The following is a 72,089-nucleotide window of genomic DNA, read 5'->3' as shown; positions in this document are numbered from 1 at the left end:
CACTAACATCATTGAAGATTTACAATAAAATTTATATATAACCTACCAATTACGAAATTTCAGACTAGTACTCAAGTCACAAGTCATTGTTGGAGTTAGTAGGATTGTCTAACAATTTGTGCCAACCACAATTGGAGAAAACTGATTTTTACAAATAAACTAATTGAAAATATTATTATTTTTGGATAGATAGACGAAAAGATAATAGTCATTGAAAATTCACACAAATAAGTAGACGAGCCGTGATTCGAATCTCGATCACGAAATTCGGCCTAGCAATTTTGACATTTTTATCATGTGGCGCTTCTACACATTATTTTTCTTTCTAATGACAATCAATGTTATATATTCCTTTTGTTACATAAAAAATCATGATTATATACAATAAACCTTGTTATAAAATTTTCCCAAAAATATTGTTATAAATTATAAATTAAAATTAACAAAATTTTAGTATAATAATCCAATTTGATTGATTGAAAGTATACACGGACATAAATTAACCAATTAAAACTATATGAACAAAGATCACACATTGGTAAAATTACGTGGACCAAAATTATGAAGTATATAAAATATTATCATGTTGGTGGATTAAGCTTAACAGGTTGCAGCTTATGGTCAGGAATGTCCTCAAGGTCGAGTTTATAATCCAAATGAACAACCATATCTCGTCTACATTATCAAGGAAAAAGAATAAAGTCTATAATGCAACGTTTGAAAAGGAGTGATCAGGGTATCCTCAGGATCACCGTCTGTGTTCCCTATTTCTAGGTTTGAGTGAGATTCATCAGGTATGTCACACTCCCTAAGATTCCTAAAAGCATTAAGGCTTTTGCATATAAAAATTAAATAAATCTCTTAAAATAACTGAAATAAAAACTTGCATTAAATTGATCTGACAAACAAATAGAGGTTCATCGTAGAATCCTACACAGTTAGAGTTTAGTTACTCATGGTAATTAATAACAAATTACAAAAAAAATAAAACATTCTCTATAGACAAAGCTTTAGGAGAAAATTCTCCCTTGATGCTCCTACCGTTTGCCTTCCCCTTTATGGAGTGAGCCAACGCTTCCAGGCCTATTTGCATAGACCCAATCCAAAACAACCAAAATCTAACATTTAGGTTATTTACTCGCAACACACCCCCTCCCTGCGGGGGGTGCTCGAAGCTAGACGGAGACCCGTTCAAACCTAAACGGTAACGTCTCCCCCACGCTCCCACTAATATCGCTCAACGGTTACAATTTCCATGAATCCTTAAACGTCGAACCCTTACATATGCCTTACAACTACACTTGCACCTCCACACTATATAAAGGGGACTCTTAGCAGTCCCCCAAGGTTAGATTCTCTCTAGTCTCATAATCCCTCTTTTATACTCAATACTGACTTGAGCGTCGGAGTGTCTGCAGCTGCAGGTACACACCACTCTGCCGTTCTAGTCCAGAGAACCACTCACAAGCACCGTCTAGCACTGCATCGGCAGTCATCTTCTGATCAAGTACGGTCACCTCTAAAATTTACTGTACAATTACTTGTAATAAATCAATGTTTACTCATTCAAAATTAATTTTCATCATCACATAGAGGGTAAAAAAAGTACATTTAAGTCATTATAAATTAAAGTAAGATACAAATGAAAGACTTTTTCCAATGAAAGAAAAAACATATTGTTTTCGTACGGGCCAAAACCCATTTTAAGTAGATCTCTGGCCCAAAAGCCTAAACACTAGCGTGATCCCGCAATGCATAAAAGGATAACCCCTGATCAAATCACCATCCTATAATAACTCTCAGACGATGATCCTTAAATTATGTCAAGATTCACAATTTACAACCGCCTTCAAGCGTCGTTCTCTTCACACCTCACCTGTAAAAGCTATCTAACTCAGATAAATGCAACATTCTCTAATTCTAGTTAAACTTTTGAATCTCCTAAATCGATCTCTTATTTAAACATTGAAGTCCTTGTAGATTTATCATCCCCATAAAATAGCAACGCGGTCCTCCACCGCAACAAATTAGCTTCGAACGTCGACATCCATCCGTCCCTATCACTATATTAATCTCTAATAATAACCCAATTATTATTTTAAGATAAAGAACTTCAACAGCAATCAATGAACTATTTTTATGAGTCCTAGCATAGCATGTTAAATGTTATCTAAATTCGTAAAAGTTATCATCATTCTTTAGAAAATTATGTGAGGAATCGCCACGTCTCTTAGTTTCTTAAACAAAACGACAACCATTGAGAGATAGTACCATTTGTGTTGCAAAAAAACACAAACGATGTTTCACTTTCTATAGCGACATATCTTGGTTTATTAAACCGCAAACACTGAAAATAATTGCAATCCATTAGATCTTTGCCACGCTACTAATACGGCACGTGAGGTACCTAATCCAACGGTGGAAAAGTGTTTTATTAAGCTATGGTTCTTTGATGTACCACGTGCATTCCATACATAAATTAGGGTTTGCCACGACCCGTGATATGTACGTTCACTTTGTTTTTTTTTTTTTTTTTTTAGGGTTTCATGTCGATTTCCAGAAGCCACATGGTGTTCTGGTCGTTTGTCATTTCAACTGTGGAGAGAGTGTGTCGTTTTCATTACTATGTTTTTTTAGAAACCGAAAGCATCTTTTTGCAACACGAAATGGATTTTGATTTGAGAATGTTACGTTTATGCTTTGGTGTGGTGTTTTGCATTATAAATTATATAGTATAATAACTTATAATTCCATCCCTGTAGAGAAGCATTTCACGACTCTTACAACAACCATTCCCCATAATAATAAGATAATAGTATGTTAGCAAAGATAAACTCTATTTATATAATTAATTATTAAATATGAAAATGAAAATCACAACTGTTTATTTTACAAGGAAATTAGTATTGTTTATATATATATATATATATATATATATATATATATATATATATATATATATATATATATATATGAGATCAGGTGAAAATAGTAGTTGAGTTGAGTTTAATAATTAATATGTAAATGGTCTTAAACTAAAAATTCGATTTCTTTTTTGGTTTAACTTCTGGTTCTCAGAAGAAAAAAAATTGATGATATGGAGTTCGATCGAGGTAACTAAAATTTGAACAATAATTGTTTCACTGAAATCATACTCATGTTCTCCTGAATAATTCATCATTAGTGGAGCTCACTGATCACTTAAACCTTATAATTAAAAATTCAATTTGAAGACTGACCAAAAAAAAAAAAATTCAATTTGAAGAAGACAAAAAAAAATCCACAAAGAAGAAAACAAATCTCTTTTGAAAGAAGAAAAAAAACAAATCTTAAAAAGCATAGGTGGAAACAAGTTATAGAAAAGGTAATCATATTTAAACACGATTTTCACATGATACCATGTTTTTTTTCTTTTTTTGAGTTATGAAGAAAAAGAAACGAGAAGGGTGACCATATTTTTCCAGTATATTACTTTACTATTTTTTATTAGAAAAACTAGATTATTTTCCTTACAAGATGGTGCCAAGTGTGTCAAATAAGGAGAAGTTTTCTTCCTACCAAATGACCTCTTGTGAAAGTGGCTTAGATTTATTTTCATTTATTCAAGCAAGTGTAAGACCACAAATAAAACAAATCATATAGTTGTCCGTAAGTTCAATTCTAAACAGATGTGGTGACAATTGATGTCGTGGGGTATCATTACAAACTTGCAATATTCCTCTTCTATGCACTTAGTATATATAAAAAGAATTGAAAAAATAAATATTGGTGACTATAAATAAACTTTGTTTTGCTCCTTAAAAAATGTTATTAATTTTTATTGAGGTTGTTAGTTTCTCTATTGAATGAAAGATGTTATTAATCTTTTTGTAAAAAAACTAATGTAAAAAAAAAATTCACAATCTAATAAAGGATATATAAAAATATATAACTATAATTTTGTTGCATTGTTAGTGTAAAATAATTTGCATTCTCAATTAAAAAAATCAAATCAATCATTTATATTTGTGATTTTAGAAATAACTATGATAGGAGTTAAGGGTCTTCTAATATGGACCAACCGGTAAAAATAGACCATGATATTTTCCATAAACATTAATAAAATATTACATTTTTTCCCTCTATTTTTTACTAAAATTGATGATGTTCCATCTTTGAACCATTTTGTAGGGTTCCGAAGTTAAACGCTTATATTAGATGGACCCTTAAAGTTAAACACATTTAAATATTTGTCAATTATATTGATTGACACTATAAGAAGTGTTTAAAATGATAGTGTATATGAAATAAAAACTAATATCATATGTCAATAATTCAATTGATTGATTGCTCAAAAAATAAAGTAATTCAATTGATTAAACTTAAAACTGAATCCTTCACGACTATCGTGGTCTAGTATGTTAAGCTGTTGTCATTACATTCCATTTTCTTTAGATAGATATAATAGAATGACAATAATAATTTGAATAAAAGATTTCAGGTTCAAACTCAGGTTACATTGTCCACCTTAACAACTTTGCCATGTCAATTGAGTTAGAATTTATAGACAATTATATTTTCTTTTCAATCAACTTAAGTATCTACAAGCAATTTTAGAGGCAATTGATTTGGAGAATGAATAATGTAGAATTCATTAACACATATTTTTAAACGCACTATTTTATTGGTTAAAATTTATATGGGTTTAGTTAAACTATGTTGATCCCATTTAAATTTTCATGCGCACTGGCTAAGAAAAGAATCAGGGTCCCCACAAGTGGACGTTGATATTGGTCTCCTCAGATTAATCGGTTTTTGTATTGGATACTGAGTTTTTTAAAAAAATGACAAATTGTCAACTAATTATGGTTAAGACACTTGTTAAGAGATACTCCCTCCGTCTCACAATAATTGTCTCTTTACCATTTTTTTTTTTCTCAAAATAATTGTCACTTTAGAATACTAATGCAGCATTTATTATTTTTTTCCATTATTATACCCTTATTTATTGAATTTCATCCAACTTAACTACTCCACTAACTACAATTAATAAGGGTGTTTTAGTAAATGATACTAATTTTACCATCAAAATCAACACAATTAATCATTTCCTTAATATCCGTCTATAAACCTTAAACGATTATTATTTAGAGACGGAGGGAGTATTTAAACTATCTAGCACCTATGCCAAATCATATCATATTAATTAAAATTCCATTTGGTGGTTACGGTCACGGTTTCTTTTCTGCCCAAATGCTTGGTACAAATGTGGAAAACAGATCAAGAACTGAATATGTGATTCTTTTCATCTTTTAATAAAAAAAAACCCTCTTCTTTTTGGCGTGACTTGATTGGTGGCGACCTCTATTATTGACTTGGGTTGATGGTGATAGAGTCAAGCTCATGTTATTGTTATTTTTCTAATGATAATCATTATGCTTTATGATTATTTTTTTTTGAAGAAATCAAAATGGAATATATTAACAGCGGCGGTGTAAGCTCCTAAGTACAAGGTGTACCAGAGAAAACACCCCGAAAAGCAAACAAACAGTCAGAGTTATTACATCAAAAGGTCAGTCAATACCCAGACAAAGTAAAGGGTTCGACCACCAACTATGAGTACCGTACACAAAAGTGGTATTCTTTGCTTTTAACCACCAAAGCGAATGAAATTTAACTTTTTCTAAAAGCTGTGTAATTGGTGCCTCAATATTATTAAACAATCTATTGTTGCGTTCATTCCAAACCAACCACACACAGAGGAGCCAAATTAGTTGAAGAAATGACCTGCGAGCTTTGGAATGACCTGTATAATGAATGAATTGATGCAAATGTTGTGTAATATTTTGAGGGTCTACACCATTTACACCAATCCAGGATCTGATATGCTGCCATAAAGAACCAAAAACCGGACAATGAAGAAACAAATGGGATGCCGACTCATCTGTACCACACCCCGAAACACACATAGTATCCGCAGCCTGTAGAATACCGCGCCTTTGAAGATTAAGTTTCGTAGGTAACCTGTCCTTCAGTAAACGCCATGCAACGATAGACACTTTCAGCGGGACCTGTTTATGCCAGACAAGGTCTACAGTTGTATCAACTTGAGAATGAACCAGAGATGTCAGAATCTGATAAGCACCTTTCACTGTAAAACCATCACTAGGATCTGGATCCCATTGCCACCTGTCAGAAATATTAGCCTGTACAACAACAGTGTCAAATAAATTCCTACACTCCTCTAACATCTCCTCCTCCCACGCCCACAAACGTCTCCTCCAACTCCAGGCCTCACCTCCCTGCTCCCACCCTAAAGCTAACATTTCTGCCACCGTGCTAAACTTATTTAATGCAAGATCATATAAGCGAGGAAACCTCCTGTAAAAAGCCACTTCTCCAACCCATCTATCTAACCAGAAAAAAGTACTCATACCATCTCCTACTACTCTCGAAACCCCCTTATCAAACCAGCCCCCCTCCTCCTCACCTACTCCATCCCTAATTTTCGCTATCTCCCTCCACCAAGATGAAACACTCCGGCCCCCAACCACCAACCTCCCTGCCTCCTCACCATATCTCGCCACCAAAACCCTATACCAAAATCCGTCTCTATCCACCAACAACCTCCAACACCATTTACCTAACAATGCTATGTTAAATTCCTTCAACTTCCTCACCCCCAACCCTCCATACTCCTTTTGCGAACAAATAGAACTCCAAGCGATCCAGGAAATTTTCCTATTATCCTCACTCCCTCCCCAAAAGAATTTTGTAAAAATAGATTCAATGAGAGAAATTATACCTGACGGAGCCTTAAAAAAGGAAAGAGCATAGACAGGAAGAGAGGTCAGGACTGATTTGAGAAGAACTAAACGGCCCCCGAATGATAAGAAGCGACTTTGCCACCCCGCTAATCTAGAATTAATGTTAGACACCACAGGTTCCCAAAACGACAACCTCCGGGGATCACCTCCAATCGACAAACCAAGATACAAGAACGGGATTTTGCCCACTTTACAATTTAACAAAGATGCTGCCTCGGTCAGCCAAGAGTCTCCAATATTAATGCCAACCAGTAAACTCTTGTGAAAATTCACTTTAAGGCCAGACATATCCGCAAACAAATTCAACACAGCCCTTAAAGAACGCACATTTGCCCAACTCTTTGTACCTAATAACAAAGTATCGTCCGCAAATTGAAGGTGGGACACCCTTACAGAATTCGCTGGACCAACCCCATAGGCCGTATACAAATTATTCTCAACCACTGAATTCATCATTACATTCAAACCCTCTGCTGCTAACAAGAAAAGGAATGGGGAAAGAGGATCCCCTTGACGCAGCCCCCTGTGTAACTGAAACTCGTCTGTCGGACTACCATTAACTAAAATTGAAGCTGTTGCTGTAGACACACACTCTTTGATCCACTTCCTCCATAAAACCGGAAATGCCATTTTCTCCATTACCGCATCCAGATATCCCCAGTCGACTGAATCGTATGCTTTTTCAAAATCAACTTTAAAAAGCATCAACTCCTTCTTAGATTTTTTGGCCTCATCAACCACCTCATTTGCAATTAGAATGCCATCTAATATCTGTCTATTTTTTACAAAAGCTGACTGTGTTTCAGATACAACCCGACCAATGATCAATCTCAACCTATTAGCAAGCACTTTTGACAAAATTTTATACAGACACCCAACTAAAGCAATAGGTCGGAAATCATTTAAACGTTGGGTACTGTCAATCTTAGGAATAAGAGCTATGAATGTCGAATTTATGCCTCGTGTCAATTTACCATTCCGGTGAAATTCTGACATAAAACGCATTACATCACCTTTTAAAACTTCCCAAAAATCCTTGATGAAGCCAAGATTCACACCATCCGGTCCCGGGCTTTTAAAGCTATCACAATCCCAAACTGCCACTTTTACCTCAGCTTCTGAAAATGGTTTTATAAGACCAGTACTGTCTGCGTATGATAAATTCTTAAACATCAAATTTTCCATCTCCGGTCTTACCACATTGGTAGCCGCAAAATGATTCTGGAAGTGAGAGTAAACCGCATTCCGAATTTGCTGAACGCCTTCCACCATATTACCATTTACCATCAACGAGACAATTGCATTACGACGTCGACGACTTGAAAGAATCGAGTGAAAATACTTTGAATTTGCATCTCCTTCCTTCAACCAACGGATCCGAGACTGTTGCCAACTGATGCTTGTGCTGATACGGGACAAGGAATGAATATTGTTAGTTATCCCCCGCATCTCCTCCAATTCTTCCATCGACAGCCCCCCTTCCTCCCCTTGATCATCTAGCTCAGACAACCGATTTTTTAAAACCTCAATTTTACCGGGCAGATTTGTAGCATGCAAAGAATGCCATTCCTTCAGAGCAACCTTGATTAGTTTCAATTTTTCACGGAGAACATAACCTCCCCATCCATCAACCTGAAAAGAATTCCACTTGTCTATCACAAACTGCTTGTAACCCGGCATATCTTGCCAACATTTCAACATTCTCAACGGGCGGGGGCCCCAATTTTCCTCATCCACTGATAACTGAAGAGGGCAGTGATCAGATAAACCCCGGAGAAGGGCTACCTGAAAACAATTAGGCCATTGAAGACCCCATTCCTCGGAAAGCAAAAAACGGTCTATCCTGCTCATACAAGTGCCATCCCCTTTGTACCACGTATACCGACGTCCACACAACGGCAAGTCTATCAATCCATTATTTTCAATAAATAAATTGAACAATTGAAAATCTTGATTTACATTGCTGACACTATTTGACTGACGTTCCTCCGCATAACGGACCGCATTAAAGTCCCCACAAACACAAACCTTCTCATCACCTAACACCTGTAGTCTAGCTGACAATGACTCCCAAAGATCCTGTTTTGCTCGATAATCACAAGGAGCATAGATATTGAGCAAATAAAACTCCATGTTGGTGCGAATAAATCTTCCATGAATTTGTAACATATGATTTTGGCTGACTGTTGACCAAACCTCCACTTCCTTAATATCCCACAAAGTTAATAACCCCCCGGAAGCTCCCACCGATGGCCGATAAGAAAAGGCATAATCTGGATCACCCCACATCGAGTTACACAAAGAAAAATCACACACCGCTAATTTTGTTTCTTGGAGGCATAAAATAAAAGGATTCTTTTCTCTCACCAAATTTCGAACTTCCTTCCTCTTCTCTAAACCTCCTAACCCACGCACATTCCATGAAACCAACTTCATAGCACACACCCACCACGCCTCCCCCACCAACGAACCAACCCTCCTATACTCCTCCTTCCTCCTCGGCTCCCCCAACCCCCACTGGAGACAAAACCAGCCCTAACTCAAGATTTTTAGAGCGAGATAACACACTAAACTTATTGTGACTGCTTCCTTGGAAAGATAGCCCTATAATATTACCAATGTCCTGCACATCCTTCTCTTTTTCTTTCTCACTACCATTTAACTTCACCCAATTCTTCCAGTCATTCGGCACCGAGTCATGAGATGATGATTCATTAACTGAGTGATGCTCGACCTCTTCTAAAGATCTTGTAATTTTCGCCCTTAGACGTCGTCTATTGCGGATTTTATGTTTCAAAGCTTTCATAATTTTGGATTTACGTAGCACCTTCATGACCTCTTCTCTATCCTTACTTGGCAATCTGGCTACCTTTTTCAAAGTGAGCACCGGGTGTCGGAGGACACCACCCGCCTTTTTTCTTTTAGCAACTTCATTCGCAAAACTCCCACCACCGCCACTAATGTCCTTCTCCAACTTCTTTAAACGCTTATTTTTAGAAGAAACGAGTCCCTTGACCTCTCTTTGATTGTTTTGAATCCAATCCACACTCCAAGGACCTGTACTAAACGACCTTGCCTCTTGATGAAGACAAGATGAAGGTTTACTTCTTCTTTTTCTTGACAGCCCTATCTTACCAGAATGATTAGTAAGCGCTGTCAATAATTCAGTTTCCTCAGCAGTCTGTTTATTGCCCTTCAAATCTATCACGGCTGATGCATCCTTACCTGCAACCGAATCAGAAAACTGCTGAACTGAAGTTGCTGGACACGAAACAGAACCTTCAATCTGCGGATTGTCACTCATGGTACTGTCCGAACGTCCAACAGAATGCGTAACATTATTCTGCACTTCTGTTGAGTCCGTAGTCACCATATTATGCTGAACAAAAATTGCTGGAATCGAAACAGAAGTGTCAACTTGCAGATTGTCACACACAGATCTGTTCGGACATTGAACCAAATGCATAACATCAACATGCTCTTCTGTTGCGTCCTTATTCACCAGATTATGCTGAACAGAGATTGCTGGAGTCGAAACAGAAGCTTCAGACTGCATATTGTCACACACGGGACTGTCCGGACGTCCAACAGAGTGCGTATCATGATCATGCTCTTCTGTTGAGTCCGTAGTCACCAGATTTCCTTTCCCATTACCGTCTGCATCATCGCTATCCATGTCATCTTCAGCCACCAAGTCTTGAATAATTCTCTCTGCCAGGGTCTCAACATTATTACCAAATCCAAGATCAGCATGTTTGTCTGTGTTATCTTGAGATTCACAATTAGACTTGTCATCTTCATCATACAAGCATGCATCGTCACCAAGATTAAAACCCCATTCTTCGATGATTTTTATGTCCACCCTCGTACCATCGACAAGAATCTGTTCGTAACTATTTACCACCTCCAAGGACGACGTTGATATCATCACTCTAGCATAGTCGAACCTTTCTCTGTTGACAGAACAATTATCTGCTCTTAAATATCTTCCACAATCAAGAACACATAATTTAAAGAAATTTTCATTCCAGGCATGTAATGGAATACCATACAAACGAATCCAAGCACCCCTCTGAAAAGGAAACACCTCTTGCTTCCAGCCAACCATATTTGAAAAAATTAAATCAAAGAATTGTTTTGCTTCTTTTACGATCTGAGAGACATCAGCACCAGACAACGAATGAATGAAGACCTTATCGGCCCCAAGAGGTATAATATCAATGTCCTTGAATCCAGCATCTTCCACCCTATTCTGAATAAGTGGTATTGACGCTCCGTCTATCACCGTCCCAACCAAACCTTGAGTGGCCCATTTCAAATCCTCCTCACAAGACGTATACTTCCTTACAAGCTTTGTTGACGTTGTCTGATTAACCGTACTTGCTTTCCTACCCGTCTTCCCCTCACCGTTCACCTTGTTTCCTCCATCACCCTCTCTACCTTTCTTCCCCGTTCCTCCCACCTTCACCAACACCGAACCTACCCTCACCCCTCCTTCCTCACCCTTCTTCATCCCTCCACCCTTCTTCAACAACTCCTCACAACTACCCTTCGACCCCAACTTACTTTTTTCTCCCTCAACCACCTTCTGCCTCACCTTCCCCTCACCACTTCCATCCTCCCCGACCACCACCAGCTTACCACCTACTCCCTCATCCTTCCTCACCACCCCCTTACCTCCTACACCCTCATCCTTCCTCCCCACATAGTCTCTCTTCCTATCAAACCTAGCAAGTACCGCACGAACGCAATATTGACCAAAGCATACATTATTCAAAGCTTTAAGCAATTTATCGACATCCCTAACCTTTGCGAAACGGACAAAACCATATACTTCCCCATACCTATTCCTATTGTTTGCAACAAAAACATCTTCTAGGATACCACAGACCTCAAAACCCTTTCGTAAGAAAAAATTCGATGCCTGTGGGGGAAAATGAGTGATATAAAAAGTTACGAACCGTTTAAGAGTGGAGTCCGATGTCTGTCTGTTACCTTCATGCTCAACGTCACGAGGTAAAATAGGTGCAGCTGCTACCCTCACGTTGTTACTTGGTGCTTTCCTTTCCTCCCGTCCCAATGGCATGCGTTTCACATCCTGCCACTGAAAACGATCATCCTTTTCATCCAAGAAGTCTTCTTCTAGATCGCAATCACCCCAAAACCTTGTCCTGTCATCAGTGTAAACCGAACTTGCATCATAATCCCCATAATAACTCACTTCCCGTGGTGTTAACCTAACCCTAGACTGTTGAAGCATGAAATCGTCCCTATCCCGAAGCCGTTCTTCTTCCTGAAACCTATCCTGACCATGAAAATCCTGTCGCCGCGCTTTCCTCCGTCTCGGTCTCACGTCGATCCAAAGTCCCTCATTCCCACCCCTTTGTGGCACCCCGCCAGGAACCCTATCCCCCCCATTGATCCTCGCTTCCGACGAAATATGCCGGCGTGGTGGTCCGTGGCGATGCCACTGACCAGCACGGTTCACTCTCTCTCCCCCGCTCCACATCGCTCTCAGATAAATTTATGCTTTATGATTATTATTAGGGTCATGTTAACCGGTGTCCCGGGGCACTGGTTAAGGAACATAAAAAAGAAAAAATTAAAATGAAGAATAACACTTTTTATGTTTTTGAAGAGTTGACAATACAAGTTTCAATGCAATACTTACTGCATTTGTTTTCTTAACCAGTGCCCCGGGGCACCGGTTAACATTACCCTTATTATTAATATATTTTACGGCTATGATCACTATTGGCACACTCAATCTTTTTATAAGTAATTCTCTCCTTTAAGACATATCAATCATTAATTACTTCTATTGCATGAACACTTCTTATTGAAAGTGTGTTTCGATATTCGACATGTGTTGTATCTAACATCAACAAGATTATAGGCACTTATGATTATATTAAATTATGTCAGGATTTCAAAATTTTATAAATATCGACGTGTCCGTGTCAATGTCGTGTTTCATGCATATGTCTATGATTCATAGTTAATTTTATCGATATCTAACGCATCCGTGTCAATTTCGTATTTGGTGTCTGTATTGATGATTCATTGTTAATTTAAATACATATAGACCTTTTTGATTAGATTCAAATTGTAAGATGCTACACCTTTTTGCTAGACATAACCTAATCGCCGCACTCAATGTTTAATTGTGGTTTTTAGGACGACTCATGGTTCATATATATTATATTTTAGTTGATGGAATTTTTCAAAGTGGGTGTATATACCTTGCATCTAGGGAGAAAACGATAACTTCTTAATCATTGTTAACTTGGAAGAATTTATTAATAGAATATTTTGTCATTATTGGTAAGTAATGTTTCTCTCAATATTCATAAGTCAAACAACCAATTGAAAACCATAATGAGAAGACAAAAACATAAAAGATATAAACCGTGTACTTAAACAGTTGAACTTATGTGGAGTAGAGAAGAAGAGAACTTTTAAAGAAGACATTCTAATGTACCTTTCAAAATACTACTCCATCGACACGTATGGAGATACAATTATTAGGGATAGATACTAGATATATATAGTTTGGATAAACAAAATATTACGACCAAGGAAATATAGAAAGATGAGGATAAAAGAGAAAAGGGATAGAATTTGTTTATATTTATCAAATAAAAGGTATTTTCTTTATGACAAAAAAAATATTTTTTATTAGTTTTTTTTTTGACACTTTCTCCTCCAATTATAACATGTACTTAATTGTAACCTTTTGTCAAAAAATACTTAATTGTAACCTATTATATTTATAATACTTTTCATTCTTTAATTAAAAAATTCAATCTAAAGAAAAAGTTAGAGTGAAAAATATTATATGATAAAACTACCATTTATCCCCTTAAAAAAATACCATTTATCATTTGCAGCAAATAATAATAATTCTAAGAAAATCTTAGGATTAATTGGGATACTATTTGTTTGGATAACGAGTTTGGAGGTTAGGATAATGAGGGGGTTTAATATTGCTATTTTAGAGAAATGGTGTTGGATGATGTTGGTGGATATTGGGGTGTGTGTGTGTGGGTGTGGGGGGGGGGGGGGGGGGGGGGGGGGGGGGGGGGGAGTAGAAATAGTTCTGTTTATTGGAAGGAGGTAATGTGGATCTGTAATGGTATTGGGTATGGGGAGGGAAGTTGGTTTGACGAGAATTTAAGGAGGATGATGGGTGATGGTGTTGATACTTGATTGATCCTTGGGTGGGGGGTATTCCTCTCAAGGAGCAGTTTGGGAGGTTGTTTTAGTTGTCTCTGAACCAGTGTCCGTCAATGACATATATGTTTTCTTTGGGGTGGGAAGAGGGAGGAAAGGATTGGAATTGGAGGTGTCGTTTGAATGTATATGTGTTTGCTTGGTGTTTTCTTAAAAACGGCGTGCTACAAAGGACAACTTATTTAAGTGAGACATCCTTAATCAAGACTTTCAACTTTGTGTGAGTGGGTGTAGTGCTACATAATCGGCTAATCACTTGTTTTTTTATTGTAATTTCTTTAGCAACATTTGGTAGCATGTTCGGTATTGGATTGGTTTCTCTTTGGTTGATCCTTCAAACCATTTTATATATGCAGTTTGGTCTTGTATCAGGCGGTTCAAAAGTTCGGCATTCTTTTATGTATTTTATTTGTCTTTCTTGTGTTTGAGTAATTTGGAAAGAGCATAATAATAGAATATTTAGTCAAAAAGAAGATTTGTTCATCATCTTTTGTATAAAGTCAAGTTATTATCTTATTGATGGTTGAATGCAAAATACGTTAATTTAGCTATCGGTTATCATGGTTGTTGGCTTAGCATTTTCTCTTGTTTGTACATCGGGTAACAACCCTCTTTCCTGGTTTAATCTTTTGGATCGATTTTGCTCCTTCTGTAATAGTTTGACATTTCTCTTTACTACATCTTATGCTATGAAAAACATTTGTTGTTAATATAATCCATTTTACTCCTTCCGGTCCTATTTATAAGAAAAAGTTGACTTTTTAGATTCATTGTGTAATTAATGTATCTTGTCTAGAATATAGATCAAATACATCATTATAAGAGTAGCTTGTTAAAAAAAAAAAACACACAAAATTAATGCAAGGAATATTCTCTAACCAAGGTCTAAAAACTGAAAAACATTTTTTGTTGTTAATAACTGATTTATGAACCATTTTAATGCGAGGAATATACTCTGACCAAGGTCTAAAAGTAGTGCTAGTTGAATGGGTAACGAGTTGGTTGTAGAGTGCAAGGAGTTGGAGCTACATACTTCACATGACATGCAGTTGCATGTAGCTTTTGTTTGTATTTGTTGATCGATTCTTTATAAGTGAGGAATATACTCTCGAACATAAAATATCCACTTTATATTACTAATAGTTTTTCTGAAGGATTATAAATATCCACTTTATATTACTAATAGTTTTTCTGAAGGATTATATTAGTAATAGTTAAAATTATGATAACATATATATACATATACAGAAAAGTTACTTACAAAAAAAAAATGTATACATCTTGTCAAATATAAATACATATAACTACCTTTCAAAAAAAAAAAATACAAATAACTAATTTTTCAATACAATCAACAATTCATCCCAAATACAAGTTCACATATTCAAGATTAGTTAGTTTGAATGATATTGTATTTAGTCTCTTTTAGTTTAATCAGAACTTCGTAGTCAAATCCAAGTTGAGAATACAAACAATGTTAAAACTCTTCGGGTGTTCCTGTTCCCCTACCGCTCATTCCCCATGAAAACTCTCGGATAAAATAAATTTTGAAATAATAAAGTGTGATTCAAATATTATCTAATAGCTTCTCAAGTTACTATGTCTATTTTTTAAAAAAGAAAAATATCAAATAAATACCAATATGTAAACTAAGTCATCCAAAACTCTCTTCAAAATATACCTTAGAAATTTATTCCAACTCGATTTGATCTAAATTACAATACTAACTCAATTATATAAAATTTAATAAGCATCATTTATACTAATTATACATTTTTAAAACAAAATAGTATCTTTATATGTACTATTATTTAAGTTAAAATGTTTTTTAGAATACATTTTATTCGAAGAAAAAAAATATGAATAGGGAAGAAGATATTTTCCAATTCTCCATGAAGCACAAGAGTAGTCATGAGATTTTATATATATATATATATATATATATATATATATATATATATATATATATATATATATATATATATATATATATATATATATATAGGGGTTTGCTAACTTACTCCCACCCAAAAACATGAAGGAGTAAGTTAGCAAACCTACTCCCACTTGCTTTTTACTAAAAACCCAATTATATCTATTGAAACTATGTTATTAATAAAGGATAAACTTGTAAATTGTATTTTATTTTACTTTTTTTTATCCAAAAACATGTTTCTCTAATATTTGTTGTGAATTAAATTACTCTATGTTTTGTCTCCCACGCCTAAAGTACTCTAATCTTTTTTTCTTTTACAAAAAAGCACTTGTTAACCTAATTAAATAAGTCGTCATCCCAAAAACCATATTACACACAAAGAAAAGGTATCAATGAAATACATAAGGTTGTCTTTAAATTGCATATGACATTGGTGTATATCTGTAGACTTGTTCAATTTAAGATACTTGATTATTTTTTATGAATTTATGTGATGCTATATACTCCCAAAACTTGATCGAAATAGCTGTATGTGAGATTAGTATGATTGCATCAGACAATAGAGTGAGAAAACGGTTATTCAAAGGTTTTGCGTTTTTGTTTCAATTAATTAAAAGAAAAATACAGAACTGCCCTTGAGTTTAAAACCAACTTGAACTTGTGGAATTGAGTTTTTAGTAATAAGCAAGTGGGAGTAGACTTGCTAACTTACTCTTTCATGTTTTTGGGTGGGAGTAAGTTAACAAACCCCATATATATATATATATATATATATATATATATATATATATATATATATATATATATATATATATTGTTGTTATATGTATAAAATTGTGGAGATTAATCTTTAACTTTTTTTTAAAAATGATCACTCAAACCTGATTGAACCACATAATGTTGTTGTTATATTTCTAGAACTAGATTTGATCTTTGGTGTCACTAAATAAGCTAAAAGAGACTCAAACTATGACTATCTCATCTAAACACTATTGAAGAGAGGAGACATGTTCATTTTTATTTTGAAGGTTAGTTCAGTTGTGGGAAAGAACATCCTCCTCTTCTCATTGCCATGTATATTGATGAATTTATGAAAGTCTTAAAAAGTTATAAATCATTAAGATTTTTTTTTTTTCACGGAGAAATCATTAAGATTATTGATTTCTGATTTCCAATTCATTAATAAAGATTTGATCATATAAGAGCACCAAGAGACAGAAACCAAAACATAATTCAAAATTGGAAGATTGAATTCTATCTAATTTTAGTGGCAAACAAGATCTAACACGGCATATCTAAATATAGTAACTATCACATGATTGATTAAAACATTGGTAAAAATGACTATGATAGCCGCCACTGGTCATCAAAATGGTGGTTGAATTTTGAGAAATGATATATTGACAACTTTTTGGTTGTCCAACATCGTATTTCTATATTGTATAGATACTATATCATTTTTTAATTAGTTGTCTCTCTCTTATAGTCACATCAATAGTTATAATTGATGTATTTTTATACTAGTTGTTCAAAAGTTGTTGATTTTTAGATGTTCATATAACATTGCTCTTGAATTTTTGGCGAAAAATGAACGATCGATAGTTGTTAGCATCAAAATAGGTACACCAAAATAAACATCTTCCATAGTTTTCTTCAAAACAAAAAAAGATTCATAAGTTAATTTCCGAAAGATAAGTGTTAAATAATATGTAACGGAAGAAGTACCAAAAAAAAAAAAAAAACTAGAATGTTGTGTTTTATTTCTTTCACATAGTACATTTATATGCCCAACCATGTATGGCTATAACTAAAAATAAAATAAAAAAAATCATGTATGTCTATAAAAGATGGACTGATTGATTACATTAACTTCTAATTTTTCTTGTCATATATTTGTTTGAAAATATTGCGGAAATGTTTTAAAATCGAATCAAATCATTATGTTTAACTGATTAAATCGGGAATAAGTCAAATCACTGATTGGTTCAATAACTTTTGAATCATAGTCTATTCAAACCCGGTTGAATCGGGGTTGGACCACAATTAGTTCCATTAGATTTTACTTATTCATTTATTTTAACTTTTCAATATTTATTTGTCATCATATTCAACCGTGGATTAACCAATTGAATCATGATCTCAAAGTCTTATTGGTTCGATCTCTAGTTCAATGAGAGAAAATTCATGTACATTTTCTTACGTGACTTTATGAATTGTTCTTCACTTAAAATACATTTTTGTTGGTTGTTACAAACTTTAAAAAAATTATAGATTTGAGAAAATCATAGATACTTATGAATATTTCAACCGAAAGAACAACACGAAAAGAAAAAAAATAGCTATGGAAATGTGTCCAAATTTTCTCATTTTAAAAACACTAGATAGAGTGTAATTTGTACAAAGGATAGTTTAAATGAAAACCACGTTGTTAATAGTTGGCTCATATCATATGTCAAGATGTATCATGAAATGTCCTTAGTTGAAGGCTCAATCTAGGGTGGGAGACCTTCCCACCATTGGCAAGTCAGAATTTTTTCTCCACCACAGTAGTGTAATTGAGAGGATATTGAAATTAAAAAGGTTTAGGCATGGTATTGATAATTGGATTGATGAATAACGGAGAAACAGAGAGTCACGTTTTCATATGATCCGTGGTGGTTAGGGTTGAATATGTGGAATAAGGTTTAGGGATAGTATTGATAATTAACATGAACATTTTCATGTTAATGAAAAAGAAATTGGTGTGTCAAATGTTAAATGAAAAAAATAAATAGGTGTGTCAAACTCAAATGTCGAGTTTGTTAACATAAATTTATGGGACACTGGTTGTAGTCCATCAGAGTTTTTAGCAGTGACTAACCTCTATTGAATAACCTGTGAGGCACATAAGGTAGGTTCTCTATTGAATCCAAATCCATTCTTGGTTATCCCTTTTAACTTTACTTTTTAAAGATCTTTTCAACTAAGGTGAAAATCACTTATGCAATTTTAAAAAATTAACCATTGAAGACTTTTGCGGTAGCTATTTTACAAGTCATCTGAACGAACATTTATAAAAGCTTACCCCTGAGCCAACACTATAGGCTGCGTTTGATTTGCTAAAAAATGAAGGACATGACAGAACAACTTCAGTTGTCCAATGTTTAATTTGTAAAACTGTTTCAGGTACAGGACAAACTGGATACAAGGGACAGGACAAAAACTCATATTTTTGTCCTTCAATAAACCACAGCACAACTTTTTGTCCCACGTACAAGTTGTCTAAAAATCCAAAATAGCATTTCGTCCCCCAAAAATCGTATAAAACAAAAAATTATTCAATACCATAAAAATGTGTCCTGTGCTGTTCTGTCTTGTGTTGTGCTGTTCTGTCTTGTACTGTTATGTCCAGTGATTACTGTTTTGCAAACCGAACACACCCAATATGAATTACATTCACAATTTCTAAAAATTCAATACCATAAATGACTAATACAGTACTACTATTTAAAAATTTGACAGCAATTATATGACTTTTCCTACCGCCAAAAGAAAAAGAAAAAAAAAAGACTTTTCAAGTATACAAATTTCATAAGTTACAGTATCCATTCTTTACGTACCTACCATATACTTGAAATTTACAATACATTATCTTTTAACAATTTCTTTCATGTAAGGGAAAAAAAAAACCAAGTGAAGGAATGTAGTTTAAAAAAAAATAGGGGTATTATTTTGTAATTTCATGTATAAATGCAGTGTACAATACCAAATGGGGTATGATTAACAATTTCAGACCATTATGAGTTTAACAATCCATATGGTTTGGGCTTATTATTCTTGCATATGGTTGGAATTCTGAAGATTGCTCAATGAGTCCCTAAAATTGCTCACAATTGCAGGAAAATATCTATGGGAGTTACGACCAATCGGATTTTACTCGCAAAGAATGTACATAGGGAGATACGACCAGTTGAGCAATTTGAGGGACTTATTGAGCAATCACCTTGAATTCTATGAATTTGGAACAGTAAAACATTTAGGGCCAAAATTTATGAGGATAACAATTCGTGGATTGAATTCGTTTCGGTTGAGTCTAGTCACTCGATTCAATAAAGAAACAACATTAGAAAACAATCAGAATATATTGTTCAGTTCATGTAACAATGTTTCCAAGGCACATGTACTGCAATAAAATCATAATTACATAAAAACAGAATTATTACTATCTGGTTATCTTGTAATGTATTCAAAATTTTATCTTGTTTCAATAGTAGACAGATACGTAACAATAATTAAAATTTCTCAAAGCATTTAGGCTAGTTTGTGTTCATTGAATTTCATTTTTTTCACATCCCAAACTAGGTGCCAAATTCGAACACATGCGATTTAAAAAAAATGCAAACCAAACCAAATTAATATCCAAACCAATCTGTTCTCTTCACAATGAACTAAGTTTCCGGTGGTCAGACTATCAAAATGATTTAGACCGGTGACTACTAAATCAAACTGACCGGAATATGGAAGAAAAAGAAAAGATTGAAAGACTTGTGTATTTCAAATTTTAACATTAACAATAACCAAAAACACTAAAGAGGCAACTACAGAGAACTAAGCCGATAAATAGTTTACAACTTTACTCAAAATTGATAAAGCGACCAACAATGAGCATTCATGTATTATGTACCATAGCTGCGATCGCCAGCATCTCCAAGGCCAGGAATTATAAACCTAGACAAAAGAAATAAAACACATTAACAATGTAACATTTCTATAAATTAGCTAGTTTAAGTTAAAATGTGAGGCACCAACCCTTGGTCATTAAGAACGGGATCAATTATTCCAGTATACACATGAAGCCTGCAAAATTTAATAATTAGAAAACTAAATGCTTGGAAGAAATTGAAAAAAAAATAATATTATGTGACTACCCTGGGAACTGCTCGCTTAGCTTTTCAAGAGCCGGAGGTGAAGAGCAAGCAGATATCTGCATTGATTGTCATTAGTCCATTAATTAGGTAATTGATCAAAGAACAATGGCTTAATTATATTGCATATGCATGCAATGCATGAGTAACACACATGTGATGGTGATGGATGCATCAACTACGAATTGTTTCAGCCACAAAATATTGGAAATTTAAGAAAACATCATACCATGCACGATGTGGATAGGGTAATGCATAACAAACTTGGCTTACATAGTCATTGCAAGACTTCGGATCTATTTTGATAAACTACTTAGTTAAACACTTATAGCATAAGCCTTTATCATATGAGTGTTTATATATTAGTTATTTCTATAACAAAAGATACAATAAAGTCAAACTGCTTTTATATAAGCTATATACTGGTTTTATAAGCATTTATCACGCAACTGTTTTTCTATAAGCTATACTGCCGAGCTTATGAAAATAAGCTAAAAACAACGTATGAACATGTTATAAGTAGTTTCAATAAGCTTTCCCAAACAGTACCACAAATGTTTATAACAGAAAATAAACTCAAATAAGGGCCCGCTTGGATTGGCTTATCTTAGAGCTTGTGCAAAACAGCTTATGTGAATAAATAAGCTTTCATGTATTATTTATAAGCTTGTTAAGATGGTTTATGAAAAAACAGTTTATGAAGATACAATTTTCGTTAGTGAGAACTTGTAAATTAACATAAAATCTTATTTGTTTGCATAAGCTAATTTTCATAAGCTCAACCCAAACGGGACCTAAGTTAATCTGCTTTCATAAGCTGTTATATAACTTATTCAACGTTTCACCTCATTCTTACTTCAATTATACAAACAACTTATGCAATAAGTATTTAACAATGTTGTTTCCTGATCACACCCAAAGTGCATGAAAAGAAATGATTTTTTTTTTTTGGTAGTGGCCGGGGTTTGAACCCCGGACCTTGCATATATTATGCATTGTCCAAACCAACTGAGCTAAGCTCACGAGGACAAAAAAGAAATATGTTTACCTTAACTTTAAAAGAATTCAGGTTATTAAAAGAAATATAGCTTCTTATTATACAGACTATTCCTTACCACTTTAATCTGCTTGTTACCAACTCCACGTTCTTTTAAGAGATTCAAGGCTGCCACTATAGTACCACCTGCAATTCATAAATAACATAAAACCATAGTACCACAAAATTGATGCATAGATATTGTAAATAACACTAGGGTGTCCAAAATTTGAACCAATCCACTAACCAACTTCCCAGCCATTATTAGTTTTGATTTGATTGATATTTTAAAGTAAATTTTTTTCCAGTCCAAGGTTGTAAAAATTATGAAATCAACAAAAAGTATACGGAAAAATTCAAGTCCCACATTGAACAGAGACCGTGTAAAAGAAATTATAAGGGTCACCCCTCATCTTGCAAGTTAGGTTTTAAGGATGATAAGTTAGGCCTAATTCAGAAACTGCAATCAGTGCCTATCTGTATTAGTTACACACCTAGCCTAATAGCGTTGAGCGTTACAAAGTGTATTGAGAAAAAACCAAGTTTCACATGCAAAAGAGTATGGGATGCCACAATCGAAAAAAATAGTTAATGGATTGGATCCACTACATTTGCTTATTTAGTGATCCATCCAAATTTTTATTTTTTATAAAATTAAAACCGTTGGATAAAAGTAATAAAAACTAAGTCTAGTCATATCAATCCATCTAGGAGTGGCAAAATGGATGGGATAAATTTTGGTTTGCATTATAATGGATAGATTAAAACAATCCATAATTCCATTAAAAAAATCTAATAACAACCATCCAATCCATTCGTTCAAATTTTTCTAAAGGATGGATATCCATTCCATCTGTTAGTTATGGCTCGCCGTGAGTTGGCCCACTCTCCCTCGATTTACCCCTAATTGACCTCAGGTCGGACCTTCTCTGTTCTCTCCCCAGCTTCTCAGTGGGCCTTGTTCCACCACACTCACTAGATTATTTGTAATGCATTCATGTATTATGATTTATCCAATTTGGCATTGTAATTCCCTTCATCTGATTTTACATCAACCAAATCGTTTTGCATAATAATATGAATAATTCACTTCTTCAAAACTTATATCTTGCTACATATTATCCTATGTCGATGTATTTTATTTTTTATTACTGAACACATGTATTAGTGCCTATTGATCCGTTTAGTGAAATTGCAATGCACGTCATTCATCCAAGACATAATGATGTTTAATATCATATTAAAAGCTACCAAACAACTAAACATTATTTGTTAGAATATTTACCAAACTTTGGAGAGAAAAAAAAAAACAAGCAGATTACTTTGAGATGAATTCACAATTTTATGCTATCACAACTTTTATGTTATCCAATTTCTAACCTTTATTGTCTCAGACAGTCGGCTACTTTTTCCAACTCAATCCACTCTTGTGATTAACAACTATCAAAGTTAGGATTAATATCTTTCAGGAGGGTAAAGACTTCCCATAAAATTGAGAGTTGCTCTAAATAAGATACAAACTTTAACTCAAGCGTAAGAAAACCCCTAGTATATTTCACACTCTCTTAAATCGTAACCATTGAATCATTTATCACCTTCAAACACGCGCGAACAATCAAATTAAAATCAGTCCCACATGCCGAACACGAAAATACACTCCATGTGTTATCGATCCTAATCTAAATCATGGGTGCTTCTTCAACATGTCTATCATGGTGTCATTTTAAGATGCATTATTGAAATATTATTTAGATAATGCATCTTATAATGACATTATGGCAAACATATTGAAGAAACATTCATCAACTAATCTGGAACTGATAGCTAGTGAATTGTTTTTCATATTAGTGTGGTTTATGTTTTAAATTTAATTTTTCATGAAAACTTAAAGATGATAGATTAGTTCTCTAGTTAAAATTTATGAGTGCATGAAATATATTAGAGACTCAAATACACTAAAATCAAATTAGGCATTTATTTAGAACAATTCTCAAATATGATTCTAAGCAAGATGTCACAATGTGCCCATAAGACGGAGTTCTACATTATAGTGCTTGAGAATGTTATAGTTTTACGAAAAACTTGTTACTTTCTTATACTTGTTTTACGAAAAACTTTATACTTTCTTAAAAGATAATAATCATTACTTTGATAGTTAACTAAGTAAATTAAGGTAGAAAAATAGTATGTTCTTTACACCATTTTATGATGTCACCACTTTTTACTCTAGCAACACATGTTACTTATTGAAAAATCATTTTATACTTTGCAAGCATTATGTCTTTGTTGAATGATGTGAACTGCAATTACACTAAATAGATCAATAATCTCTAGTTTATGTGTTGTTAGATTTTAAAAGTACTTCAATAGAGAATACTATATAGTCATATCTGGTCAAATGTAAGTTTAAAAGAAGTGGATTATTCATATTATCATTACATTGAATAAACTGGTAAATGTGAAATTTGATGAAGAAATTACCATACATAGATTCAAAAGCTTCAATGTCATTTGTTAATGTGAAATTGGATGAAGAAATTACTATACATAAATTCAAAAGCTTCAATGTCAAACTAGATAAACCATAAGACATGAATGCAAAACAGATAATCCAACATGTGGGGCATATTGGGGGCGAATCGAGATTGAGTGGGGGATGACCAGGTCGAGTGGAGCATGCTGGAGTGATCTAAAACTAACTGCATGTTTGGTATCATGATGCCTCACTATGACTCTGGCAAACCCAATACCAAAGATACACTAACAGATGAATTGGATATCCATTCGTTAAAAAAATGTTAATATGGAATCGATTTTATTTTATTTTTTATAAATTTATAATCGAGTATATTAATCTATCCATTATAATCCAAACCAAAATTCATTCAATCCACCATTTTTCCACCGCTACAAAAGAGTTAAGACATGAAAATAGTTTATAAAGAAAACCTCTCATCTTACAAGTTGATTTTGTAAGTATGAGTAAGGTTTAATATAAAACCAACTCAATCCAATCTGAATATTGTCCACACGTGTATGTTATTTAGTTATATTTGAAGAAAAAACTTCAAAGCCCAAGATATAGAAAGAAGCCTTATTCTATGAATACCAAAGAAATTCATATCAGATGAAGAAAGAATTAAAAGGCCTGACGTTAATGAATGTGCATGACAGAAAAATCTCAAACATGCGACTCTACATACCTGTTGCAAGCATAGGATCAACCACAAATACTTTAGACCCTTCTGCAAACTTGTCCGGTAACCTGAAAATCAATGGTGCACTTTACTCATTCACAACTTCGACAAGCCATACTAGAAGTGAAAGGAGAAAATGAAAAGTACATAAGAAAACACACATTTTATTTCAAGCATGAATAATATCTTACTTGTTCAAATATACAGTTGGCTGAAGAGTTTCTTCATTTCTGCTTATTCCTTTTCGAAAGGAACAAAAGAAAAAACAAAATTATTATTCAATCTAAGAAATAGACCGAAAGCGTACTCTACTTTCATATAGATGTGCATCCCTATTCCCTATATATTATGATGCCTAAAAAAAACATCATCTTATTATAAGTTTATAATGAACAATAAAACGATAAAAAACAGATCTCAAACAACACTTTTTCCTGATAAATCATGTTTGTTGGATGTACCTCAGAACAAGTACAATACATGCATCACTTTTTCCTGATAAATCATGTTTGTTGGATGTACCTCAGAACAAGTACAATACATGTATCATTACCTAGATGATATGTTTTTGTTGCAGGCAAGATTGACGATGCATGTTCAGCAAGAGCAAGACCAGCTCTCAAGATTGGAATTACCTGAAAAACTGATATAAGATTCAGGCAATAACTTACAAAAAGGAGCAATACAGCCGCACATCATTATGACAATCATGGAATATCAAACAACAATGACAAATATAATATGCATAGAAGAAATATAAAAATCTGAGCTTAGTTTTGGCTAAATATATTATAAATCTGAAAAGCTTCCGTATTTACTATTTAGTTAAAAAATCAATTATTAAATGTAGAACTGGAGTGTGTAATAGTAATGTTTAAGATATATCCTAAAAATATTAGTGTAAATAAACATATTGAAAGCAGTATGGTACTAACAGCCACAGGCTCCCTTGGATCAATGAACTCCACTGAGGCGACTCCCAGCGGTGATTGTATCTCTCCAGACACAGTTGGCTGAAAACAATGAAAGAAAAGCAGAAAAGAAAATAAATGTAAATCTGTTGGTATGGATGTACGATAGCAGAACAAAATAATCAGATGGAAATAAGCATCAAATCTTTCAAAAATTAACTTAATCCACTACCACAAGCAAGCTTAAAGCTTAAGAATCAAAACGCCTCGAGTTTTGGATCATTTATGATAAGAAGGCTGAATAAACTACATAGTTTATTTTCTCCTATTGAACTCTAGATTTTCAAAATAAAAAAAAAAAATATAAAATTAACAAGATAGGAATGTGTTTCCTTAAAATGATATATGAATATTCAAATTTTAAACTATAAGAAACAAACTATTTTAATGTCAAAAAAATTCCTGAACAGACTAGTGGTATCATAGACTCGAGTAAAATTAGGATCCCATTCCCAAACCTTGTAAAATTATATTGTATGATGTCTACATAACTTGAACCTGAATATTTAATCGATTAACCACAAGGGATTTACAAGATATGTACAATATTTATATTGAAGGAAAGCAACTATAAAAAATCCAAGTGAAAAATATGATAATTATAGCATAGCATGAAATAGGAACTAACCAACCAATCCCTTGAAGCTTCGTATATTAGCAGCCTTCCCAACTCAGCCATTGCATTTCCTACAAATATAAGAAACTTCAAAGTGTCAAATCACCTTCATATAATTCATCAAATAGTAATATCAAGCTATGTTTTACTAAACTTAAGTTAAATACTCCCTCCGGTCCTATTTACAAGAGACAATTTACTTTTTAGATACATTAAATAATTTATGTATTTGGTTTAGGTTCTTGACTAGATACATACATTATTCAATGTATCTAAAAAGTCAACTTTCTCTTGTAAATAGGACCGGAGGGAGTAATAAATAATGGGTTAACCAAAAAGAAAAGAAAGGCAGAATGAGTGCCATTGGTGAAACTACGAAGTTGAACTTTCCAATGAATGCAAAATTGATACCACATGAACACAAGACTATCCTGCTCATGAAAATTCATATCACTTTCATTACTCCTCAAAATTTGTTTGTCCATTTGGAATGTTGGAGTGGGGAGGTGAGGAACAAGAAACTCCATAAGCGATTTTGGTTAATTTGGCACACTTTGATTTGGGTGATTTGGAAAACAAGGAATGATAGGATCTTCAGTAATTGCATGAGAATGTAAAAGAAATTAAAGTGTTGTCTGGGCATTAGAGTTTAAGTAGATTGAAGATAACAGATAATAGTAGTTTGTTCAAGGACTAAAATGTGTGATTTTATTTTGCATGGACTAAAAACAAAATTTTGAATATTTAAAGGACTAAAAACATATTTAACCTTTTTTTATAAGCATGCATTCAAAAAGCATAATCTGTTGATAGTGATAAAACATGCAAAAATTCCGCACAAACGGTAACAATTGATGAAGTCAGTTGTTCCTACTGAATCAACAGCTCGCAACTCACCAAAAATCACAATGTTATCAAATTCAAATTCCTCTAAGCACTATAGCAGTACTATGCCCACTATTTGCCAACATTTTATACTAAATAGTGCATCACTGAACAATAGTGGTTTGTTCAAATTACGCTGTGCTATAACCGATATTTAACAACATTGGATGTTACTATTAGATTAACTTAAAATTTAATGATATGAAGTTTTTCCAATCCTGATTAAAGTGATCAAAAGCAGATGGATCAATGTTCATAATCTCAAACCAAAGTATTGTATAAAAGTCAAAATTTTGGCACTCACTGAAAATAGGACAGGGAGTTTGCTCATTCCTCAGTACAGAAACCCAGTGTTTGATCAAAGGATGGGCAGGCACATACACCTTCAAAAATCCAACAAACATTGTTATCAATCATATTACAAATTAATCATATTAAAATCCACCAAAACAACAAAAGGAATAAAAGAAAACCAAGCCATGACAGATAAATCATCAACAAAGCAACAAAAATAAAAAAAAATCCCTCCTTTCTCTCAATTTTTTCATCATAAACAAAACAAACCTGTATAATCCAAAAATCCAGAAGCCAAAATCATAAAACTTTTGCAAAATCACAGTAACTCACTGTGATTTCGACAAATCCACATTGATATCAAACATGCAACAACAAAAATAAAATCAATCATTTAAATCAACCAATTAATTAAGCTAGCATGCATTTCCACTGAAACAAAACTTTCAACTCAATTCCCCTCATTTTCTTTCCTCAGATACCAAACAAACAAAAACCTCATAAATTTGAAAAAACCAAAACAACCCATCATGCTTACATAGACATGCAACCAAAATAAACAAAGAAAATGCAATTTTTTTATTATTTTTCTTAGGAACCCAAAAAAAAAAAAAAACACAGAACAAAAACCCATGAACCAAGAAAAAGAGTGAAGAAAACTAACAAGCATTCTGTTGTTTTGAGAGAGAGGTTTGTCTTCCATTGTCATCTGAGACTTCACTGCTCCAAAGTTGCTGCTTCGGCGCTTAGCAATTGAAAAAGGGTTCTGAGTACAAAAAGACACAATAAATATAACTATATTAAATTTTCTTAAAAAAAAAAAATAACTATATTAAATTAATATTAATTTAGTAGTTTAATTTTAATTAATCAAACAAAAGAAAACTGACAAAAAAAGGGGAAAGAGAAAAAGATAATAATAAAAAGGGTAATTAAAAAATAATTAAAAAAAGAGAAATGTGTAATTTAATTGCCTTTGTTGTTGTGAAGAGAGTAGGAGAAGAAGTAGGAAGGGATGAGAACTGAATACGCGGCGCATCGGACGGGAAAGGGAGATTAAGATGGCAGTGAATGCGGGACAAAGCCATGAATGAAATGTTATGTTTTGTTATCCTAGGAACTAGGAGGTAAGAAGTTCAATGTTATGTCTGTGACTCTGTTCTGTTCTGTTTTTTTTGGTGAAGAACAAACACTATCTTATACTGGCATTGTATAAACAAGATTAAATGTTTGGTAATTTATTATTTCTTTTTTTACTATTATATGAAATGGGATGGTGTAATTAGTTTGTAGGTTGTCAAAAAAAGAAAACTAACGTATAAATATAAAAAAATATATATTTAACTAGTATTTAAATTTTTTCAATTGAGATAGAAAAATTATATGGCAGAGACTTTTAGCAATATCATTACTAAAAAAAAGTGTAAAATACAAATATTTCATCTGATAGATAGATCTGTGATGAAAGTTTATAAGAGGAAACATTTCTAACTTTATAATTTCTAACATTTATTAAAATACATTGAAAAGAAGACAACACATATTCAAGCATTGTGTTTTGTTAATAAAAATATATGTTTAAGAATGGTCGTGATTGAGGTAACATTGATAAATAAAAAGCATAATAACGGTGATCGTGTGTTGAAGAATTGAAAAGTGGACCAAAATTGTGTGATTTTAAAAATGGAGGGACTGATTTCATAAATGCGTGAAAATATCTCTCAAACATCTACTTTTTGCATTTTTTTTAAAGAAACTAAATCTACTTTCTGCAGTGAAATTGATTTTCTTCATGTTTTCAAAGATGGTGTGCATCGACGCCGTTAGTTTAGTTGAAATATATGAACTTTGAAGCAATCCTCATTCCATCCCTTTATTAGAGCTGTGCATGCTTTAGAGTTTAATTTGTTCAAGATCCCATATTAAAAATTATATTTGTTGATATTGTCGATAGATTCCCATTCCAATAATAAAAATCAAGACAACATGAGGAGAGCACCGGGAATCAATTATCGAACTTTGATTTTTGACATAAGTTATAGGTGAATTCTAGGGTGATGGTTCAATCAAGTTCCTTACCGATGCACCACTAAATTTGATCATTAGATTAAATAATCTCATTAGTCTCTACCACACTAAATCTAATCTCTCCTCTTTACATTCACTTTCTTTCTCTCCCCTCTCAACTTCTGCATTTACGTGAAACTCTCTCCATCCCCGTAACCTTTTTAAAATAAATTCTCATTCAATTTTTCTGTTTTTAATTGCCAATAAAAATTAAGAGATTAAAATTTGAATCTCTCGTGTGAAGTGATGTGAAAATTCTTTGAATTATTTTTTCAATTAACAATCTTAAACCAAAATGACATCAAACTTAAGTACACATGATCTCTGTAATCCTGTACAAGAATGAAACAATATACTACCAAGAAAAAAGATGAAGAAAGAAGCGGCTTTGAACAAAAAGGACCGTAATGAGTACAGAGGAAAACATTTTCATTCTCAAAACTTGTTTCATTCTTCCCAAAAGTTCTCAATATCTAAATTGTTTTTAATTTAGAATAAAAAATGGAGGTCATAGTATTAATTGGCTAAATTGGGATAAGATGACTACTTATAAGGATCAATGAGGTCTTAATTTTCGTGACCTTGAAGGGCTTAACCCTACCATGCTTGGTAAACATTGATGGAAGCTTCTCACAAACTCTTTCTCTCTTCTCACTAGTGTTCTCAAAAATAAATATTTCTCTCGAAGCGGATTTTTAGGCGCCAATATTGGTCATAGTCCAAGTTTCACATGAAGGAGTATCTGGAGCACTATTCCGATGTTATCTCTTGGTTATCGGTGGAAAATTGGTGATGGCAATAACATCAATGTCTAGAATGATCCATGGATTCACACTCGTCCAAATTTGCGGCCTGCCTCAATTCTGTCAAGCAATCTTCTCAACATGACAATCTTTCAGCTTTTTTCAATCCAAAAACCAAGACTTGGAGTCGATATTTCATTACTTCTATCATGAACATAGAAGATACATATGATATATGTAAGCTGCCTCTGCACTCTCGAACTAATTATGATACAATAATTTGGAATGCATCTCATAATAGCACACACACAGTCAAATCTGCCTACAAGACGTGCTTGAGCATTTCAGACCAAAGGATAAATTATCACGTCACTGGTGATTGAAAGTTGACATGGTCATTGCGTGTACCACCTAAAATGAAACAATTTTGTTGGAGGATTCTTCTCTGTTGCTTACCTACGAGGTTCAATTTGCAAAGCCGCAGAGTTCATTGCCAATCAGTTTGTGATATTTGCAATGATGATCTGGAAGATGAGATCCACATGTTTATGCACTACTATTTTGTTGCTGATTGTTGGAAAGAAGTATATCTTTGGGGAAAGATAGAGCCATACATGACATCAAGTGATAACTTTTCATCTATTATCTTTACCATTCTTGGAGCACTTGAAGTGGAAGATTGTACTAGATTTATAAGTGGTGCCACTGCCTCAATTATGATGTGCAGTCTGCTACCCCCAACATGGATTAAATGCAACGTTGAATGTTCTCTTTTTGAAGTCGTAGGTAAATCTGGTGTTGGTATATTCTTTTGAGACAACTTTGGACATCTTATCCAAACTCACATCTTTCCCTTTCTTGCAACCACAATTGAGTGTGAAGATACCGCTCTACAACAATCCCTCCAAATTGCTCTTGACCTTGGTCTCAACCAGGTGATTTTCGAAACTGATTATTATATAGTTGTGAATGCAGTCCTTAATATAAAGCTTACTTTCTAATCGTAGGACTTTGTTTTTATCTAATGCAAGTTATGCTCTAGTTTATATTAAAAGATAAACTAATAAAGTTGCTCATAACTTTGCTAGAGCATATATATTACACGCCCCAGTTCTTTCTATCATCCCTATATTGTATTCACTTTATTATTTTGGATGAAATGAAATGAAATATTATTCCCTTAAAAAGGAATGTCAAAGAGTGTTTCTAAGATGATTACTTTTGAGCAACCTCCAATTCATATTAGGTTGTAACTTTTCGCTGATTCTGTTGGATGTTACATTCGCGTAGTTGCGGAAAGAAATTTAAAATTTAAAATGATAAATATAAGTTTACCTAAAAACAGAAAAAACAAAAAAAAAAAAAAAAGGAAAAAATTGAATGGATTAAAACGAAATATTGGAATAAAAAACTCTGTTTGAGTGCAGTAGTTTTCACTCTTTGGAAGAAAGCAAAGCAAAGTGAAGTTGGAATGATGTATTGGCTCAAACGCACACTCTTCAAAAGTTCCAGAAATCCAAATACTCCAACACAATCCAATTCCACACAACAACATCAAGAACAAGAACATCATGGGATCACCGAGGAACTCATAAACCTCGTCAAATCCTTCACCATTGATACCTTCAAAAATTTCCCTCTCCAAGGTTGCTTTTCCCTTCATTCATTTTTGTTCTGCTCTTTTTCCCCCAAATTGAAGAAAATGTTGGGTTTAGGGTCCCATTTTAAATTCCCAATTTTCATAATTTATTTGATTTCTTTTAATTTTTTTGGTGTAGATGAAGATGAATCTACTTATAGTGAAGAAGTTGAATCTACTTCAACAAGAGTTAGAAAAGATCTTTCTCAATGGCAAGAGAGACATGCGGTTCTCATACTCTCTACAGTTAAGGTTTGATTTCAATTCTCCCTAATGATGCCAATGTTAGATTCTAGTTCATGATGTTTAACTCAACTATTAAATACTATAACTAGTTTAATCTATAAAAATAATACCTTTGCGGGGTTTTGACTAAGATCAACCGTAGTATATGTTCTTATCAGTTTAATAATCTGTGAAATCAAGTATGGTGTTGTTGTTTTCTTGCATTATTTTGGATTGTGCTCACCCTGTTGAACTAGCTAGCTGTAGTACCCTTGGTGCAAATGACTATGTACTTTTTAAGCCGGTCTTGTATATTGTCTCTGTTGGGTTTAAATCTATGGAGCTCGGATACCGACACGAACACCAAACACAACGGAGACACCGACACCGCTAATAATTTGAGAAAATCACATAATTCAGTGTATTTATATGTGTCGGTGTCGTATCAATCACGACGCGTGTCCGAAATCGGGACACGCCTAATTTGAGGAGTGTCTGTGCTTCATAGGTTTAAATGATTCTAGCTGACTTAGACTCTAATTGAGTATCTGTTATAGGCCTTTGTGCATGTCTCAAATCTAGACACCAAAGAGATCTTCTTGTGGCCTATAGTGAAATATTAAAAAAAGAGAAAACAACAGACTCATCTTTGACAGAGTCCCTCTTAGAGTAACCGAATTGGTAGAATAATTGATTTATTCACACCCTTTTGAAATTTGTTCCTAACTCAAGAATGAATCCGAGTTGATTGGATATAGGCTATTAATCAAGGTAACAGATCCCAAAATATAGGCAGGCAATTTGAAGTGCCTTTGCACAATATATGGCACACAAGGACAGCTTATGTAAACAAGTTGTGTTTAGGGTGAGAACTGGGAATACCTATTCACTAGCTTGTGTGGGGCAGTATCTGAAAATTTGTTGATTTTAGGAATGTATATATATTAGGGGTTGTAATAATGTTTACATTACCTTGTAATTAGTGTAAACTCCCAAAGTTAAGGGACTCGTCTGGATGCACTACTCATTCTTTGTGAATGGATCGACAAATTTTACTAAGAAATTTCCAAGACAGAACATAGTATCATACTTGGACCCCCATCGTTGTTCCTTTCAATTAGTTTGACAAAACCTTAATGTCTTAACACAAAAATCCTAGTGGTCATAGGAGTTTCATCGTCTAGACATCTTCTTGGATGGATCACTATCCCCGAAAACCTCCAATTGAACGTCGCATTGTTCACCTTTGAAGTCTCTCAGGCCTTACACATTTAACAAAGTGAATTGTGGCTAGTGTGTGTGGGCCACATGGATTCTCCTAACCTCCGGTTGACCTGATGCCAGTCCAAATATCTTCTTTGGTGTCTCCTCTGTCCATATTGAGAGGTCAATGATCCAATTAAACCATCTCTTTAGTCGCCTTCGTCTCACCTCTATTTTTGAAATAGTCTCCATATATAATTCATTTTATAATTCCTCGCTTACTGGAATGGAATGGGATACTTATCTAGTATCAGAGCCTCGTTAAGTGCTCAATAGTTCACACAATTGTGAGTTTGATACAGCAATGTCATACATACCGTTTAATGTGGCAAGAAATGATTAATTCAATGTTTGTGCAGTTTGTTGGACAATATGACATTGAATTTAAGTAACCACCTTACCTTGATATTAGAGTCAAATATTTGAAGCAAGAAATTAATCAATGATGCAGTGTTAAGTTTTGTTGTTAAGCATAGGAGACGATGTGAAGGAAAGAGAAAGGTAGTTTGAGAGAGATTCTAGAAAACTATCTCGGTATTCTGATTAACTAACTAGCCAATTGATGCATACAATTATTTATAGAGCATAACACAGTTGTTACTGCGATGCTCAAATACAACTGCCAGAAACTTAAAATAATTGCCAATTAGGTTCCAGAACCTTCTGAACTAATTTCAAAATCAGCTGTGATTGATATTGGCTTGTGTCCCAACAGAACTATACTTGATACTAAAATGCAACAATAATTACCAACAGCATTAGAATAGAAATCAGAGTGTATTTTTTACTGAAAGTAACTATACTTTTCTGGATTACTTTTTTAATGTAAACACTATCCGGCTAAAGTTGTTTCTTGATGAGTGGTGGGTTTGTGTGCATTGGCCGATATCAATATGCATGTTCGTTTAATTTTTTGTTATCTGTGTTTTGATTAACACTGTGATTTGACTTCATTCTGAACAGTATTGTTATAGTTAATAATGTTATAGTTTAATTAAAGCATCACAATTAGCACCACAAGTAATTACAGTTTAATTATATTACAGGAAATATCACAACTGAGATATGTACTGTGTCCTCGCCATTTGAAGGAAAACCAATTCTGGAAAATATACTTTACGCTTGCCAGGAGCCATCTTGCCCCGTAAGTTTTACACATTATTGCCAATTGTTGTATGATCACAAAATAGTTTTTTTTTAAACAAAAAAAAAAACTAATTTTGTTGATTTTTGGTAGACAGTAGCTGCTTCGAAAATATTTACTTTCCATTTTTTGTTTTTGTGCATGATCACATTGCTTACACTAACACATATATCAACGCCAAACCATAGAGTAGGGTAAAAATGTATTAGGATTTTAAGGACATGCTTTGATCACATTTGGTTCACCCTCATTGTTAATCAGATATGAGCTACGTGCCATACAACAGGAGAAACTAAAACAGATGGCAATGGAAGATGAGAAATCTTCAGTTAACCACCTGCATGAAATTGAAATGGCAGAAGCAAAGCCTGGGAACTTCACAGAGCCATTGCCACCCTCGGACTAGGAAAACACTCGCAATGATTGGTAGCTTGAATATAACAGGTATTAAACCATTACTACAAGGACTGTGTAACATTTGAAGTTTGACAATGCCTTCCTTTAGTTGATATTTTCATATTGTTTCTGAAGTTATTTGCTTCAATCTGCTCCTATGTACATTGTTCGATTCGTAATTATATAAATTCGCAGACATACATAGGGTGCTTGATCTTTTTATAGTCCTAAAGATGGTTCTTGGTTATATGATGGGATTGATATGAATTTTATGAGCAGATGCAATATTGAGAACTATATGAATTTTATTCATGAATTATATAAACTTTGATGGAAAATAAACAAGCTGCAGACAATTTGTTGAAGTAAAAACACAATCTATGTATTCCCTTCATTTCTGTCCAAGCAAAGTCATATTATGCATTTTATAAATAAGAAAACTTAAAAAACAGTAATATAACTACTTGTTGCTTAAATGAATTGTAATTGGTTGTCAGAGTAAAATAATTTTACACTCACGGTATACATCTCTTAATCTCTTATTCGATAATAAAGTGGTAGATATTAGAAATTGGATCATCCTGGATCTAAACTCATCTGTATCAAAGTATAGTCTTTCAACTCCAAACAAGATATGCAGTTAAAAGGAAACAAGGAAAAAGAGGCTGCACACATGTGAAATTTCAAGCCAGTCATTATCTTCTGTCTCATAACGAATTACAGAAAGCCAAAAAACAAAATGATCATTGACGAAATCGGATGCAAGGCCTAATAAAAAGCTACAAAAAAGAAACATCAAATAATACTTGAGATCATAACAGACAAAGAAAAATCTATACAGTTTTCAAATTTTTATGCTTTTTAGCTTCCATGTTTGTTCCATCTTTGAGAGTTTCTTGTGCATCATTTTCCATTCCAAGGCTGAAAAGACAAGTTGCTTGAAGATATAAAGCAGTAGGCCATTCTGGAGATACCACTTGAGCTTGCATGGCATCCCCTAGAGCTTCCTGTGCCATGTCATTCATCAAATAAGACAAGCAGCGCCTTGCATACACTGTAGGTGACACCATGGTCCCTCCATCTATGAACTGATGAAACAAAAACCAAAACACAATATTAAAAACTTACTCTGTTAGATCAATCTAACACATGAAAAATTAACACCCTTAGCCGTTGGATTAATTCAACAACTAAGATTTTGCTGTAGAGGGAGAGGGGCCGAAGAGGATCCAGGTCCACTGGGGATGTATACCGACATATTGAAATAAGGTAAATATTGTAGCACATCCTATGTGTGCAAAATATTTCATAAACACTTCTGAAATGACATCTAATCATATGTTATTATCTCATCACATCATATTTCGTCGTGTTTCTACAAGTGTGGTTGGATGACAAAATATAATTAGATTTCTGTGTAAACCATATTCTCATTGTATTTCCATAATTATTAAACTCTTATAACTTTACAATTAGATGCACATACATGATACACCAATGAATATGGCTGGAGGAGACTAACTCCATTTGAGATGTTTAGCTAGATAGTATGCAATATCATAGTCATTACAACATTAATGTTATTCATAGCATCAAATTCAAGCTATACAGAGGGTTTGTTCTAATTGACTTATTTGAGCTTATATATTGACATCAAAACAACTTATGACACATCCTTAAAATGACTTAAGCATGGTTCCATAAGCTCTTATCATAGCGTATATGAAAACAGTTTGACTCAATTTTATCTTCTGTTATAAAATAGTTTATACCTAAACAGTTGTATTTAAGCACTTAATTAAGTTGTTTATTCAAACAGGATCCTTAAAATCCTTACTTGTGTGTAGCAGTCAATGGCCGTGACAAAGTCCTTAGCTCGAAAAGCAGCATCTCCATGCTTCTTCAAATTCAAGGTCTCTTGCATTTGACTAGTCCACAATTGAAAGGAAAGCTGCAGTTTCAACATTAATCAAACATTGGAGTTAGTAACACAAAGTTAGAGGGAAAAGTGTGTAAAAACAAAGTTTATATTCCTCTCTTTCATATTGTGTTGTGTATTCAAGTGTGACAAAAACCTCATTGGCAATTCCTTCATCATCTTTGTAACCAGACTTCTCTAATATTGCATGTATGGCAGTAAGATCCAATCTCAAACATGATTCACCAAAAGATGTCAATGACAATGGCTTTGTTGATGATTCTGTTTCTTGCTTTAGACCCATCAGAACATGTGAGGGAACCTGCTCATATACTATCCAAATTAAATGAGAAATCATATTTGTTCTAAGATAGGCTAACAATTCTCACATTGCTTTACAACAAAGTACAATACTTTCTCACGTTGGACGTTGTAATATGTGGATTATATTGATTTCAATTTTTGGAGTAAAGACTAATTCCATCAGACATTAAAACTTAAATCCATTTTAGTGATAATAAGCTCTCTAAGGAACACAATCTGTCAGAACACAGAATATAACCATGTTAGGATAAATCCTTATCATCTAAGTATTTATATAAGTTTTATTTTTTTAATAAAAACTCGGTATCCGGCCTAAGAACCGACTAATCTGAGGGGTTTAATCCCACCGTCCACTTGCGGGGGCCCCATTTAATGCCAGAGCTCAATGAAGTTCTGTATGTTGGCTATGTATAAGTTATTTTTACAGCAAAAGATTAAATGAATTCGAAATGTTTTTGTATGCTATCCTAGATAGTTTATGGAAATTGTAACAAAAAAGAGTTTATGGAAATAAGTTGAAAACATCATATATACACATGTCCTAAGCTACTTTCATAAGCTTTTCGAAACAGTCTCATAAGTGTTCACGTCAATAGATAAGTTGAAATAAGTCAGAGACATGTAGCAATTAATGTAGAAAAATAGATCATTAGACCAAAACAAAACTATCATATAATATCTTCATGTAAGGTGTGTATCATACTGATGTACCTCTGTTTCTTTCTGAAGTGACATAAGAGTTTCAACAAGAGATTTTGCATTTGGTCTCTCACGAGCTTCATATTGTAAACAACGTGAAGCCAAACGAACTAACTCAGTTCCATCATCCTTTGAAAAGTGACCCTCTAATGCAGAATCCATCAACATCAAATAGTTTTTCCCACGTATCAGATCAAGTGCCTGCAAAGAAACAAACAAAAATTAATGCTGTGATTATCATATGTTTGTACTTCATTAGTTTGCTGTATTAGTCTATTACTTAGCTAATCAGTTTAGTTAGTTACTAACTTATTCAAATAATTGTATGTTCTACATTATGAATTTATCTTCTTAAGTATACTCTATATAACACCTACACTTCATATTAAAGGTTTTTTCGGTGTCCGAAACACTTCATTCTATCTTTCATTTTCTAAATTATAATAGATGTTTACGTGTCAGTGCTTCATAGAGTACATTAAGCAATACTCATTATCATGAGTTTTTGGAGTGAACAATGGGAAGAAAAACTTACATGGCTTGGTGGAATATGTTTACCACTCAAGAGATCAAGCAACAAAGTTCCAAAACTGTAAACCACACTCTCTGCTGTCACTCTACCTGCACATAAACCAATATGTACAAAAGAGCAATAGTTACATACAAATACATGTAGTCAGTCAATCAGAGCTATCGGATGAAAATCTTACGACTCACATACCAAGTTTGCTTTTCTTAAAATTTCATTTATCGAGCTTAAAATGTGAATCGTGTGATATTCATTCAATGGTTTTGACTTATTGAATACACTGAATGTGTAGTACGAAAAAATCCGGAGTCCACAAAAACTTGATAAAAACATTACCTGTCCTCAAGTACTCAGGAGGGGTGAAAGCCAGGTTTGTACTGTAACTCTTGCCATCTCTGCTGTTCTTCATCAGTCCAAAGCAAGATAACCTTGGATTACCGTCCTGTAGATGCCATTCCAAGTTACAAAAAGCAAGAAGAAAGGATTGATTAGAAAGGGAAATTGAAGCACATATTTCACAACTTAAACAAACTTGTTATACCCTGACACGGACACTCGACATGATACTGAAACATAGACACTGATAATAATTTAAGAAAACAGAAATGATTGAATTTGAACTAAATACACGTGTTAGTATCATGTACATATCAGACATTTATACGTGTCAGATATCATATATGTCTTCAATATGAAGTGTCGGTGTTACACAACTTATACCTGATCAAACAAGATCCTATAGGCATTGAGATCATGATACAACCCCCTTCCTTTACTTGTACAATATTCAAGAGCTTGAGCTAAATAGAAGGCCACTCTCAATCTCATTGCCCATTTCATGGGCTGTGACTCCCCTACATATACAAAGGTAACCATAGTTATTTTCATTTATTTCTATGTTCAAAATTCAAAGGTAAATACCAATATAATGAAACCTTAATTGTACTTTTAGTCCCTCTATTATAGTTATTCTGCAATTTCGATCCCCCTGGACTAAAATTTTGAAATTAGAAATAAGGTAACCGAAATTGCAGATTGGCCGTAGAAGAACCGAAAATGAAATTAAGTCTTCAATGAAAGATTTAAACTTAACCAAGACTAAGACAAATTTTATAGTAATAACTAAGAACCTACAATGAAAGAGATGCTTAGCCAGAGTTTCATGTGGCATAAACTCTGCCACTAGCAGCCTCTCATCCCCTTCATAGCAACAACCAATCAAATTCGCCAAACGATCGCTTCTAAGGTTCCCCACTTGTTTAGATTCTTCCTACAAAATCACAACACATTTTGTCATTCTTAGTACTAAAATTCAATTTTTTTAAACATAGTTTTAAATTACGATCTACAACTACAATTGCAGCTGCAGCATAAAGATTATGGAGGTTTCTGCAACTACATTTGCATGCTATTTTTCGCAATATCAAAGACTGCGACATAACTTTTTACTGCAATATTAGTTCTAAATTGCAGTTGCTGACGAAGTTTGACACTGCAGTAAATTGCAGACAAATGCAGTCGATGCAGCCACAATTGCAGTTGTGGTGCCATTTCGAAGACCTCTAAAACCTTTATATTAGGGCTACAATCTTAGTTTCATACTACAATTTAGAACTATGACTACGTACGATCACAACCACAATATAAAATCTTGCATGAAATGGTAGAACAACAATGAAGTGAAAGTGGCAAGTAAACAAACAATGAATTGTCGAGAATCGGGCCAAGCGAACTTGTTGAAACGTTTGACGGCAATCAACTGTCCATTCTCAAGTTTCCCTTTGTAAACAACATTTGGAGCTTTCTCACCATGCTCGGAGACTATGTTTTCTGAGGAGAATCCATTTGTAGCAGCCTTCAATTCTTCCAAACTGTACTCATGAAAACTAGGCCACAAGTTTTTTTCACTCTTGCCACCATTTTCTACAATAATAAAGACAGCATTTTTAAACCATAAAACGGCGTGTCATGTTATGATGCACCGACACAGACACCACTGCCACATCAATACCGATAATAATTTAAAAAGATGAATTAATTCAATGCAATCACATATGTCGGTGTCGGCCACCAGACATGCTTTCGATCAGAATTGTCGGTGCTACAACGGTGTCATGTGTCTACTAAAAATAACAAAATAAAACACAAACCTTGGTCAGAGGATTCAAGAACAGAAGTATTGAGATGAGAGTGGAACCAGCAGAAAGAGAATTTAGAGCAACGACCCCCCATGAAGAAGAATAAGAAGCAACTGAAGGTTGAAGGACTAATGAAGAATGTTTAGACAGTGTTCATTGTTGTGAGCCCATTTGGTCTATGAGTACACTTGTGTTTATGTTATGTTTGTTTCAACATAAATGGATAAAAGTTGGGAATGCAAAAGGTTAATATGGTGATGGTATACATACATAAATACAATATGTTAAATTGTTATAAGGTAAAATTTACTTGTTTATCTATCTGGCTTTCATTTTTGTTTTGATTTTCTCTCTCACTATTCCTTCTTTATGTTGTTCAATTTGTAAAGTGCCTTTCCTATTCTTTAACTTTCTGGTTTTAGCTTTATGCTTTTCTGCCTTTTCATCATTTTGCTTGACTTTTAATTAAAGGAAATTTCAAATTATTACTATTGTGCAATAATATTTTTTAGGATCACATTTCCAATGAAGAGCAGGCAAATTAGTACTTGAAATTGTAAACATTGGCCAGTAGCCCTCAAATTTTATGACTTAGCAAATATATTTATGAAATTGCAATGCATTAGTTAAAATGGTCATTGTGTTAACTTTTTCCATTAAAGGATATAATATGACACGTCAAATGAACATGTAACCTTCTACGTGGATCTTACATCACTGCCACATTATCATAAACTAATGTAGTATGTTAAATTCATGTATTTCATGTCAAGCCTAGCATGTTACAAAATTTCATTGCATATATTCTATGTGCAATTTAGTATTTAGTGATGTGATAATGAAAATTGACGTGAGATCCACATAAAAACTACATGTTCATATAGCATGACACATTATACAAAAGTTAACAGAGAGATCATTCTAACTGACTCGATACATTTTAGGACATCAACAAGAAGAATAATATGTTGGAGCTGAGAAGAGCGATGAGCTTAGATCTTCAAAGAGTCGTGGGAGGTTGTGTCAAATTTAGCAAACCACTCCATACAACTCAAAGATACACTAAACTGCAGGTAGCTATGAGACTAATTTTTGTTTGGATACTTAATCATAGTTAATGTTTTCAATCCCTCTAAAGATGTGTTATGCGGGGATCGAATGATGATCCTACCCCCACAAAATATAGCCTGCACAATCAAGTGAGCAACACTCATTGAGTTACACGAGCCATATCCATTGGATTTGAAATGAATACATTACATATATCGCATATGTATCATTTCAAAATATTTGTTGTATGATAACAATTTAAAGTTTTCTTTAAAAAGAACAATTTAAAAATTTGATGACACCTAATTAAAAAGAAAAAAAAAAGGTGGGATCATTGCTCAAAGAATTTCAATTTCATAATCTGCCAACTAATCCCCTTCTCATTTAAGCACATGATCAAATTTTTGTGTTGTGTGTAAGGAAGTGATTCACACTATCAGCTAGAATTAGGTATGATTTATGAAGTATATAGGACTATTAGGTATGATTTATGAAGTATATAGGACTTAGTTGATAATCATGTCATATGCGTGACTTTTTTGACCAATTAATTAATATACCCTCCGGTCACTAATATAAGCAAAAATCCACTTTTTAGATACATTCAATTAATGATGTATGTAGTCTTTATTATATGTCACATACATCATTAATTGAATGTATCTAAAAAGTGGATTTTTGTTTATATTAGTGACCGGAGGGTATACAAATTTAAAAAAGCATTGTCTTAGTCAATGATGTAGCACATTAAAAACTACTAATTTTTAGTTTAATAGGGACATAATTCTTTGTTAATACACTTTTGAAAATTCAAAAGGTATCGGAGATATCTCATTTATCTTTAGATAAGCCACTCATTTTGAGCACTCACCTTCAATCTTGGCATAGAATTCAATGAAATTTCAACCATAATTGTTGATTATGGTGTTGCATTCTTCAATACTGTCTCTGGTCCCTGTTTATAAGAAATATTTGGGTCAACGAAAGTTGATGTATTTGGTTTAAAATTTGGATTAGATGCATTAATTTTTGTTGATCTAAATATCTCTTATAAATAAAACTGTAGGGATTATTGTGGAAAAATTATAGTCAATTACAGTTGATAGTTGTAATTATGATTATGATTGTTTAGTTATGTTGTGATCACAATTGCAGTTGCGTATTTTAAAACCTTTGTTGTGATTAAGTTGAGTTCATAAAGAAAAAGGAGGATGCTAAACACATTGCATTATATGTCTAACACCTAATGTTTGTGTCATGTTTAACAAGTGTAGACACTACAATACATGCTTTAGAGCTTGCAACAATGCCCTACTCTTTCTTAAGAGAAATGATATTTGTATAACTATTTTCTAATAATTTTTTGACAACTTTCTCTCTCATACTCACATTATCTTTTTATTCTCTTTCTTCCTTTTTCTCTCTCTCTATTATTTTTGACCAATCAAATGAGAGAAAACCAAAGTTGTTATGAAAGTTGTACCAAAGAGTTGGACAAATATCACTACTCTTTTCTTAAATATTGCTGTGATATTTTTTCCACTTTGTTTTTTTTCCCTTAATTTTTTTTCTATATTTTTTTTTGTTACAAAGCTAATCAAACAACAAGAAGAAAAGAACAGAAACAAAAAGCCTAAACTCTAAGGAAGAAAGTTCCCGAGGCATCATTCCTAAACACGTCTAGGAGGTCGTTAGAAGGAAATGAATGGATTAAAAAATCATCATTTGAAGAAGCTCCTAGTATGTTTGTTTTGCTTTATTTATGTCTGCAACTTTTAAAATTTAATAGTTCAATTTTTTATACTTTGTAAAAAATTATTATGATTAAATAACTAAGCATTCTACCAAAAACAAAACTAAAAAAACGAGTATGAAATATATTTTTTTGACAAAAAAAAACGAGTATGAAATTAAATTACTATAAATGAAACATTTTTTTTGAAAGGGATACATGAAACATAATATGCCAGGTGCCACATGAGTTAGACCTTAAATTTTTAACAATTATTTATGTAAAGTATCTATTTGCAAGTTAATGATTAATCTCCGCAAGAGAAAGAGAAATTAATCACCTCTTGTGAAGTCTCCCCTAGGGCCCGTTTGTTACGGATTAAAATAAAAGTGATTTTGACATAAAATAATTTAGAGATTATATTTTAGAGATTTTGTGAAAAATCAGAATCTATTTTTTTGTGTTTGTTTACCGTAACAAAAATCACTTTTTTAAACAAATAATCTAGTTTGTTTGGATACAACTATATAAAAGGAATTTTTTGTTACAAAATTAGCTCAATCCTTTAAATCACATTTTCTCTCTCCTCTGAAAAAAATCTATTTTTTGAGAAGCTGCTCCTAACAGCTTCTCATTTGAAGCTGTTTTTAGATTTTTTTTAGATTCTGATTTTTTTAAAAATCTGTAACAAACGGATGCAAAACTCTTAAAAGTGATTATTTGTTTAAAAAAGTGATTTTTTTCTTAAAAAAGTTATAACAAACGAGCTTAATGAAACTTTATTTCATCCGTAATATTTGGTTTTGAGTTCTATTTTTCGAAGAGATCGGAGTCAAGTTTTACTAACACACATGTAATATTAATTATTTTTCTTTTGGGTTTGAGGATATTATGCTATTTATTTGTTTATATATTTGACATACGAGGAATGCTAACAACACACATTTTAATATATACTTTCTAACACTCTCTTTTTTATTGGTTAAAATTCACATGGGACCCACCAAGTATGTTAAAATGTATCTTATTAGCATTTCTCTTCATATTTCTCCAGGAAAAATAAAGGGTCTTCATTAAAATCACAAAATGCAAGATAGGAATTGAGAGTATCTGAATATGTGTATGACATGATCATTGTCTAGATTGAAAACAAAAGCACAATACTACAAATTTATGAATCAATCCTTAAAGTAAGAAGGGGCGTGATCATTCATACCACCCATATGGGGATCAAAAAGGACCCTTAAACAGGGAAAGTAGAAACTATGTAATAAAGAAAGTGGTCGTTAGTTGCATTTGAAGACATGCTTCAATGATGTTCTTGCAATATCACTCACGTTTGTATCAACCTTATCATTGCACTCTGTCTCTCTATGTGAGTGTGATCTTTTGTCTCCTAAAACAAACCCTTTTTATACATTGACTAAACTTTATTTTCCAGCTTGAATTGCGCAAGCACCACCTTTTTTTGGGTGCTATCGTTGGTTGGTATGTTATGTAGGGACACAAGAAATCATATAATATTTATGTCGAGTGAATTTAGGATGTTTTTATGGATTCAAATTTTAAAATATATTTTGTTTTAAGTTTCGCAATTCGAGCATGAAATCTGGATGTCTGATCTTGATCGGATAATCTAGATACTTTTTTTTTTTTTTGAGAGAGGATAATCTAGATACTTGTGACTACATGCAGTTACACACTCCATATCATGTCTTCAAACTATATAGTCAAAGATTAATGGTTTGGGTAAAAAGAAAAGATGAAGACTAATCCTTCAGAATATATGATTCACGATTCCATTGGTTCGATTCTCTTAAGCTATCAAGTTCGATTCTCCCTGATGTCAATTTAGATATACTAATTTGGTTTTTTTAAACAAATGGTTCATGATCTTATCAGTCGAAATACTTTGGATATACGATGTTAATACATTGACAATCGTCTATATTAGGATTTTAGCCGACAAAATCAACTTGTAAAGTGAAGAGTATCACTCTATAAATTCATTTCATGTCTTATCTTTAAAAATATGGAGATCTAATTAAAGAGTTCAATATTATCAACAAATATTTTCAATACATTGAAAATGAATACTTCATCACATGATGAAGAGAAATCATATTTTGATTTTGAGACATTTGCTTTTTAGTGTTAAACAGAAAGGCCACATCCACATGCATGACCTAGCTAACTTGGCTGTAATTGCAAAATTTTGAAAAGGCACCAATACAATGAACTTCTTCATTGTCGCTTTTAGCTAGCTTCATTGTCAACAAAAAAGTTTGATTTAACAATGAAATTGAAAACCTTATCTCATTTGCATGGGGCTCATGGTAAGCTCAATTATCATTAAAGAGTGAATACGTCTCCATTTTTATATGTTTTTCCTACTGTTTTTGCTTTGAAAAAAAATGAACAATTTTGACTAAGAATTTTTTTTGCTTGTGCTTTAGTCCTTGAACTTATCTATATAAATGAGTAGTTTAACAAATGCATCCTTTAACAAATGCATTCAGGTCCTTTAAATTTAACGTTTGTATCGTATTAGTTCTTTTAATTTTTTTAGTTTAAAATTGGTCATTTACGTTAATAAAAGTGTGCATCAAATTCTTTAAGTCATAAAATATATGCACCATTACATTCTTTCCATCAAACCCAGCTAAAAAGTGCTGATGTGAACGTTTATATCTAAGTCTAAAGGTCTAAATTTACCTCTAAAAAAATAGGGTTCGTAGATGTATTATTTAGTTGTTTGATTCATAATGTTGTTAATGAAATATTTATCTCTAATATTAGGATTGAATTGGCAAAAAATAAGAAGAAAATGTGTTTAAGTCATTATGTTTGGTGTCATAAATATTTTTTGGACATTCCGCCTCAATGTTAAATGGTGATGTAAGCACTTTTTAACAAAGTTGTATAAAAAACATCAATTTGTTAAAAATAAAAATTAAAGGATTAACTTGTTTATTTTTACTGACATAAATGACCAATTTAAAACTTAAAAAAAAAAACTAAAAGAATTAATTTGATATAAAGGTTAAACTTAAAAGACCAACCTAAATTTATAAAGAGAAATGATATTTGTATAACCATTTTTTTTGCAATTTTTTGACAACTTTCTCTCTTATATTCACACTATATTTTTACTTTCGCTCTCTATTATTTTAATGTTTATGATAATACATTTTTTCTTTATAAATCTATAGTTATCCCATAAATTATCATACAAATGGTCGTTCAAATAACACAACTCATTTATAAAACTTGTAATCAACATTAGTCCTTTAACAAATTCGTAGAAGTATGATGTGAAAGTAAGCTCTTCTGCACATTGGTCAATAATATGTATTCTACGGTTCAAAAAAATAAAAAGTTTCACGTCTATAATTTTTCTTTTAAAAGTTACTCACAAAGGAAATTAATCTCCAATATACATCTACATGCAATTATATATTTTAGGGAAACATTTTTCAAAATAGACAAAAGTTAAATATTTATACACCCACATGTATTAATGATGCCACTCTTCAAGGCTCTTTGGAATAATGTTTATACTTGATTACTATAAATGAGGTTACATACATTTGCATGGCTACGAGCTGCAATACCAAATGTTCATGGTTGCTGTACAACAAGTGCTTGACCAATTGATGGGTCACAAACCACGTGAAGATACAGAGGGATTGTCCATGTGTAAAGGCGATGATGCATGTGGTATGCTACTATAAATTATGAGAATTAAATAAATCATATCATTTCATATGTCAACAGAAAAAACGACAAAAGACATAGGACAATCATATAGCATTGTTATGTGTAAGAAAGCACATGCATGGTTAAAACATCATGTGCTTGTTCATGTCACTTTGTCACCATTTCAATTTCAAAGAATACTGAATCCAAATGTTTTACAAACATGTTGAATCAATAAGACCTCCTGATCATGGCTCAACTGCTCAAACCAGAACACAAAGGCGAACTGGACAATGCGTTCGATTTGGGTTTTAAAACATTATAGAATCAGTGTCAAATTATAATCACTAAAAACATTTTATACAAACCAAGCAATTGAGCTCAAGTGGTAAATGAGTTTCAGAATCGTTCGGAAGAACCCAAGTTCAATTCCTAAGTGAAACAATTCTTGACCAGACTATCCTTACCTCACGGCCAAACTTCAGATTACTAAGGTCTCTTTCTTTTAGGAACCCAAGTTAAAGCAAAAAAAAAAAAAAAAGAAGTTTTATACAGAAAAAGAAATTAAAAGTTGATACAATATCCACAATCATTATTATGTTAGCAAACAAGGTTTGAACTCCTTAGGATGTCCTAAGCTCAAACAAATCCACAATCATTCTTAACAATTGAATAGATTTTAAGTAGGAATAGAAGTGATGGTGGTGCTGTGCATTTGATTATAACCAACCTCATCATTTCAAAGAAAATGAACCTCAAATAACCAGTAATCAACTAAACCTTAAAAACCCCTTTTTGGAAAGAAAATAGTGCTGAAGTTTTGCATTTTGCTTTAACCTCTTCTTTACATTATATGCCTATATTACATAATGCTGAATATTAGGTTTATCATGTAATGCAAGAAGATAAATAAGGCCAAAAGAAAAAAGGGCTATGCACATTATCTCAATATTGATAAGAGGAATTTGAAGGCACATGCTGAAGCTGGATAATTTAATGAATCATGGCTGCACAATGTTGAAAAAGCAAAATCCAGTTTCAACTTTCACTGATACAAATCTTGATGCTAGTTTAAGCAACACAACCTTCTAATTGAAGGTTGGAGCTTTCAATCAGCAATATCGCAGCAGATCCAATTTTGTACAGTGTAGGTGATCCTTTATCTATGCACTGTTCATGGAAGAGTCGTTATGGTGTGTATTGCCGTCATCCGTGATCTTGCCGTTTATTTGAGATCTTTGTCTCTGAGCAAATGCAAAGTAACAATGTTATGTCTAGATTTTAGACAGACATAGTGTAAAAGGAATAAGGGAAAGGGTAAGTGTATTTGCCATACTCGATCCGCAGGGTCACCGGAATTCCCATTCAATAGCTTGTAGTTCTCCTCTTTGTTCCGGCCATCTTTGTCTTTGGTGCTCAATGGGAGCAGGGTTGCTGCAGCTGCGATTGACCGGTCCGGTAATTCTGCAGAATAATAAATTTAGAACAGAAAATGGCACCTAAAGTAAACCACAATAGCATATATTAATATCTATACCATAATATAAAGGTAACTCCAAAAATAACTACTGGAAACTACCAATTTGTCATACATTTTTATGTGCAAATTTTAGCCTTAATAACCCTTTTTTTCTTCAATATATATCATAATCATAGGGAACTCCAAAACTAACTACCAATTTTGTTTGAACATTTTTATGTACACAATTTACCCTTAACGACACAAATATTGAAATTTAGATAAGTTCAAGTAACATAGATATTATGAAACTTAAACAAGCAAATTAAATTAAAACAATATATATATGCACACATAAGCAAACCTGGTAATTTCTTGTCAACAAAAAATACCACCAAATTAACAGTGTACCTGCAAATCATGCACAAAAATATGAAAAGATTATTCAAAAGGGACACGAACTGCGGTTTTTCTATCACAAAGTAGAAAGAGCTCCTTACCAGGCGACAACTACGTCAACCGTGTAATGTTTGCGAGATGCTACAATCAAAAGACTCTGAATCACGGCAAGTAGCCACCCGAGCTGCTTTATGGATCTGGTGATTCATCCACAGTCACAATAAATCAGAATATAAATTTAAACATGCCAAAATATGTGATGGCGAGGGCATGTTTTGAAATGAAGAACAAATTAAACAAACAAACATAACTGCAGTAAAAACCTAATCTGAAAAACTTAATATTCCTATTCAGTTGAGGTTTATATGCAAATTTTACCTTCGAGTGCCATATTTCTGATATGTACGTACGAAAGTAAGAGTAAAGATCATGTGTGACGAAAATATTAAATCACCGCATCCATATAACACGCCATGCGGAACTGCATATTAAAATCAAAATAAGTGACAAATCGCCAAAAGGAATCAAAACTAAAACTCCAATACAATAATGTATACTAACAGTTAATCACGAAAACTTCAAGTAAACTATCTGGACGGGGCAATGTGGCAAGTTTAGAACCCTGCTCGATACATTAGTAGAGTAAATTTATAAGAATCTATAAAAATGAACACAGAAGTAACCCCTTAAAACACAGCATGCATTATTAACCAAACAAATCATACCTCACGGCAATGGTAGTTTGGACCAGGTAGTTGTGTAGAATAAAATGTGATTATGCGAAGAATTTGAGAAGCCTGCAGTGAACATACACACAATTGCCATATGTAATTAGAAATATGCTGCAATTTATTGACCATACACGAGGAAAAATGAAGCAGGGCAAAATAAAATGTCATCAAAGATAAGCTTCTTTTTTAATTAAGAATTTTTTATGAATATTGTTTGTACTAACTTCTTTTAAGGAGACGTTAAAAATAAGTCAGGCCAAACAGAGCCTGAAATAAAAAGGACATGATGTGATCAACACTTACAAATAAGAAAGCTAGAACTCTGCACCAAATAAGAACTGTGTAGATCTTTCTGCTCTTGAATATGAAAGGATGAAAAGTCCACTGCAAAGGTACATATCAAAGAATTTATTGTGGCAACCTCAAAAGAAGGAAAAGAAATAATGATTTGTTCGAACGAGAACTTCACAAAAACTAAGCCATACTGGTCAAAAGAGATTTAGAAAATAGGAAATAATCCAAATGAAATAAATAAGGTGTTATACTGTATGACTTTCACTCTGAAATCTTGCAATAAAAACAGAGAGTAAATAATCATTGTCCAAAATCGGTATTCAACCTTTGGAAAAAACATCAACCCACAAAATAAGAAAGGATAATTATGGGTCGACACCCTTTTTTTCCCATACCACCCCATGTGGCATTTTTTATTTTTTGTTTCTCTTCCCTTTTATCATTCCCTTTCTCTCTCTTCCACCAAACATGCGACATTGGGTGTGTAGAATGGAGGGTTTGCCACATGGGGTGGTCAATGTATCACTACTCATAAGAAATCGTATTTGCTTCTATTTCATTTGTCATTCTTTTCCTGTGAGAAATGAGAGATCTCAATACTTAAATCAAAATAAACCACAGATGCAATTTTATTTTAAAATTGAATGTGGCGCATGGCAGTTCTTGTAGTTGTGCGCGAGCGAGGGAAGATAAAGGTCAAGCAAAAGAACATGTAATTAAGGGCAACCCGGTGCACTAGAGCTCCCGCATATGCAGGGTCCGGAAAGGGGTCCCACCATTTGGTGTATTGTACGCAGCCTTACCCTGTTTTACACAAGAGGCTGTTTCCAGGACTTGAACCCGTGACCTTTCAGTCACATGACAACAACTTTACCAGTTGCGCCAAGGTTACCCCTCAAAAGAACATGTAATTATTAAAATGAAATTTGATCTAAACCATAATAGATCCTATGGTGGTTATTGAATCCTCTTATCTCTCACAATAACAATTCCTCTCACTCGATAGGCCCCTGTGCATATATTATCTATAAAAGGCTTTAGCAGTTTAGAACTTTGACGTCAAGGAAACATCAGTGACAGATAACGCAGCACGGACATGCATGATAAGTCAGAACACACAACAACAACATGGAAATTAGGCGTGCCCATCTGTCTCTATAGATGGGCAGAAAATAACCTATCACAATAGGCGTACTATGTTAAATGCTGAAAGAATGCAGTTATTCAGAGTTAGAGATAATATCTGAAAACCGAGACAGCAATTTCTTACCAAGGCAAAGGATATAAAGATAGAAGTGAACAGTGTTTCGCTGATGTAAGCTTTGTCTTGTCCGAGTTCCTGCCAAAGAATCAAGATTAGAAATTACAAAGGTATTCCTACCATTCTATTTAACACATTTTATAGGTGACAGAGAAAAGAAAGGGAATGACAATTACTAACCGGAAGAAGGAAGAATCCAACATCTTGAAGAATAGGGCCAGGCTTATGAAAATAATGAACGCTTCGGGCCGCCACACCATGTATGTACTGCACAGGGAAACCGTTTAGATTTATATACCGGGTGTTTAACTAAAGCTAATAAGCTATGAAGCACTGACACAAACACAAACACCAGATAAGACATTGATACTATCGCTTCGATGCTGGAAATCATTTGAAAAAAGAAAGTAATTGAATGTAATCACATCTGTCAGTGTGCTACATAGAACAAAAGTAACATTATCTCAAAAAAATAATTAAACTAATGGACTACTTTCTTACACTTTATTCATAACAACAATTAGGATACAGAAAACAAAAAAATATACTTCACAAAATTGGTCATTCTTATGTCTTGATGTTTTCTCAATAAAACCTTTGTCCCGAATATTTTCTCTCAAAAATCAGCTGCATACTGTTAAAGTCTTCCAACGAGGGTAGTGAAACATTTGATCTTCTTAAGAGATCTCAAGGTCCACTTAGAATTGAGATGAATTTTCTATTTAAGATGGAACTAATAATGGGAAAATCAAAATCAGAACCATGCATCATCTAATGTCAACTCATTATAATTGCAGTGCAGAATGTAACAAACTATACTTCAAGATATTTACAACTTTCTTTAATTCTCTCATTTAAACAAATTCCAACCAATAAACCAACTCTAATACTTGACATGATCGCCGACAAGATTAACTTTAGTGATAAAACCAAGTGATATAGTGTCATATATCCACCCAAACGACTTAAAGAAAAACATTTGAAATTTGTGTAGAATGCAAGTTAAGGGTCTATTTGATTTTTTGTGTGTAAAGAGTATCCTCCACATTTAACTGCAAAGACTAATCCCTCAGGCCGGGTAGAACCACCTAGGCGGCAAAACTCTCCCTCAAGAGTTTTGACTCTATTTCCGAGGAGGGGATTCAAACCCAAAACCTCTGGTTAAGATATTCATCCAAGCGTTTTATGGATACGGTCTCATATGAGAAAACATTCTTTAATAGCAAAACTGCCCATGATTTCACTCTACAAGTAATCAGAAAACATCTCTCTAACCAAACATGTCACTAATTTCCCAACAACCCCATAAACAATTTCCAAAAACATTCAACTCCACATCAAAACAAAAACATAAATAGTCTTTTCATTCATCACACAAAAGGGAAACCAACACACAACAGTAAAAATCAACCATCATCAAAAACATAGAGGGGAAAAAAACCTGACAAACAAGACCAGCTAGAAGATACTTCCAATTCTCTGCAAGAAGCTTGATCTCAATACTTATCTCTGAGCAAATTCTCTTCCATAACTACACACAAAAAAAAAAAAAACACCAAACATAAATCAAAACAAACATCATCAACAAAAAACATAGATATTCACAAATGAAAAACTAAGATAAACAAAAACAAAACAAAAAACAACCTTTGAAGCCTCACGACCAATGTAAAAAGACATGTTATTGTTGTTGTTGATGATGTTGTGTTTGTTGTGTTATGAACAGTTCCATATTAGTTCAAAAGTAACAATAAGAGTGATGAAGTCAACAACATAATTGTCGAATTTCTGAGAAACCCAATTTGCAAAAATGAAACTTTATGAAAAAATAAACAAAACCCAGAAAGAAAAACGCAATTGGGTATCCGAATCTGAATCGGAAAAAGAAAAATAAAAAGATCTGATTTTTGAGGTTGATCACAATCACAACGATAACCGATCAAAGAGTCCAATGTGAAAAGGGGCTTAATAATAGTCAAAAGGGTTTTTGTTTCTTTCTCTCTCTAAAATATTCTATGATTCTCTCACTATATGTATATGTATCTATATACTGTGATTGTTGTGTGTGTTGTTGCAATTGCAATGTTGTGACTGGTATGAACGTGGCGAGGACGGTTAAGAAAGGAAAGGAATAGAGGGAAATTACAATGAAGAGTGTGACACCTATTTCTTAGTATATTCCAGTTCATATATTATTTAATTTGGGGTTAGTAAGGGAATTTTTTTGAGGAAATTAATTGCTCCCTCCTTCAACCCTTTGCTTTTTTCACATTTCTTGAGAAATATTGTTAGTGTAATTAATGTGTCTGTTTTCTGTATTACCAAATTATTCTTTGTTTGTATGTGTATTAAATTTGACTATTCATATTTCAAGACAAGTTAGTAGTATTCATTAGGGATATGTTTAGGAAAAAAGTAATAAATGGATCTAGTAATTTGAAAATGAGTTTACATTTAGGGACAAAAATAAAGTCAAATGGGTGTTTAGATATAGGGACGGAGGGAGTAATAGTTTTTCTTTTAAATTTTGGTATTTTTATAAATTATTAGTGGCGTCCATAAATCTTGGCTCAACCGACAAAAATGTTCACATTATTTGATCGGATGGTGTAACCATGGTTCAAACCCGACTCCTCTATTTATATGTGAGTTCCGGATGATTATGGACATTTTGTAAAAAAAAAAATTACTAGCGGCCATATGAACATTATTGTATGTGTTTTCTGCTTTTATTGATGAATATAATGAAAGTTTTTTTTTAAGGAAAAATATAATGGAAGCTGTAAAATATTATGTGATTAATTAAGAATTAAATTATTTGATAGACAATGATATATATGTAAAATAAAAAAGTTTGAGGGAAAAGGTAAAATTGAAAGAAAGAAGTCCCTTTGAGCCTAGTTCAGTTGTGAGTCTAGCTTAGGGAATGAAATTCGAACTCTGAACACCCATTTATTCACTTTATAAAGGTGAATTCTTAGCCGCCAGACTACTTGACAAAAAAACAAATTGAAAGGAAGAAAAAACTAAAACTTAATTTTTTTTTTATATAAAAGTGAATAGATTTGACAAATTTGGTTATTTAATTAAATAAAGAATCATTAGTTACCTCTACTATTGCTCGTGGTGAAGATGAATACACGGTTTTCTCCTACGTTAGTGGTTCTTAGTAGCATTGGGATTAACTTAATCAACTTCTCCCAAGGAGTATATGCTCCAAAATTGCTAGTACTAAGTCTACATCATATGATGTTGAGGATCATCCTTGTTAGGTCATGACTAGTGATGAAAATTTCTCTATTAAATTAACTTATCAATATCTCACTCAAAATTTCATTTCTCATACTCACTCTCTTTTCACCTTGATTTATAGTTAACCAGGTTCTGAAAGGACCCGAGCTTATCTTTGAGAACTTTGTCACAACCGCCTCCTCATTATTGATGAGCGCAACATTCGTCACATGACTAATGATGCTACTTGTTGTCAATGTGGTGCTAAAAAAGAAACAATTATGCATTTGCTTAGAGATTGTCACCACATCCAAGAAGTCTGGGATCCTTCTATTAAGTAGGAACATTAGGGTAAATTATTTATCTTAAATCTATATGGTTTGTTACATTTGAATATCTCCTTAAAAGACACTAATGTTTCTACTTTAACTAAATTGTTTTCTTTGTTGTTATGGTTTGGAATTTATGGAAGGACACATAATTTTATTATGCAAGACACAACCCATAGTATTGCTCTATAATCTACCAAATTAGCACCAAGCTTCATATTGCTTGGCACCTTTTCCTTCTTTCTCACTGTAAATTAAATGTTGAGGGCTCTCATAATACCACAACTCGCTTCACGACTAGCATTGGTTTAATTTGAGATTCATTTGGCAACTTCATCAGAGGATTTCACTATAATATTGGAACCTTATTGCTGTTTTTGTTGAGCTTCGGGGTATTTTCTTGGGACTTAAGTTCACATATGATTATGTTATTACTTCTCTTCTTGTGAAATGTGATTTTCAAGTTGTTATTTAGATTGTTTAGTGCACTTCAACTCATATTGTGACTCTTAAGCCCCTCTTACTCGTCATTCTTTGTCTTATCCATCTTTTCAATTGGAATGTCTCGTTAAAGTATATTTACAAGGAAGTTAACTCTTGTATTGATTTCCTTGTCAACTTGGTTCACAATGATTCTTTCTCTTAGTCAATTCCTCAATCTCACTGTACCTCTTTAACCATTAAACTTCAATGTGATGTAATGGGGTGTAGTATCCCTAGAATGGTTTCTTAGTCTTTTGTAATTTCCTTCTCTCATAAAAAATGCAAATGAAATAGTTTATATATACGATAAAATTGGAAAGGAAAACGTCACACCAAAAGCTTGCTTCTCCTTTATATATCATAATAGATGACATTTTATACGAAATCTAAGTCACCGTTCAAAGTGGTTTTGTATTTATTAAAAAAGTTTTAAAAACAAAATCTAGTTTTAGCTGTGAGTTTCAATTTTGACTTCGAGTTTCCATCTTTTTAAATAAAACCAGTATATTTATCTTGTAACAAACTCACCCAATATAAAAAACTTTGATTTAATTATTTAGTATTATTAAATTTATTAATAGTGATTATAAGTGGTGGTTGTTTGGGGTGGTGATAGACGGTTGTCGAAGTGGTGATCAGTGGATAGGTGGTTGCAACAATTAAAGGTGGCGGTTAAAGTGGTTATTGTAGTAGTGGTCAAAGTGGTGATTGCCTGATCGATGAATACATGGTTGAGACGTCTAGAGTGGTGGTAGGTGGTGTTTGAGGTGGTTGAAAAGATGGTCGACAAGCAAGTGAACGATATGTTTGGAGGTGGCGCAAGAATGGTGGTCAGGGTGATCAGAGGCGGCTAGAGTGGTGGACGACAACGGTTGAAGTGGTGGTAATCACAGTTGTGGTTGATGATGGTTAACAACAAGTGATGATGATATGTTAATGTTAAAAAAAACAATTATAGATTAAACCTTCATTTTAGTTCATGTTTGGTTCCTTATGTGAAAATTATTTTCAAATTAAACTAAATTGCATGTTTGACTTCTTATGTAAATTTTAAGTTTCAAGTTGATATCTTACGTTAGTAATGTCACAATAAATTACTTGTTTTAATCAAATTTCTGTCCAAATATCTACCTGACTAATATAGACACGCACATGGATAGCTTTTAGGGTGTGCCTAACATCTATTTAATATCTATGTGACTAACATATCTAAATGACTAACCTCTATTCAATATTGGTATTTTTATTTTTGGAACTCAGGATTATTTTTTTTTGTTCATTATAAATGAGTTTAAAGTATATACACAAAATATCAATATAAATATGTTTTACAAAGTTAAAGTGCTAGTACGGTGTTAAGAGTTGAACTTTGGAACATTAAAATACTGAGTTTGAATTTCTTTAGATGATTATAAAATGAACATTAATTTCATTTGAATTAATAAAAAAATTCTCTTTCCCAAAAATAAAATAAAATAAAAACATTTACCCTAACATCTACTAGTAAAAATCTATTATATTGTGATGTCTTCGCACTCTAATTTTTTTATGTTATCCCTCCTGTTTATAAGAGAAATAAGTAATAGAAATTCAAAGTTCGACTCACTTTAATCTAAGTATATTTCAAAATTGCTTGTATGAAGTAGTAAGATGAATTTTTTTTTCTTTACGGCATGAAATAAATTTATAGTAAGGGTGCATGGCCCTTATGTTTATAAGTTGAACCGCAAATAAAACATAAAATATGAGAAGTAAACGACTCTAAAAATTTATTATTTTTCTGAATTATTCACGCGAGGTGATGACATTAAAATGAATTATTATTATTTTTTATTTACATGTGTGAGTTTTTTAATGATTATTATTGTCATTCTATATATCTAGAAATTTTATTGATATTTTGGTTTTTTTATTTGAAATTAAAAAATGATAACAGATTAATAATATATAGTATTTAAACCAAAAAAATAAAACAATGGAAAGAAAAATATAAAAATATCGCCGCACCATCTCTCTCCTATAGAGACGGCTACTAGAAGTCTAGAATTGAAAATGAGTGATTGCGACAAAAACTTAAAAAACAAAATAGATTCTTCTGGTTTTTGAAAAAATTAAGATTACTTAGCAATAAATTTACAAAAATACATTCACACTAATTTTGTTTGAATTTTATAGTTAACTATGATGTTACGATGATGACATTCGGTGAGACTTGATTTTAGAAAACACAATAGCCTTATATCATCAAAAAAGAAAAGAAGAGAACAACAAGAGGCACTAGCGGTGAATCTTGTGATCTAAAATCTAAATCTTCAATTTTGTGTTGCATGGATTGTGCGATTCCTCCAACGAAATTGATTTTTATAGGAAAATGTTTACAAAATTACAAGTGTATTCGGAGCACTTTTAAATATTTTTGAAAATGCGTATTTTTTTTACATAATTTAAACATAATTTTGTTATGTAAATCTTAATTGTTTTATGTTGATAAAATTAAGATGTATCCTCTAGATCAGTGAGGTAATTTATTTCTGGAAAATGCTAGATATCAAGAATGAATTTTCTTGATGAATTCAAGAATGACATGGTAGAATAATCACCCTTAAATTTCAATCTTATTTATTAACGTTTTATAAAAAAAGATACATAACACCCACCACCCCATGATTTCCGACCAGGCTGAGATTTTATTGGCTAACATTAATTTCGGGACAATTTCTTGATAAAATCTTTCTTGATATATAGCATTGCTCTTTATTTCTTAATTGTTTTATGTTGATAAAATTAAGATGTATCCTCTTGATTAGTGAGGTAATTTATTTTTATGTTAAATAGTTTATTAGTTAGAAATTAACCTCTTAAAATGAATAAATGAGGTGTTCGATGTTTGAATCTCAACCTCTATATATATTATGCAAAATCTTTATCAACTGAGAAAAACTTGAGTAGATAAAGACAATGGCTTTCTCTAGAACTTATTTTTCAAATAATAAAACGAGGGACCAACCTCTTTGAGACTCTCTTAAAAATATACAAAATTTCTACGATATGATATGATTAAAAGAAAATCTGATAACTATGCATTGACAAGAGCCGTATCACTAACCTACTTAAGCTATAAGGAAATGATTTTTAAACACACAATATAACTATCAGTTCCCTAAACAAATATATCAGTGTTTTTTTTTTTTTTTTGGGTAAAAAAAACTATCAGTTAATTTTTTGAAAAAGCTCAGTTAACTAATGGGATCGGGCCATATGCCAGCTAAAAACATCTATTAAAATCTATATTTTTTTGTTTTGTTTTGCGAATGTATATTACCAAACAGGCAAACACGGTAAATGGTGATGATGTGTTCATCTCTACTATATATATATATATATATATATATATATATATATATATATATATATATATATATATATATATATATATATATATATATATATATAGGTTTGCTAGGATACACTCACTAGTTTTTATTAAGGTGTGTTTTAGCAAATATATAACTAAAAAGTTGTTTGTTAAATACACCTTAAGGTGAATGTTGCTAAAACACACATTCTAAAAAATAAGTGGGTGTATGTTAACAACTCCTATAGGCATTTGCTAGGATACACCCACTTATTTTTTAGAAGGTGTGTTTTAGCAAGTTATAACTAAAAAGTAGTTAAATACACCCTAAGGTGTAGCTTGCTAAAACACTCCCACATAAAAACTAGTGGGTGTGTTCTAGCAAATCCTATATATATATATAAATAAATGGTTTTGAGCTGATTTTTTTCATTTTCAATTATATCCTGAAATAAATTTGTATATAACTCAAGAGCGCTTACATGAGATAACACATGAACTTTCTAGTTTAACCAAGGTCCTAAGTTTAAATCCAGCCTTGAGCATGCAGCATCGCAAAGCTCGACTGACTAGTCTCCGCAGTTGCGCGCGCAGAGGATCCTCAATTTACACAAAAAAATTGTCTATAAAATATATTGCATTTTTGGTGTCATTCAAAAAGATTAAATTTATATTATATTTGGTATATTATTTTGAAAAAAAAAGTAAGTATAGTTTGTTACAATATGAAAAATGCAAAATATTTATACATATACTTTTAATCAAAATAAAAAATTCATCTTTTTAAGAGGAAAGACAAAATTTCATAAAAACCACTGATCATAATTTATACGTATTAACGCAATAAAAAGAACAGACAAAAGGACATGGAATGTCAGTTTGAATGCTAGTTAAGTATAACATTTATACCCTTAAAAAAGTAGAATATTTACAGTCTTAGAGAAGAATAAAAATATTTAAAATTGAGTAAAGAGAGCAATTATGTGCCTCTCCTCGCTTAGGGTAACAATATTTTTATTTTTATTTTTTTAAAAATTTCTAGTTTTTAGGTGTTATTGGAAATTCTTTAGTTTGAATAACACTTCATAAATTTCTATCATTTTAAAAAATATTAAAATAAAATAATGCAGAAGAATTTGAATTACCTTAAAAAATTACGTTACATCAATACATTTCTTCATCCAAACATGGTCCAAAACAAGAGGAACATTGCTCTTCTCCCATACAAAATTGCTCACTCCCACGTGAAATAACCAAAATAACCTCCATGTGACTTAAGTCACGTTTGTCTTATTTCAACGTGAGTTAAGTCACGTTGCGATGCAATATTGTTTTTGGACAAATTATATCAACGTGAGTTAAGTCACGTTGTGATGCAATACTGTTTTAGGACAAAACCCAACAGTTCCACACTTCAACACACATTTCTTTCCCTCTTTACCTCCAAAAACTGCGAAAATTTGGAGCTAAAGCTGAAATTGTTGGAAATCGTAAGGAAGCAAATTTCTACGCTCATATGATCTATTTCTTTTGTTCATGCTATTTTTATCCACATGTAAGTATATTAGTATCGTCTCCACAGGGACTAGTGCATATCATAAGCTGTTCAACATCAATTATCATCTCGAGTTTATGGTTTAAAAGTTTGTTTGTTTAAAAACTAATCTAACTAATTTACATTAAATTAAATAGAGTTGAGATAAGACATAACGCTTAGGGTTAGAGTTCGTCAACCAAGCGTTACATATGTATTCTCATGATCACAATAACGGATTCTAGCTTTTAATCGATATTATCACTATCACTCGACAACATTATTCATGTCTAAATAATGTCGTGATTTCAATTGTATCGTTTAATCGACGATTTCTCAATCTATTAAATGATCCAATAGCATTAAGTTCTTGATATTTAAGTGATTATCAAAACCTAAACCCTATGAAATTCCTTGCAGAAGTTGTAGCCTTAGTGATCCATTAAAAGTTTTCAATAAGAATCCAAATTAAATACTTCTTAAAACCAACACGACACTGTGACACATGTGGTTATATTCGATTAGTTTCATTTTCTCAAATTATCACTTCACTGTTGACTACATACAAATGCCGGTATCGTTGCCAATATCTGCATCCGTGCTGCATATCTTTGTTAAACTCAAATGTCTTTCCTACTCTACAGACTCATCTGGATAGATAATAAATTTCTTCACGTTGTACTTTTCAATTCTTAGCTCTTCTCTGCGCATTATGAAATACATGATATCATAAAGACTTTTCCATGCTTTTTTCTGTTACTGGTATGAAATCTTGCATCGTTTTGTTTGCTATAGATATAAAAATAAAAAAATTCTTGTTCTAAATTTCTTTCAATTGTAGATAGAGTAAAAAATTTACGGCATAAAACAAAGCAAGCATCTGAGACAAAGACAAGTGCTGAAAATAAATTTTAAACTAAAAGTTAATAAAAATATATATCATAACTCATCAAAACTAGTCTTACAATTTATCCTTCATTTGTTATCGACAAAATAGAGAGTATTTTTTGAGAATTGCTGTCATAAGTTTGATGAAGAGAATTCATAAACAAGATAATTTTTTAAGAAGATGAAAATGGTGGTTGTTGATTCCTTATAACATTGAGGCATTGCTTCAACTCTTCACCCTCTTCTTCTTTCAAAGCCGTTAACTGTGATAACTCTTCTTTTTGTCTTGCCAGACACACAAGTTCTTCTTGATTCTTCAAGTATTTCTCTTCTAACAAAACGGCTTCATGATCACTTTCTTTTCTTCCTTTTCTTTAACCGTTTCTTTAGCTTCTCTTTGAACAACCATATCGGAGTGAAAGAGAAGATCTTTGCGGTTCAACAATTACATTGCTGGACTCTTTCAAAGGATTACAATCCTCAATAGATATGGAAGAAGCATCAATATTTTCTTCAGCTTTCGCACAATCATGTGCAAAATTTTAAGCAGGAACATCAGAATTTTTTTTTAAAGGCAGGAGTATCCTCAAGATGGGATGAAATCCAGGCTGACCACCAACATGAATACCGCTTTTGTTAGCTTTTCCTACACGAGTTCTACGTTTCCTTGAAATCACACGTCTCTTCCGCTTCACAATCTTCTTAACGAAATCTCCATGACCCAACACCGATTGCTTCCACCACTTAACATATCACATGGTAACATCTGCCTCAGACAGTCTTGGTGGGAAAAACAATTTTTTATCTGACACGGGTCTATAGTAGTTTTTCCAAGCAATATACGTTGTATTGTTGAACCTTGCCACATAACGTGGAACATATTGGTCAATTCCAAACTGCATAGAAACTTTATGTAGAAGATATTTCTTTATAGACTCAATTCCAACAAGCTCATAAACTCTCAAGCATATAGAAAATGAAAGTATTTTATTTTATCCAAATCCTTCTTTAGTGGTACCCAAATTTCGTTATTTGGATAAAAAAATTCCACACTTCTCAGGATATCTAACATATGGACGCCAAAGAAAATCATCGACAGTTGAGTCTAATACCAACTTTTAAGGCCTGAACCTTATGCAACCTAAACAATAAAGGGTGTCTGCTGTTAATCAACATTAGTTGTGGTTGCAAGTTTGTGAACCTCTCCCACACCCAAACTTGAACCAAGTAAAAAGGTGATAGAAGAGAAAATTCAACAGGAAATCTATCATAACCAACATGATATTTTGACAGATCAATAATTGTTTTCTTAAATAAAGTTAAATCCTTATATATTCTAGCCAAAAAAGCTGGTGCCAAAGCAATTGGATTTCCTCTAGCGAGATTAACAGCAATAGAAAACAAAAAACTTTTCACCATTTTTTTACTAGAAAAAACAAAAATTGACAACCAATTAGAAAGGAAGGTTTCATGTTCATTTTCACTACCTTTATAGATAAAAATATCCATCCATAATGATGTGTAAGTGTGACCTTTATTCGTATTTGTAAGTTGCTTTCTTTCTAGGATCAATTTGTTTTCCACCTCTCTCATTTCTTGTCTTTAACATCATTGAAAACAAGATCCCCAATGATCGGGAATCCCTCCAAAACAATGATATCCTTCAAAGTTATTGTTGCTTCAACAAAGGGAAAAAAAATGTGTTTGTATTACAACACCATTTGTCAACAACACCATGTAGCAAGTTTTGATTTTAAAGTATGCGGCATTTGTGCTTATTATAGCTTCAAAGATTTTAAATTTCTTCCACACTGATTAAAACTTTGGTTTGAGTTTATCAAGCTAACAAACCCATTTCTATTGAGGGAGGCGCCACCTAGTGAAGTTGATTTTCAAAGGTCACTCCTTTAATTCAAAATCAAAAGATGATGAAAATTGATTAAACTAAGAGTTGGTTCATCAATGGAAGCAGGTATTGTGGTTCCGTTGATGAACTAACTCTTAAGTTTAACCAATTTTCATCATCTTTTGATTTTGAACCAAAGGAGTGGCCTTTGAAAATAAACTTCACTGGGTGGCTCCTCTCTCAACAGAAATGGGTTTGTTGGCTTGATAAACTCAAACCAAAGTTTAAATCAGTGTGAAAGAAAGTTGGAATCTTTGAAGCTATAATAATCACAAAGTGCTGCATACTTAAAAATCAAAACTTGCTACAAGGTATTGTGGAGAAATGGTGTTGTAATACAAACACATTTATTTTTCCCTTTGGTGAGGCAATAATAACTTTGGAGGATATCATTGTCTTGGGGGGCTACCCTATCACTAGTGATCCTGTTTTCACCCAAGTTAAAGACCAAGAAATGAGAGAGGTGGAAAACAAATTGATCCTTGAAAGAAAGCAACTTACAAATAGGAATGAAAGTCATGCTTACATATCATTATGGATGGATATGTTCATCGATAAAGGTAGTGAAATTGAACATGAAGCCTTCCTTGCTACTTGGTTGTCAATTTTTGTTTTTACTCCTAAAAAAAATGGTGAAAAGTTGTTTGTTTTCTATTAATGTTAATCTTGCTAGATAAAATCCAATTGCTTTGGCACCATCTGTTTTGGCTAGCATATATAAGGATTTATCTTTATTTAAGAAAACAATTATTGATATGTCAAAATATCTTGTTGGTGATGATAGATTTCCTGTTGAATTTACTCTTCTATCACCTTGTTACTTGGTTCAAGTTTGGGTGTGGAAGATGTTCACACACTTGCATCCAAAACCCATGTTGATTACCCGTAGAGACCCTTTATTGTTAGGTGGCATAAGGTTCAGACCTTGAAAATTGACAATGTTAAGTTGGCATTAGACTCAACTGTCGATAATTTTCTTTGGCATCCATATGTTAGATATCCTGAGAAGTGTGGAATTTTTTATCCAAATAATGAAATCCGGGTACTATTTAAGAAGGATTTGGAGCTTATTGGATTTGAGTCTATAGAGCAATATCTTCCACATAGAGTTTCTATGCAATTTGGAATTGGCCAAGATCTTCCGAGTTATGTGGCTAGGTTTAACTATACAAAGTATATTTCTTGGAAAAACTACTCTAGGCCCATATGTCTGATAAAAATTTGTATTATCCACCAAGACTGTTGAGACTGATGTTACTATGCGTTATGCAAAGTGGTGGAAGCAATCAGTGTTAGGTCATGGAGATTTTGTTAAGAAGATTGTGAAGTGGAAGAGAAGTGTGAGTTCAAGGAAATGTAAAACTCGTGTTAGAAAAGCTAACAAAAGTGGTATTTATGTTGGTGAGGCAATCTGTTGCAGGAATTGAATTAGATATTACCTAATGTCCTTTTACTCTTTTAGTGATTATTGTTGTATTTAACAGTGCCTTTTGCCTCATTTGAAAATCAATCGTCATTCAACAAATTGTTTTCTTCTCTCTAAAACCCTTATTCTTTACTATTCTTACACAATTTCTAATTTGTATCGGATTCTAATCTAAATTGTATCGAATTTTTTCGGTTTGTCCCTAGATTACATATTTAGTCATCAAATTTGTTTTTTGCTAAATGTCTAATGGTCTTCCAACCAAAGAAGAGGACATCTTGGCCTCCAAGGAACCATTTAGCTTCCAGCAATCTAGTGAGAAGAATTTGGATTCAATTACATTACTCAGATGGTTTAACCTTTAAATTAAGCAAACAATACATTTATGTTGTCTCTAAGCAACATACTCAGTCCTTTGCCATAGACAATTTCTTGATTGTACTTTTTAATATCCTATGTGGATGATTAATATGATAGTTCTCTCCCCAACACAGTTAGTAAATCACTTGGGGACTATCCCGTTATTGTAAATCTCATGTTAACTGTGGCAAATTAAACCGATCCAAATCCAAACCAAACCGATCCAAAATAAAACCGCAAACCGATCCAAAAAAACCGAAAACCGCAAAAAACCGAATATTTTTGGATGTGTTTGGATGTTGTTTTGGAAAAACCGCTATGATCGGATCGAATTTCGGATTGCCTTTTCAAAACCGAACCGAACCAAACCGAACCACAAAAGTAAATTTTTATACTTATTTATTATTTTATTAGTATTATATATTGCATAATATATTGCTTATTGGTATTTAATCTTATATATTGCATTAATTTAATCTATATTATTACTACTTCATCTATTTCAAATATAATCAATCATTTTCATTGTGTAATGTTAACTTTTTTAATAAATTTGTGTCATATTTTGTATCAAAACTATTATTTTATTGTGTATGAGTAATATTAATATTAATAAAAAAATTACTTGTTACACTTTGGATATCAAAAAACCGATCCAAATTAAACCGCATATATTTGGATCGGATCGGTTCGGATTTTTTTAACATAATCATCCAAACCGAACCGAACCGCACATGATTTTTATTTTGGATCGGTTGATTTTTTTACCTCAAAACCGATCCAAACCGGACCGCGAACACCCCTAAGCATATATAACAAAAAAAAAAAATGTTATACCTGCCACCTTTAACATTCTTAGCCTCTCATCCTCTATATAAAGAGTTACAATAACGGGATAGTCCCCAAGTGATTTACAAACTATTTTGAGGAGAGAATTATCATATTAATAATCCATAGAGGATGTTAAAAAGTACAATCAAGAAAATGTCCATGGCAAAGGACTCTGTCTGTTGCTTAGAGACAACATCAATGTACGTTGTATTAATCAATAATTTTTCATTCATTATTAATTAAATATTCTAATAGTAAAAACAAATACACGAATATTTTGAACTTTCAATATTTTTTCAATAACAAGAATATGAAATGTGTCGATAATATTCCTCATAATATATAGTATACTTGAATTTTTAAGTTTTTTAAGTTATTTCATATCCAATGAAACATTATAAAGACATTGAAAATGGGAGTGTCTTCTTAAAAATTACCCTTCCAAAATTAATAAGCCCTTGTACCAAATAAAGAAGATAGAATTATTTTGCTTCTTACCGATTTGCATCACATCATAAGTTTTGCAACTACGAAAATCGAGATATGCGAACCACAAATCCAGAAAGTGAATTTGCATGCTTGCAAACAAGGGCTTTAGTTGCCTCCTCCTTGGGCTCAAACCGAACAAGAGCCTTCTTTTTCCCATTCATCTCAAAGACTTTGAAGTTGACAATGATTTCATGCTCCTGTAGAAGACTTGTAGCAATATCGATAGTAGAATAATCTGCATATACCACAATAATAATAGAGGTAGAATAAATAAATATATCACTGAAATGAATCATATTTTGTAACTGATTTTTTTTTGTTCCCCATGGTATTTGGTGCTGTAATTCTTGCAACTAAGTGAGGCAAGCTGTAACCGAAATCTTAAATCGATGTAGCTTCTTGTGTGGTTCTGCAAACGACTCTTGTTTGTTTCTACAAAACCCCATAGCAAAACAATTTCACCATACTTATAAGAACAAACATATTCATAAAATCTCAACACAAAATATCTTATATAAAGTCCATAATAAGAGAATTAAACTATATTATATACCCTTTAACAATAAAATTTTCCATAACCTGAACTGCAAAATAAAAAATCCAAAAACAATATTTTTTCAATTTCTTTTCTTTTAAAAAAATCACAAAAGTGTTCACCTTAGTTTTAGCTTAAATGTATACAAAGGGTAATAATAAATTTTTGACAACAAACACAAAACAAAAACATATTGAGAAAACCAAAAAAACATTGGCAAGAATTTATTTTGGATGGTTTGAGTGAAAATTAATTTTGAATTTGTAATAATCAGTATTCGATTTCTCAAGATTTGTCAAGAATTAAAATATTCAGATTTACAATAATTGATATGACTTGGTTTAAGGAACTTCTAACGCAAAATATTTTAAAATAGGCTTTTGGTATATGGGATGGGAGTTCACGAGTGATATTCAGGAGATTTACAACAAGATAACCATTTTGCATTGAGTGGTATTTCAAACTATTACCTCAGCTTCAAAGATCAACACGCGAGCACACTGGCTTACAACCCATCGAATGGATTAGCAATTGTTAGAAAAAATGATAGCAATGGTTGAAACATAAAAACATAGCATTGTAGCTTAAACATCCACAATTGCAAAGAAATAAAAAAAATCAACACCACTTTTTTTATTTTTCTTATTTTATAAAAAAAATAAACAAAAGAATATCTGATTATTACAAAGAAAATGTTCATAAATTATAAATATTGAAATATAAATTTAGAAGATATCTAGAAAATATGATCAAATCAATAGGAAATTGATTTGGTTTATTAAATTGAAAAATTAAATTCATTTTATAATGAAGAAAAATATAACAACAACATGCAAGACACGCATGCATAAAGAGAAAGGGATAATCAGTAAACTTACCACAAGCTTCGTCTTCAACCTTCTTTGTTCAGTTCGCTTTCTCTTTCTTCGATGATCAAATCAATAGGAAATTGATTTGGTTTATTAAATTGAAAAATTAAATTCATTTTATAATGAAGAAAAATATAACAACAACATACAAGACACGCATGCATAAAGAGAAAGAAAGAACCAGTAAACTTACCACGAGCTTCGTCTTCAACCTTCTTTGTTCAGTTCGCTTTCTCTTTCTTCATTAGTTCCCAGATTCGCAGAAGCCAGGAAACCCTAATTCTAGTTCGAAACCCTAAACGAACTATCTTCTTCTACCAAATCTTGTTTCGATTTCGCGAAAACCAAGCAAATCTTGTTTCGATTTTGTCAACTTCGACTAAAAATTGATTGAATTCACCAGAAATTGTAAACCTCTTCTTCTTCTTAATCTCTGAAATTGTATTTTTAGGTTTTAGGGTAAATGAGATGGGGGTATGCCAATTAACCATAATTTTGGTGTTTTAATCTATGTGGAAATAAAAATAATCAAAAATAAAAAATACTAGCATGCCACATCATCTAATTTATCCAGTCAGATGCAGACAGTTGGCTTGAGGGGGGTAAACCAAGGAATCTTTATATTACAAGTTGGAATCTCCATTTTTTTTTACGGGGGGTAAACCAAAAGACGCCCAAATGGCAGGGGGTGAAAGCCATTTAACCCTTCATTTTATAAAGAAGAAAAATATAAACAAAGATTTAGTATCGAAGATATACCTTTGGTATTTTATCGTTTTGATTGTAAGATTGATACTTGTTTTAATTATAAGATCTTCATCCTCAATATGATCTTCACCTTCATCGTCACCAAGTGTTATGAAATTCAGACATGAACTAACGTGACCTAGAATTGAACACACAATCGGCCTTGTTAAGTAATCAGATCTAGAATACTATTGAAATTGTTAGACCGGGTAGAAAATTTAATTAAAATGAAGTAACTCGGAAATTCAAATCTCATATGCAATTGGTCAAGTCATAGAGACAATTAGACAATGCTGGTAAAACGAAGAATACCTAGAAACACAAGAAATAAAAATGAAATAACAAGAAGGGAAAAAAAAAAAGAGAGAAATAAAATGGAGATCTAACAAGTAGTATGAGAGGGGACTCAATTTTAGGGTTAAGTACTATGAGTTTGGGCTCAAAAGATTTGAGATAAATTATAGGGTTAATATTCTTTGAGGCTAAGGAAGATTATCAAATGATTTAAGATAAATTATATATTTTTTTGACTTAGGATGCCGAGGATCGAACTTGAAACAACTAGTTCTTACACGACCAATGTTGAGGTGCGATGATGGCTTAGAATATATTATTTTTACTGAATAATATATAAAATAATACAAAAAAAAAATATTTACATTAAATTCAGGCTAAATTCTCAAAAAAAAATTAAATTCAAGTTAAAATATGTAATTGGTCCATGAAAATACAAAAAAATTCATTTATATCCGTGAAAATTTCAATATTTTTTAAAAAGTCCTTAAGCTGGATTCTTAGTTGATATGGCTAGGGAAGCAAAAATTAGACTACTCTTAAACATCCTAACATCGGTAGAAATGATAACGTAATAGCCTAAGCTCAGCTATAATAATAGTGCAAGCTCCTAATTTAACAGAAAATCCAAATAAAAAAGCACCATTAGCATTACACACCACACCTTGAATAGCAGCTAAGGCTTTGTGATTCGTAACAGACCCATCACTATCAATTTTAACAAAACCATCCATAGAGAGGCATTCCAAACAAACACCTGGTTACCATGCATAAGAAGTAATCTTAAGTCATGATATCCGAGATTTTCAAAATGGAGAAATGCACATGATATTTTAAAATATAAAGGAAGCATGGTATTTCTTTATTATATGTTAATATAATATTAATGATGGATAATAACATGATTAATATTAATCACATTTTAACATCAGGCAAAGACCCCATTTTCATGATTAATCATGGGTTTAATTCATGTTAAATGAAGTGTCCCTGGTGTTAGAGCTCGATTATCCTTTCATAATTCCCAGAGAGCTGATTAGCCTACAACAACAATAAAAGAAAAAAAAAACATTTTAGCACTCAAACTTCAAAAACACATTATTTGTCATGGGCTTGCTAGATCTGATGATCTATATGTGCTTAAAATAATAAGATAGCAAACATTGACAAAAGATCTATCAAATGGATGAGCAAGGAAAACATAGGATTGTAGCTTAAACATCCAGAATTGCAAAGCAAAAATAAAATAAAAAATAGAAACCGGTTTTTTTTTTTTTTAAATAAAAGAAAATATTCATAAGTTATAAATATTGAAATTATAATTTCAAAGAGATCTAGAAAATATGATCAAGCCAATAAAAAAACTGATTTGGTTAATTAAATTGAAAGATCAAATTCAATTTATAACCAAGAAAAATATAAACAAAGATTTATTTAGAATTGAAGATATACCTTGGTATTTCGTCGATTTGATTGTAAGATTGATAATTGTTTTAATTATACGATCTTCATCTTCAATATGATATTCACCTTCATCGTCACCAAGTGTTATGAAATTCATACATGAACTGACTTGACCCAGAATTAAACACATAGTCGGCCTTGTTATGTAATCAGATCTAGAATATTGTTGAAATTGTTATAGCGGGTAGAAAATTAATTAAAATGAAGAAACTTGGAAGCTTCAAAGATAAAAAAAAACATAGCATCGTAGCTTACATTAAAAAAAACATTGTAGCTTAAACATCCACACTTGCAAAAAAATAACAAAAATTGACACCACTTTTTTATATTAAAAAAATTAAACAAAAGAAAATCCGGTTATTACAGAGAAAATGTTCATAAATTATAAATATTGAAATATAGATTTAGAATAAATCTAGAAAATATGATCAAATCAATAAAAATTTGATTTGGTTTATTAAATTGAAAGATCAAATTCAATTTATAATGATAAAACAAAAAAGATTTAGTATTGAAGATATACCTTTAGTACTTCGTCGATTTGATTGTAAGATTGATAATAATTTAAAGTACAAGATCTTCATCTTCAATATGATCTTTACCTCCATCGTCACTGTGTTATGAAAGTCAGACGTCAACTGTATTGACCCAGAATTGAACACATAGTCGGCCTTGTTAATTAATCAGATCTTGAATGTTAGAACCATACTTAATTTTAAACCCTAAAGTCAATCATGTTAATCATCATAAATAACAAATCAATATGCTGAAGCGTACCTGAATTCATAATCGGATAGCGTTGATGTGGTAATGGTCTTCCAGATCAACACACACCCTCACTAAGTAAACCCTTTGTTATTCTCTTTGTCTTCTTGTGATGATGTCAACAAAGAACGACAACTTGGTGTGTGACCTGGGGACCATGACCTCTTTATTTATAGCACCAAAATTAGGGTTAACTATTGGTATTTCTTTTTTAGCCCATCATAAAAATAGAATTACCCATTAGTCTCTACACATTAAAGGCCCACACCCTATTAGATACTCATAAGCCCACTTTAGCCAAGCATTAGAATTCTGCTCTTCACCCAACTGTTTTTGCTCGCTCCCAACATAAAAGACAAAATTGCCCCTATGTGACTTAACTCACGCTAGTGTTAATATTGTTGTATGCTGATATATCAGTAGCTGCGTGAGTTATATATCAGTAGGTGCGTGAGTTAACTCACGCAGAGATTAACACTAGCGTGAGTTAACTCACACAGGGGTATTTTTGGAATTTCAGTTGGGAATGAGCAAAATGTGTTGGGTAAAGAGCAGAATTCCAAACCTTATATGATCAATTTAATTGGCCTAACTTAAATGACAGTCTACAGGACATACCTATTCACATATAAGTCCAATGTTGGATTAATGATCCAACATAGAATACTGTTGGAATTGTTAGACTCCAAATCCAAATCCAAATCGCATATGCAATTGCTAAACTCATAGAGACAATGATGATAAAACGAAGAATACGTAGAAATACAAGAAAGAAAAATGAAATATCATGAAGGGGAAAAAAATAAGGGATAAATAAAATGGAGATCTAACAAGTAGTAAGAGAAGGGACTCAATTCTAGGGTTCGGGACTATGATCTTGGTCTTAAATGATTAGATGTGATTTTAAATATAATACTTTTTTTTTGTTGTGGATGCCGAAGATCGAACCTTCAACAACTAATTCTTACATGACCAATGTTAAGGTGCGATGATGG

At 32.6% G+C, this 72,089-nt stretch overlaps 4 protein-coding genes and 1 long non-coding RNA gene across 8 annotated transcripts; 2 read left to right on the top strand and 3 right to left on the bottom strand.

Annotated features, from left to right (window-relative positions):
- Positions 1 to 20,339: 20,339 nt before the first annotated feature.
- Positions 20,340 to 29,049, bottom strand: UPP (uracil phosphoribosyltransferase). Its single transcript, XM_085700270.1, has 12 exons — positions 28,853 to 29,049; positions 28,543 to 28,644; positions 27,889 to 27,967; positions 26,712 to 26,770; positions 26,048 to 26,125; positions 25,666 to 25,747; positions 25,304 to 25,352; positions 25,119 to 25,180; positions 21,995 to 22,062; positions 20,883 to 20,938; positions 20,764 to 20,811; positions 20,340 to 20,682 (listed from the first exon to the last, which is right to left on the bottom strand). The coding sequence occupies exons 1-12, from the start codon at positions 28,964 to 28,966 to the stop codon at positions 20,631 to 20,633; spliced, it is 849 nt and encodes a 282-aa protein (XP_085556396.1). The 5' UTR covers positions 28,967 to 29,049; the 3' UTR covers positions 20,340 to 20,630.
- A 2,457-nt stretch (positions 29,050 to 31,506) lies between these two features.
- Positions 31,507 to 37,553, top strand: LOC146926775 (BSD domain-containing protein). Of its 4 annotated transcripts, XM_085700267.1 has the most exons (6): positions 31,507 to 31,623; positions 32,116 to 32,334; positions 32,467 to 32,579; positions 34,862 to 34,959; positions 35,221 to 35,403; positions 37,175 to 37,553. In XM_085700267.1, exons 2-5 carry the CDS (start codon positions 32,160 to 32,162, stop codon positions 35,363 to 35,365), a joined length of 531 nt encoding a protein of 176 aa, XP_085556393.1. In that variant the 5' UTR covers positions 31,507 to 31,623; positions 32,116 to 32,159; the 3' UTR covers positions 35,366 to 35,403; positions 37,175 to 37,553. The 4 variants fall into 4 exon arrangements, 2 of the variants coding, with proteins under 2 accessions (XP_085556393.1, XP_085556395.1); XR_015005515.1 differs by lacking the exon at positions 31,507 to 31,623 and having other exon boundaries at positions 32,063 to 32,334; positions 35,221 to 36,624; positions 37,206 to 37,553; XR_015005514.1 differs by lacking the exon at positions 31,507 to 31,623 and having other exon boundaries at positions 32,063 to 32,334; positions 35,221 to 36,624.
- On the bottom strand, positions 36,032 to 41,201 carry BSK6 (kinase with tetratricopeptide repeat domain-containing protein). The gene is made up of 10 exons (XM_085700266.1): positions 40,976 to 41,201; positions 40,528 to 40,748; positions 39,960 to 40,095; positions 39,546 to 39,679; positions 39,162 to 39,267; positions 38,832 to 38,917; positions 38,309 to 38,497; positions 37,431 to 37,595; positions 37,193 to 37,306; positions 36,032 to 36,443 (listed from the first exon to the last, which is right to left on the bottom strand). The coding sequence occupies exons 1-10, from the start codon at positions 41,055 to 41,057 to the stop codon at positions 36,189 to 36,191; spliced, it is 1,488 nt and encodes a 495-aa protein (XP_085556392.1). The 5' UTR covers positions 41,058 to 41,201; the 3' UTR covers positions 36,032 to 36,188.
- A 644-nt stretch (positions 41,202 to 41,845) lies between these two features.
- On the top strand, positions 41,846 to 45,192 carry LOC146926773 (uncharacterized). The gene is made up of 3 exons (XR_015005513.1): positions 41,846 to 42,036; positions 43,607 to 43,753; positions 44,800 to 45,192. It is a non-coding gene; the product is annotated as an uncharacterized LOC146926773 (long non-coding RNA).
- A 3,044-nt stretch (positions 45,193 to 48,236) lies between these two features.
- Positions 48,237 to 53,749, bottom strand: LOC146926772 (phosphatidylinositol:ceramide inositolphosphotransferase 1-like). Its single transcript, XM_085700265.1, has 12 exons — positions 53,236 to 53,749; positions 53,030 to 53,119; positions 51,769 to 51,855; positions 51,598 to 51,666; positions 50,337 to 50,417; positions 50,028 to 50,099; positions 49,864 to 49,924; positions 49,681 to 49,783; positions 49,404 to 49,499; positions 49,268 to 49,314; positions 48,781 to 48,908; positions 48,237 to 48,688 (listed from the first exon to the last, which is right to left on the bottom strand). Exons 1-12 carry the CDS (start codon positions 53,266 to 53,268, stop codon positions 48,608 to 48,610), a joined length of 948 nt encoding a protein of 315 aa, XP_085556391.1. The 5' UTR covers positions 53,269 to 53,749; the 3' UTR covers positions 48,237 to 48,607.
- Positions 53,750 to 72,089: the final 18,340 nt, after the last annotated feature.

Source organism: Medicago sativa, chromosome 4, assembly GCF_051527215.1.
Source record: "Medicago sativa cultivar Bolivia chromosome 4, Bolivia_mono, whole genome shotgun sequence".
Taxonomy (NCBI): Eukaryota; Viridiplantae; Streptophyta; class Magnoliopsida; order Fabales; family Fabaceae; genus Medicago; species Medicago sativa.
The sequence above is the reverse complement of the archived record's forward strand: the minus strand, read 5'-3'. Positions and strand labels throughout refer to the sequence as shown.

Bases quoted from the DNA above. Each gene is read 5' to 3' on its own strand.
- UPP (XM_085700270.1), bottom strand. From the start codon at position 28,966: ATGGCTTTGTCCCGCATTCACTGCCATCTTAATCTCCCTTTCCCGTCC. The intron at 26,126-26,711 runs GTTAGTTCCTAT...CATTGTTTTCAG, and splicing joins AAGCTTCAAGGGATTGGTTG to CCAACTGTGTCTGGAGAGAT. The intron at 25,181-25,303 runs GTAAGATATTAT...ATTGATTTTCAG, and splicing joins CCAACTGTATATTTGAACAA to GTTACCGGACAAGTTTGCAG.
- LOC146926775 (XM_085700267.1), top strand. From the start codon at position 32,160: ATGATGTATTGGCTCAAACGCACACTCTTCAAAAGTTCCAGAAATCCA. The intron at 32,335-32,466 runs GTTGCTTTTCCC...TTTTTGGTGTAG, and splicing joins CAAAAATTTCCCTCTCCAAG to ATGAAGATGAATCTACTTAT. The intron at 32,580-34,861 runs GTTTGATTTCAA...ATTATATTACAG, and splicing joins TCATACTCTCTACAGTTAAG to GAAATATCACAACTGAGATA.
- BSK6 (XM_085700266.1), bottom strand. From the start codon at position 41,057: ATGGGGGGTCGTTGCTCTAAATTCTCTTTCTGCTGGTTCCACTCTCAT. The intron at 40,749-40,975 runs GTTTGTGTTTTA...TTATTATTGTAG, and splicing joins TCTTGAATCCTCTGACCAAG to AAAATGGTGGCAAGAGTGAA. The intron at 37,307-37,430 runs GTTTTTGTCACA...TTGAAACTGCAG, and splicing joins ATGAAGGAATTGCCAATGAG to CTTTCCTTTCAATTGTGGAC.
- LOC146926772 (XM_085700265.1), bottom strand. From the start codon at position 53,268: ATGTCTTTTTACATTGGTCGTGAGGCTTCAAAG. The intron at 50,418-51,597 runs GTAAGAAATTGC...GTACCTTTGCAG, and splicing joins TCTTTATATCCTTTGCCTTG to TGGACTTTTCATCCTTTCAT. The intron at 49,500-49,680 runs GTAAAATTTGCA...ATGAATCACCAG, and splicing joins CAGAAATATGGCACTCGAAG to ATCCATAAAGCAGCTCGGGT.